Here is a 72,089-nt window from a genome sequence, read left to right on the forward strand (position 1 = left end):
TTGTGGAGTACATGCAGTAGTTCAGTGCCTTGCAATACTAGAGACTGTACAAAAATTATCGAACGCCTCATTGCAAAATTCAAGGCCATTGTTGGTTCTCAACCTCTTAACCTTTTTGTTAGTCTGGTTTTCGACCAGAGTCTTCCAACTTTTAAAGTTCTCAAAAGTTTTATCCTTAGTCTTCTGGATGAATACCCATAACTTTCTAGAATAATCATCAACTATGGATAGAAAATACCTTGCACTTGAATGTAATGGACACCTTGCAAGCCCCTAAAGATCATAATAGATGTAATCAAGGGATCCATGTGTTCTTTGTTTGCCTTTATTGACAAAACTCCACCAAGTAGATTTTGTTTCCCCAATTCGAGTAGACCCCTTTCATTGACATGGCCCAATCTCATGTGCCAAAATTTTGTCTTTGACAAAGGTTTTATGGATGCAACATTTGCAAAACCACTGACAACTTCAGCCTCAAGGGTATACAAGCCTTGTTTATTCACGCCTCTTAAGACTTCCTTCAACAACTTCATGACTTTTAGAATACTTTTCTCTCCTTTGAAAACATATTCTTTCTTGTTGAATTCACCAAGAGAAATCAAATTTATCTTCAAATCAGGTACATACCTGACTTCACTCTACAACCTTATTGATTCATCATGGAGCTTGAATCTCACAGATCTAAAACCTGCAATCTTGCAAGCCTTATTGTTTCTAAACAATACATATCCACCATCTTGATCACATAATTCCTCAAACAAGTTTTGTTTGCAGTCATGTGCCAAGTGCAACCTGAATCCATAATCCACTCTTTACTTGAGTCGGCCGCTTGAACCCACAAGAACATCATATGAGTCGAAATCATCTTGAACAATGGTTGCATTTCCATTATCCTTACCTCCACGATCTTTCAGGTGTTCAAGGCACACTTTTCTTCTATTACCCTCCTTCTTATGATGATAACGTCAAATACCATATGCATCACCACTATAAGACTTATGTTGACTTGTATCCTTCTTCCTATCGAACTTGTCATCTCTCTTTGTGAATTTTGCCTTAAGCGAAAAGCCTTCACTAATAAAAGATGTTTTGTGCTCCTTTCTTTTGTTCAAATCCTTAAAATACAAGGATGATTGAAATTCTTCAAAGGTTAGAGACTATCTTCCACATAAGAGAGTTTCTTTGAAGTGAGAGTGTGATCTAGGAAAAGCAGACAACAACAACATCGCTTGATCTTTATCCTCGATCTTGACATCGATATTTTCAAGATCAAGAATTAGCTTGTTGAACACATCCAACTGCTCAGCCAGAACTTTGTCTTCACTCATCTTGAACGAATATAGAGCTTGCTTCAGGTAGAGGCGACTGACCAACGATTTGGTCATATACAAACTTTCAAGTTTCACCCATAATTCCGACACCGTCGTCTCCTTCGAAACCTGTCGAAGAACCTTATCACCGAGGCTCAATAAGATGGAGTTATGGGCTTTCTCTACCAAAGTCATTTTTTCTTTGTTCGTTAACGCAACGTACATGGCTTCAACTCCCTTCAACGCTCAGGGCTTTCATCTTCAAGCGCCACATACCGAAATTTGTTCACTCCAGTGAACTTTTCAATCTCATACTTTGTTGACGACATCTTCTCCATGCTCACCGCACCAATTTGTTATGAAAACAATGTTGTAATAACAAAGTAGAATCGGCTTCCTGATTAGCAAGAAACCCACAAGGATAGAAAATAGGGAAGCAAGAAGAACACAACAAATTGGTTATAAATGTTATTCTTTACTTTTTCTTTGAAATAAGATTACAAGTATTATAGAATAGTGAACAACCTATCTCAACTTAATTAGGATTTACATTATGCAATGTCAAGAGACTGGTATGCTATTTATAAGAAAACTAACATACTAAACTAATGGGATTTTACACACATGACCATTACACAAGCTAACTTAGAGAACAAGCTAACTTAAACAATTGGACATAACTAATATGCCCAATTTGACATGCTAACAATCCTAGCATACTTCGACTACAACATGTGAACAGACTTCAATGGTATGTTAATGATCTTGTCAAATTGTCGAACCAAGAAGCTACCCTTCGACCGTACTAGAATTCAATCCAATATCTTACACTATGATATTTTTTATCAACCATTATTATATGTTCCATATTTAACTACAGTTAGTTTTGGAAACCACATTGAAATTCATTACACCGAAATTTAAAACATAACAAGTTCTTTATTTCCTTCATAACACATGTCCTAACGAACCAGACGATAGCGATAGAGAAATCTTGATCTTCACCATCTTCATTCATTTGGAACGTCCAATCTTCATTATTTCGAGGGACAAAAATCATTTCTTGGTATTTTCCTCCTCTTCGAAGTACTATACATCTCTCTCTCTCTCTCTCTCTCTCTCTTATATATATATATATATATATATATATATATATATATATATATATATATATATATATATATATATATATATATATATATATATATATATATATATATATATATATATATATATGTATGTATATATCGTGTGCATTGTGGTTAGTAGTAATAGTTGTACAACTCCATGAATGTTTATGTCATTCACTAGGGTGATTGGTTTCTTTTGTTAACACATCAATGATGTTGGTCTTTGTTGCATTTCATGAATCAACCGTTTGCGCATTAACATTGTGATGTGTATTGTTGATGTTGCCAAGTTCATGTTTTATTCAGATTTTATGACTGTGAGTTCATGTAGTTGTAAATGATATTGTTGGGTTGGTGATTGATGTCATGAATATGGTTTAAGTTTTGGTGTTGTTAAATTTTATATTGTTGTGATGGATATGCATATGCATATAATCATATTAGTATGTTCTGTGTGTACATTAGTTTGTCATTTACATTAGTCTTTTGATATAAATTTCAAAATTTATTATGGATTGTAGTTAGATGAAAGCTGATAGATTATGTCCGGTGTATGAGAAAGGAGTTCTTGAATTCCTTGAATTGGCGGAACAAAATCTTCTCGACAATAATGATATCTTTTATTGTCCTTGTGTTAATTGTGGGAATATCAAAAAAGTTCAAAGAAATAATTATTACATCACATATGTTATGATGGAATATGTCAAAATTATACAACACGGTCGTGACATGTAGAAGGAGATAAAAATCAAAAAGTGGCGTCACAAATTCATGAATTTGATGAAGATATGGATGATCGACTAGAAGATATTTTATGTGATATTGGAGAATCATATTTTATGAAAGGTCATGTTTATGATGCTTTATGTAGTGATAAGGATGCCCCTTTATATAAGGGGTCTACATGTTTTACACGATTGTCTCTGTTGTTAAAATTGTTTAATTTGAAGGAAAAAAATGGGTGGTCAGATAAAATTTTCATGGAATTGCTTGATTTGTTGAAGCAAATGCTACCAGAAGATAACAATTTATTGAATCGCTGTTATGAAGTCAAGAAGATATTATGTTCAATGGGTTTGGAGTATATCAAAATACACGCATGCCTTAGTGATTTCATATTATACAGGAAAGAGTATGAAAACTTGGATCAATGTTCGGAATGCGGTGAGTCGCGCTACAAGGTAAAAGACAACAAAGTTGATGGCAATGTTAATGTTAGCAAGAAGCATCCTTCTGCTAAAGTGTTATGGTACTTTCCAATAATATCAAGGTTTGAGAGACTTTTTACTAATGCGAACGACTTAAAAAATATTAGATGACATGCAAATGAAAGAAAATATGATGGAATCATTCGTCATGTTGCTGATTCTTTGCAATGAAAAATTCCATGACTCATGGGATAATGATATATTATGTTCCCTTTTTCCTAATGGAGAAAGGATCAATCTTGATGAAAATAACTCACATGGTATTGAGACAATTCTTAATCCTATGGTGCATGTAGGTTCTATCGGAAGCCTTGCAGAATTCACTAATCCATAATACATAGTTGCATAAAGAGCCAACCATTGATATTGAAGATACTTGTAATTAGTAAATCTTGGACAGATGATGAGCACATGAATAACTTCACGTTGCATGTTTGAAATAACAATAAAAAGAAAAGAATAATAAGGAGGCTAAGTGCGCAAGATATTATATCATTCGATCTAAGGGTGTTCCTTCTCATCCTTCATTATAAAGATCTTCGTTTCGTTTTCTGCTTTTTTTCTTTTGAGATTTTGGTCTAGTCTTCCTTTATATATATATATATATATATATATATATATATATATATATATATATATATATATATATATATATATATATATATATATATATATATATATATATATATATATATATATATTAGTTATGGTAATAAGATAGAAATATCTAAAAGTGCTAACATAGTTGTGATGATTTTATTTATTCTTGATAGCATAACGCTCTTAATTTAGTTAAAAAAATATCTATACATAGCATTCTAACCGTAAAACAATCTATTAGTCATAAGAAATAACATTATGAGGATACTTTTCTCGGTTAATACCTCGAAAACACGCTCAATCAAAAGCATCACAACTTTCATATTTCGGGATGTTTTGAAGACACTTTCTTGTTGTAGGAAACCAAACTGCATAAGTTGTACTTATAATGGTATAAACCAAACAATAAAGCATAATTTTGATTTGACATGGATGGAAAATCATGAGGAGTGTGAGAAGTGCGTTTATACAGGTGGTGTGTGTGGCAATGGTAGAAGAAATGAAGAAAACCATTTGACCACAATGTGGAGGTTTTCATGTAGAGTTATAAACTATGAATGCCAAAAAGATCAACCAAAGGATATGGACAGTTGTATTTAAGTTATACAAACAACATAATTACATTACATTACACTCATATTTTCATATCCTCTAACAAATTGTTGGAAGACTCCTTCAGGGTATCCCATGAACATGCATCTTAGAGATCTAGGTTCGACCTTGTCTTACCTAATGTGAGTATGGGCTATGCAACCAAATACTCTAAGTTTTTTGAGATCTGGTGGATGTCCTGACCAAATTTCTTCAGGTGTCTTCATATCTAACACAGTCGAAGGATATCTATTTATCAGATATGTTGATGTCGAAATAGCCTCTGCCCAAAACACCTTATTTAACCTAACACTAGTCAACATGTAGCTAACTCTTTCCAAAATGGTTCGATTAATCTTTTCACCCAAACCATTTTGTTATGGAGTACCTGCAGTAGTTCAGTGCCTTGCACTACTAGAGACGCTATAAAATTATCGAATGCCTCATTGCAAAATTCAAGGCCATTGTCGATTCTCAACCTCTTGACCTTTCTGCTAGTCTGATTTTTGACCAGAGTCTTCCAACTTTTGAAGTTCTCAAAAGTTTCATCCTTAGTCTTCTGGATGAATACCCATAACTTTCTGGAATAATCATTAACAATGGATATAAAATACCTTGCACTTGAATATGATGGACACCTCACAGGCCCCCAAAGATCATCATGGAAGTAATCAAGGGATCCACGTGTTCTTTGTCTGCCTTTATTGAACTTCACTCTACAAGATTTTCCAAGTACATTTGGTTCACAAAACTTCAGCTTTACGACTTTGTCTCCACCAAGTAGATTTTGTTTCCCTAACTCGACTAGACCCCTTTCACTAACATGGTCCAATCTCATATGCCAAATTTTTGTCTTCGATAAAGGTTTTATGGATGCAGCATTTGTAGAACCACTGACAACTTCAGCCTCAAGGGTATACAAGCCTTGTTTCTTCATGCCTCTTAAGACTTCCTTCGACCACTTCATAACTTTTAGAATACTCTTCTCTCCTTTGAAAACATATCCTTTCTTGTCGAATTCACCAAGAGAAATCAAATTTATCTTCAAATCTAGTACATACCTGACTTCAATCAACAACCTTATTGACTCATCATGGAGCTTGAATCTCACAGATCCAACACCTACAATCTTGCAAGCTTTATTGTTTCCAAATAATACATATCAACCATCTTGATCACATAGTTCCGCGAATAAGTTTTGTTTGCAGTCATGTGCCAAGTGCAACCTGAATCCATAATCCACTCTTTACTTGAGTCGCCGCTTGAGCCCACAAGAACATCAGATGAGTCGAAATCATCTTGAACAATGGTTGCATTTCCATTATCCTTACCTCCACGATCTTTCTGGTGTTCAGGGCACACCTTTCTTCTATTACCCTCCTTCTTATAGTGATAACGTCAAATACCATATGCATCACCACTATAAGACTTATGTTGACTTTTATCCTTCTTCCTATCGAACTTGTCGTCTCTCTTTGTGAATTTCGCCTTTAGCGAAAAGCCTTCACTAATAAAAGATGTTTTGTGCTCCTTTCTTTTTTTCAAATCCTTAAAATACAAGGATGGTTGAAATTCTTCAAAGGTTAGAAACTATCTTCCATATAAGAGAGTTTCTTTGAAGTGAGAGTGTGATCTGGGCAAAGCAGACAACAACAACAACAACGCTAGATTTTCATCCTCGATCTTGACATCGATATTTTCAAGATCAAGAATCAAATTATTGAACATATCCAACTGCTCAACCAGAACTTTGTCTTCACTCATCTTAAACGAATACAGAGATTGCTTCAGGTAGAGGCAATTGACCAAAGATTTGGTCATATACAAACTTTCAAGTTTCACCCATAATTACGATGTCGTCGTCTCCTTCGAAACATGTCGTAGAACCTTATCACTGAGGATCAATAAGATGGAGTTGTGGGCTTTCTCTAACAAATTCATTTTTTCTTTGCCCGTTAACGCAGCGTCTATGGCTTCAGCTCCCTTCAACGCTCAGGGCTTTCATCTTAAAGCGCCACATACCGAAATTTTTCACTCCGGTGAATTTTTCAATCTCATACTTGTTGACGACATCTTCTTCATGCTCACCACACCAATCTGTTGTGAAAACAATGTTGTAATAGCAAAGTATAATTGGTTTCTTGATCGGCAAAAAACCCACAAGGATAGAAAGAGTGAAGCAAGAAAAACACAACAAATTGGTTAAAAACTGCTCTTCTTTACTTTCTCTTTGAAATAAGATTACAAGTGTTACATAATAGCGAATAACCTCTCTCGCCTTAATTAGGATTTACATTATGCAATGACGAGAGACTAGTAGGCTATTTATAAGAAAACTAACATACTAAACTGATGGACTTTTACACACAGACCCATTACACAAGCAAACTTAAACAATTGAGCATAACTAACATGCCCAATTCGACATGCTAACAATCCTAGCATACTTCGACTACAACATGTGAATAGACTTCGGTGGCATGCTAATGATCTTGTCGAATTTTTGAACCAAGAAGCTATCCTTCGATCATACTAGAGTTCGACCCAATATCTCACACTACAATTGTTTTTATCAACCGTTATTATATATTCCATATTTAACTACAGTTGGTTTTGGAAACCACATTGAAATTCTTTACACCAAAAGTTAAAACATAACGGGTTCTTTATTTCCTTCATAACATATGTCCTAACGAACCAGACGATAGCAATAGATAAATATTGATCTTAACCATCTTCATTCATTTGGAGCGTCCAATCTTCATCATTTTAAGGAACAAAAATCATTTCTTGGTATCTTCCTCCTCTTCGAAGTACGATACATTTCTTAGTATCTCTCTCTCTCTCTCTCTCTCTCTCTCTCTCTCTCTCACACACACACGTGTGCGCTCGTTATGGTTAGAGTAGTAGTATAACTTTATAAATATTTATGTCCTTCACTAGGGTTATTGGTTTCTTTTGTTAACACATCAATGATGTTGACCTTTGTTGCATTTCATGAATCAACCGTTTATGCATTGATATTGTGATGTGTACTGTTGATGTTGCCATGTTCATGTTTTATTCAGATTTTATGACTGAATTTGTGTAGTTGAAAATGAGACTGTTGGATTGTTGATTGATGTCATGAATATGATTTGAGTTTTGGTGTTGTTAAATGTTATATTATTGTGATGGATATGCATATACATATAATCGTATTAGTATGTTTTGTGTATACATTAGTGTGTCATTCACATTAGTCTTTTGATATAAATTTCAAAATTTATTATGGATTGTAGTTGGATGAAAGCTGATAGATTATGTCCGATGTATGAGAAAAGAGTTCTTGAATTCCTTGAATTGGCGGAACAAAATCTTCCCAACGATAATGATCTCTTTTATTGTCCTTGTGTTAATTGCGAGAATATCAAAAAAGTTCAAAGAAAGAAATATTACATCACATATGTTGTGATGAAATATGTCAAAATTATACAACATGGACGTGACATGTAGAAGGGGATAAAAATCAAAAAGCGGCGTCACAGATTCATGAAGTTGATGAAGATATGGATGATCGACTAGAAGATATTTTCCATGATATTGTAGAATCATCTTTTATGAAAGTCCATGCTTATGATACTTTATGTAGTGATAAGGATGCGACTTTATATAAGGGGTGTATAAATTTTATACGATTGTTTGTGTTGTTAAAATTGTTTAATCTGAAGGCAAAAAGTGGGTGGTCGGATAAAAGTTTCACGGAATTGCTTGATTTGTTGAAACAAATGCTATCAGAAGACAACAATTTATCGAATCGTTGTTATGAAGCCAAGAAGATATTATGTCCAATGGATTTGGAATATATCGAAATACACACATGCTCTAATGATTGCATATTATACAGGAAAGAGTATGAAAATTTGGATCAATGTTCAGAATATGGTGAGTCGCACTACAAAGTGAAAGACAACAAAGGTGATGACAATGACAATGTTAGTAATAAGCATCCTTCTGCTAAAGTATTATGGTACTTGTCAATAATATCAAGGATCGAGAGGCATTTTGCTAATGCGAATAACTTAAAAAATATTAGATGACATGCAGATGAAAGAAAATGTGATGGAATCATTCGCCATGTAGCTGATTCTTTGCAATGAAGAGTTTCATGACTCACAGGATAATGATATGTTATGTTCCCTTTTTCCTAATGGAGAAGGGGTCAATCTTGATGAAAATAACTCACACGGTACTGAGACAGTTCCTAGGCCTAGGGTGCATGTAGGGTCTATCGGAAGCCTCGTAAAATTCACCAATCCCTAGTACATAGTTGCATGCAGAGCCAACCATTGATATTGAAGATACTTGTAATTAGTAATTCTTGGACATATGATGAACACATGAATAACTTCGTGCCGTGTGTTTGAAATAACAATAAAAATAAAAGAATAATAAGGCTGCTAAGTGTGCAAGACATTATATCACTCAATCTAAGGGTGTTCCTTCTCATCCTTCATTATGAAGGTCTTCGTTTCGTTTTTGATTTTTTTATTTTTGAGGTTTTGTCTAGTCTCCCTTTTTATATATATATATATATATATATATATATATATATATATATATATATATATATATATATATATATATATAATATATATATATATATATATATATATATATAATTATATATAATATATATATATAGATATTATATAATATATATATATATATCTATATATATATATATATATATATATATATATATATATATATATATATATATATATATATATATATATATATATATATATATATATAATATATATATATATATATATATATATATATATTATATATATATATATATATATATATATATATATATATATATATATATATATATATATATATATATATCATAAGATAGAAATCTCTAAAAGTGCTAATATAGTTGAGATATTTGTATTTACTCTAGATAGTCGCAAGAAATAACATTATCAGGATACTTTTCTCGGATAATACCTCGAAAACACGCTCAATCAAAAGCATCACAATTTCATATTCTAGGATGTTTTGAAGACACTTTCTTGTTGTAGCAAAACCAAACTGCATAAGTTGTACTCATAATGGTATAAACCAAACAATAAAGCCAAATTTGATTTGATATGGATGGAAAATCATGAGGAGTGTGAGAAGTGCGTTTATACAGGTGGTGTGTGTGGCAATGGTGGAAGAAATGAAGAAAACCAGTTGACCATAATGTGGATGTTTTCATGCAGAGTTATAAACTACGAATGCCAAAAAGATCAGCCAAAGGATATGGAAAGTTGTATTCAAGTTATACAAACAACATAATTACATTACATTACACTCATATTTTCATATCCTCTAACAAATTGTTGGAAGACACATATGAAGTTTGTAATGATGGCATTTCAGGAGAATATAAGCAAGGTTTTGGAGGATATGATACTGACTCAAGTGGTCCTTGTAGCATTTCTATCACTTTACTCATCGATGGTCTATCTAATGGATTTGTTTGAATGCACCATATACTAACCATAGTAATCTTTCTTATCAAATCCCTTTCCTCCTCTGAGTATGCTAAACCGCTCACAAGGTTATTGCATAGCTCAAGATCCTTATAAATCCAATCTGCAAAGTACATTTCAGAAGTACACGATCCTCCAGTGTCGAAATTTTTTCTTCCACCAATCATTTCCAGAATCAACATACCATAACTATATACATCAGACTTGTAAGAAACTGCACCAAATGTTCGACTAAATACTTCAGGAGCTATATATCCTATAGTTCCTCTTGTACCAAGTATGGACACAATACTATCATTCCTTCGACAAATTTGAGCTAGTCCAAAATCAGATATTTTCGGACAAAAATCTTCATCCAAGAGAATATTTTGAGGTTTGATATCAAGATGCAAAATTCTTGAAATACATCCTTGATGCAAGTAATCTAGCCCTCGAGCAATTCCTATTGCAATTTGGTACAATGTATTCCAATCCAAACTACAAATAGCATCAGGAAATCCATTTTTAAAGATATACTTATCTAGTGAACCATTGGGCATGAATTCATATATAAGTGCTCTTTTATTCTCATAACAAAAACCCACTAGTGAGACGATATTCACATGTGAGGTTCTACTAATGCTAGCGACTTCGTTTATGAATTCTTCTCCATTCCCCTTCGAGTCGTTTATCATTTTCACTGCCACTTGACGACCATCGGGTAAACTTGCTTTGTACACAATACCATATCCTCCTCGACCTAATTGATCTCTGAAAGAATTTGTCATTCTTTTCACTTCTGCGTATCTATATTGCTTAATCGGTACCGACAAGTTATACGTTTGTATAAAATCCTCCACATTGTAGTCAATAGATTTCTTGGTACTTCTGAAGATCAACCAGTTTAGTGTAATAGAATACCTCTTCCTTTTGCAAATAATCACAATAAATATTACAATTCCAACACTAAACATTGATGACCCTGCATGCCATAAACAATAACGAGATTAATGTGTTATCACAGAAGTAAAATTATTTTATATAATGGATAAACACACTTACATACCTATAATCAAAAGATATCTAAACCCTGCTGTTTTAGATGTGCCTACATGAAGAGAATCAGTTGCATCTTCTTCAGTTGCATCTTCTTCTCCCCCTCGCTCAGAACCATTTAGTCCAAGCAAAGTATTGCCTCTGGTAATTAACATCACCTTGGACGAAAATTCGGGAACTCTTCCAGATAGGTTATTATCAGAAACATCAAGAAGTTGGAGTTGACGCAAAGTTGCAAGACTGCGTGGTATTGAACCTGTCAAATTATTGCCACCAAGATTCAAGATCACTAAACTTGTTAAATTGGAAAATGCCATAGAGATAGTTCCTGTTAAACCCTGATTATTCAAATCAATGCTCATAATTTTTCCTCTTTGGCATGCAAACAATGGCTCTAAAGAACAAGCATCGCTTCCTTTACTTGACAAAAGAACAGGAAATCCAAAAGCTTCAAAAATCTGAAGCAAAATGGTGACCTGTGGATCACAAGGTCCAACGCAAAAGTTGTTATCTTCCCAAGTTGCTTTAATATCCTTAGGAAACACAGGCACCGGTCCTTGAAGACAATTATCATGTATTGAGATGTTTTTCAAGGTAGAGAGAGGGAACAAAGAAGGTGTAACCAAACCAGTCAAGATATTTGAGTGAAGTTGCAAATCAAACAAATAATTGGAATTAGACATGTTAGGAATTGGACCGGTGAAGCCGTTGTTGTGAAGCCATGCTTGAGACAAGAACTTCATTGATGATATCACATCAATGGAACCTGTGAACCGATTCCACATCCCTTGGTCGTTGAATCGTAAATACCTTACTGCAGATTTCCCAAGAGACACTGGAAGCTTTCCAGTGATGTTGTTGTGAGAAAGAAAAACAGTATGCAGACTCGGAAACCAATCGAACATTTCCGATGGCAAGGTAGCTAGGATATTTGTAGCTTCAAGATCGAGCGTTTGCATGAGTGACGAATCAATTAAATCCGTAGGAAATAGCCATGGTATGAGATTCAAGTTATTGCTAAGGTTTAAGGTTCTCAGATCCGGTATCACGCGAAAGCAACCGTCTAGGATGGAGGTGAAGTTATTGTGACCAAATGAAACCGTTTGGAGAAGGTAGAGGCCAGACAAATAAGGCAAAGGACCGGTGAGTGAGTTGTTGTGGAGATCAATATGGGTGAGATTAGTAAGAGTGTTGAGATCGGGAGGGAGTGTTCCAGTGAGGTTGCTTGACGGAAGTGCGATGGCACGAACTCGACCAGACATGCAAACAATGCCGCTCCATTTGCAGAAGTGACTTTTCTGAGACCAACCTGTTGGAGTTGGGGTGAGTGCTTTCAAAAGTTGAGACATGTAATCTGCATCTTCATCTGCATTAATAGCAACACCAGCAACAGGAATGATGAATAAGAGGATGGATAACAAAAGATAACTTAATCTGTGCATGGCTGAGTTGAATCAGTGTAACGAACACCAACATTCAATTACTAAAATTTTATATAAAATTTGCATCCGCGTAAATCTCGATTGAACTGCAGTCAACGAAGGCGCGCCACCGTGTTATCATTGAATATTGCCTCTCAACATGCGCGTGGCCAAATATATATTCTTATTCCAATGTGTGTACACTTTACTTACCCAACCATGTTATAAGCTTTTTATCTGAGACCAAAAAATATAGCAACTTTAGCTATAAAATAATTTGAGAACGCCATATTTGTAACATGTAGTTTGATTTAAGCGTTTTGGCTGGATGCACTTTGAGGTCAACTTATTGGGTCCTTTGCTTTATTCTTTATTTATTGGTAGTTGGTTTCTTTATCTTGTTCTCCACTTATTTTGTTTGTGCTAGTGACAAAGTAACTCTTCTGTTATGCCTGTTTTCAGCCTTCGTGTTATAATTGTGACATCGAAATTGGTTTCTTCAGCCTTAAGAGTTCTTTATAACTTCAAATCTCTGTTTATTTTAATACTTCGATGTAATGATATATGTGATAAGTGAAACCATTGAATTTCAGATATGTATTCACTCTTTACAAAAGGTATGAAAGGGACTTGTTGATGCCATAAAAGGACTCTTATTGAAGTGTTTCTACACACTAGGGGACAATAGACTGATGCTTATGGTGAGCTCTGAGCTGGTTAACAAGAAATAATATTTTTCTTAGCTTTGTACTATGGTATGTTTCTCTGTGGTAGGTTATATATATTTGAAAGAAAAAGTTTCACAAAAATTCATTAGCTTGGATGGCAAGGGCCATATAGGACCTGTTGTCAGAAGAAACGATTCTTTTGTAAACTTCTGTGTTTTATTAGAATGCAATTTTGGACTCTTATACATACAGAAAAAACTTTAACTATTCTACTAATTATGATAAATAGTAAATACTCTTAATTTTCCCACTGTCTCTTAACCTTCCAAATCTCCCCATTAACTTATTATTAAAACCTACTAACTCTAACATTAAAGTTTATTCAACAAAACTCCTTTGTAAACTTAAATGTTTCTTCTATTCATCATGCCTATCAATTTCTTGCCTCTGTCGAAGATTTCCTTTGATAGTGGTTTTGTGAAAATATCTGCTGCTTGGTCCTTACTTGCTACATGCTTCAATTCGACATTTCCTTCCTTCACGTGTTCTCGAATAAAGTGAAAACGAACGTCAATGTTGAAGGTGAGAAAAACAAGAAAGGGGGGGTTTGAATTGTTTGGAAAAATAAGCGCTTTTTCAAAAAGAAAATCACACAAGGATTTTATACTGGTTCGCTTATAACACAAAGCTACTCCAGTCCACCCGGCCGAGGTGATTTCGCCTTCAACAAGGACTTAATCCACTAATCTTGAAAGATTGATTACAAACAACGTCTAAGAGAAAGATCTCTTAGTCCTCTCAAGTATACAGACTACACAGAGTCACTTGAGGAAATAAACAAACAATAGATAAAAGATTTATATAATCTAGAGTGCTTCTAAGAAAGCAAATATTACAATAGTAAGAACAAAAAAATTCACGTTATAAGCAACAGCTTCGTGAAGATTTAGAGAGCAAGAGTGTTTGCTTGAGCGTTGATGTTTCAGTATAATTTTTGCTTGTGCTCTTCAATGTGAATTGCAGCCCATTTTATATATCAGTGAGGTAGTAGTTGAAACTGATGAGTAATCAAATGAATTTACGCCATAACATAAATAGCTTCTGCCAGGATAACTTTCTCTCCTTGAAATGACTACTTACCACATATAGTACCTTCTTTATTGAAATTGGAGATTAACGTCTCTTTCTGTATTAGGAAATCCATTTGCAAAACTTTACTTGACTTTAACGTTACTCTTTCATAATTAGCAATTCCATGATCAGAGTCTTCGTGTATCTGAGAATTTTGGAGTCTTGCTTCTGATGTTGATCTCGTTTGAGTTCTGATGGATTCTTCAGATAGCGCTGATAACTTCTGGAGTTTAGACATACGTTTGTTCAGAGTCAGAACTTCTAGAGCTTACTTCTTGTTCAGATGCTTCTGATACTTTGCTGTTTTGCTCAGAGTTAGACTTTCTTGAACGTGTTTCTACTTCAGATGCTTCTGATCATTTGATAATTTGTATCTGATCTGGTTCTGTATCTGATGACGTCATCAGATTTCTTCCTTCTTTCTTTAGAACCCTGCACACTTAGAAACTTTTCGTTAGGGTGTCATTTTTGGTTTCATCCTTTGTTATCATCAAAATCATGGAATCTGATGTAGAACAATTTTTGTTCTTACAATCTCCCCCTTTTTGATGATGACAAAACAAACTTAATTAGCAGATGAAACATGAATAATATCATATCAGATAGACAGAAGCTCCCCCTGAGATAGGCTAGGGAGTTCAGAAGTTCTTACCAGAGCTTCCAAGCAATGAGGTTTCTTGATACCTTCTGTAATTTCTTAAGTCTAGAGTTAGATAAATTAATTTTTAAGAAAAATATGTTGCAGAGTGCTTAAGGTATTTAGACATTATTTTCATCAGAGCTATTAATGACTTCTCCCCCTTTTTGTCAGAATCAAAAAGACATAGCAAAAAAAAAAATTGAAGAGAAAAACATTGTATTCAGATAAACAGCAACAGAGGCAAAAGGAAACAAAACATCATAAACAAAGAAATCAGAGCAACAAGCAATAAGTCCTAAGTGTCTAGGGGTTCGGAGGCGGAGGCATTCTCTGAAGCAACATAGCCAGCATGTTCTGAATGTTGTCGTTGACAGTGTCTTGTTTATCCATTCTGGCACGGAGTTCATTCTGATCTTGCTTAAGTTCTTTCAGCGTCTGGAGAACCATAGGGATAACAGAAGAAGACTCCCCCTGAGTCAGAGCCTGCTGTGCTTCAGCAGCAGCCTTTGCTTCAGCTTCAGCAGCAGCTTGTGCTTCAGCTTCGGCAGCAGCAGCAACATCAGCCAGAGCTTTAGCTTCAGCTTCCTTTGCTCTTTCTTCTTCCAGCCTTCTGGCTTCCTCTTCAGCTTCCTTTGCCAATCTCTCTTCCTCTAGCCTTCTAGCTTCAGCTTCTCTTGCAAGTCTTTCCTGGAGTCTTGCCTCAGCATCTCTGATGTAGCCATTTCTGACTTGTTCAGAGATGTGCTTCAGTTTAAAAGCCTCAGAGGTCATCCAGCCAATGACTCTGTTCCAGTGTGTCCTTACAGAGTCAGGATCATCACTGACTTCAGAGTTAATGGTCAGAGACTTGACATTTTGTATTGAAGCCCCTGCGAACAGCATTATGGCTTCCTCAAGGGTAGGTATAGAAAGGTCAGGTTCAAAGGTATGAGGTGGAGAGGTTGAAGGGCTGAGGTTGAGTGTTAGAGGTTCAGGTTCTGCTTCAGGTTCAGATCTTTGGGGTGAAGCGTAAAGAGGGTTTAAGTCTAATGCTGGAGATTCAGTTTCAGCTTCAGGTTCAGGTTCAGCGGAGGTGTTTGGAGGGGTGATATCAGAAGTGTGGAGGTCAAAGGGTTGAGTTTCAGAAGGTTGGTCTTCAGAAGGGATATTGGTTGTTTGTTCTGGTGGAGGTGAAGTTGCTTCAGATTGTGTTTGTGTTGGTTGTTGTGAAGCAAGATTTTGAGCCTGAATTTGGGCTAAGGTTGGAGAGTCAGGGTCAGAGTATTCTTGGTCAGAGGAGAGGTTAAGATATGGAGGTGATTCTGGGGCTGAAGATGATGAAGAGGAAGTGGTAGTGTGAGAAAGATTAACATTTGGTGGAGGTTGTGAAGTTCTGGTTATAGAAGGTCGAGTTTCAGAAGTTGTGTATATGGGTGGTGTTGGGAGAGGATTAGATGAAGAAGCCAAAATGTGTTCAGAGGGAATAGAGGGAGCAGACATACCAGTAGTTTCTTGCAGAGGCGCTGGAGATCTGCTTCCAGAAGTTTCTCCAATTCTTGCCTTCTTTGCCTGTGATGCTATCTTTTTCTCAGAGAGACCTCTCTTGTACCTGACGAAGTCTTCTTCTGAATCTAGACAATCGTCGAGTCTAAAGTCAGAGATGTCAACACCTTCATCCAGCAGACGCTAAAGGTAGATAGCAACCGCATCTCTGGGTTCATTCTTGTAGAACCTAGCAAGACCATGAGGCAGCTTCCTCTGATCTTTCAAGGCATCCCAGGAGGTATCCATAGTGGGTCTGACTTGAATCTTCTTCAGAATTCCCATACTCTTGAGATTTCTGGCGTTCAGAGGCTTTCCAGTATCTATCGCCAGATCCTCCATCAGTTTGGCCTTCTCCAGATGATCTACCAGCTCATTCTCGATGAAGACATCAGATAACAATCTTCCCAGAGGGATGTAGGTTCTGGGCTTCATGTTGTTTCTGGTCTCCCTGACAGAGTCTTTGAGGTATCTGAAGAGTAGTGCAGGAAGGCAGATCTTCACACCCTTGTGAATGCAATACAGAATGCACTTCTGATCTGCATTGATGTAGTCAGAGGAGTTAGATGCTGGGCGGTGGTGAATAGTTCCCAGAATGATCTTAAGCCATACTCTGAGGTTCTGATGAAGCTCTTTGTTCTTTGAAGGATTTCCTTCAGTGTTATGTTTGAAGATGGTTGGATTGATTACTTCAGCAATGCGCCTTGACCTAGGGTTGATGTTGTAAATCCTTTTACCTCCATCTCTCTCCATGTTCAGTAAAGAAGCAATTGACTGTTCAGTAATTACTATCTTTACCCCCAAAACATAAGAGACGATGAAATGGTCATCAGCGTCTGCAAATCTCCAGAACTCCTTGATGAGAAGTGGGTAAACAGGACCATAAAGCCTTTGGAAGTAGTTTTCCCACCCTTGTTGACGAAGTTCTTCAGTAAGATCAACGCCATTTCTCTTCATGTTTTGAAAGTCTACTAGAGTTTCACACAACACTTCCAGTCCTTCAAAGGGAGTTGCTAGGTTTATGTGGGGTGCACGGTCAAGAACATGGGGTTCCTTGTAAACTGGGGTGATGGAGACTCCTGTAACAGTTGGAGTTGGAATGCTTGAAGTTTGAGCAGTTGAGCTTGATTCCATTTGTTGAGAAAAATTGAAAACTTGTTGTTGTTGAGCGTCCATGGTTGAAGAAGAAGATGAAGATTGATGAAGATGAAGTGTTTGGAGAAATGCTTCAGAGAGGGTTTAGAAAGGGTTTGAGAGTGAGTGAGAGTGATAAGTGTGTGAAATGTGACAAAAGTGTTTAAATACCCTAAGTTAAAACACATGCAAAACGACACATCATTCAGCGTTAGCACAAATTTCAAGTTAGCACGCTTGGGGGAGAAATGATTAAGGCTAATTAATGAATGTCTAATCCCAACAGTACGCACACTGCTCGAGGAGATCTCAAACGTTTCACCTTTGATCTTCTTCTGGACAGCTGTCTAGAAGTTCTAGGGTTAGACGCTAAGTGCTCCACGTGTTGATATATCTGATCTTCAGGAATACCAAAGGATTGGTTCCTGGAGATTTCTAACTCAGATATCTTCTTAACTGGTAGAAGTATCAGAGTCAGAGGCAGAAACACATTTGTTTACATCAGAGTCTCATTTTACATTCTCAGAGGCACAATTCATTCAGGACAATTTTGAATGTTCAGATTTTTTAAGATAAAAAGAAATCTATCTTCAGCTAGAGGCTTAGTAAAGATATCTGCCCATTGATGATCTGTATCAATGAACTTCAATGTTACTATCCCTTTCTGAACATAGTCTCTGATAAAATGATGTTTTATTTCAATGTGTTTGGCTCTGGAATGTAGAATGGGATTCTTACTTAGACAAATAGCAGCAGTATTATCACAAAAGATAGGAATGTTACTCTCAAAGATTTGCAGATCTTCTAACTGATGCTTCATCCAGAGCATCTGAGTTGTGCACAGTGATGCTGAGATGTATTCTGCTTCTGCAGTTGATAGAGCGATTGTTGACTGTCTTATGCTAGCCCAGGATATCAGATTGTTTCCCAGAAGCTGGCAATTTCCAGAAGTGCTTTTTCGTTCTATTCTATCTCCTGCATAATCTGCATCACAGTAACCCGAGAGTCTATACTCTGATGTTTTCTCATACATCAGGCCCAGGTTAGGAGTTCCTTTCAGATACTTGAGAATTCTCTTAACTGTTGTTAAATGAGATTCTCTAGGATCTGATTGGAATCTGGCACAGAGACAGACGCTAAAGAGAATATCAGGACGAGTAGCAATCAGATAGAGAAGAGAGCCTATCATACCTCGATAGAGCTTCTGACAAACCTTTGTGCTTACCTCTTCCTTTTCAATAATGCATGTTGGATGCATGGGAGTTTTTGCAGAGTTACATTCAGCCATATCAAATTTCTTCAGAATATCTTTAATGTATTTGCTTTGATGAACATATGTAACTTCTGAAGTTTGGTTAATTTGAATTCCCAGAAAGAACTTTAGTTCTTGCATTAAGCTCATTTCAAATTTTGCCTGCATTAACTCAGAGAATTCTTGACAAACAGAGATATTAGCAGAACCAAAAATAATGTCATCAACGTAAATCTGGCATATCATGAGATCATTATTTAGGTTCTTACAGAAGAGTGTGGAATCAACTTTCCCTCTGATAAAATTTTGTTCCAGAAGAAAATTGCTTAAACGTTCATACCAAGCTCTGGGAGCTTGTTTAAGTCCATATAAAGATTTTTTGAGTTTATTAACATGTTCTGGAAAGTTTGGATTTTCAAAACCTGGAGGTTGGTTGACATACACTTCTTCTGATATATAACCATTAAGGAATGCACTCTTGACATCCATTTGATATAATTTAATAGAATGGTTAATAGCAAAAGATACAAGAAGACGAATAGATTCTAACCTTGCGACTGGAGCAAAGGTTTCATTATAATCAATACCTTCTTGTTGACTATAACCTTGAGCTACCAGTCGAGCTTTGTTTCTGACGACTTCTCCTTTCTCGTTCAGCTTGTTTCTGAAAACCCATCTGGTTCCAATGACGTGAGTGCCTCTGGGTTTAGGAACGAGATCTCAGACATCATTCTTTGAGAATTGATCTAATTCTTCTTGCATGGCTGAAACCCAGTCGTTATCTTGAAGTGCTTCATCACAAGACGTAGGCTCAATCAGAGAGACTAGTCCCAGAGGAGTATCTTCAGAAGTTCTGAAGGTAGATCTGGTCCTAACAGGTTCGTCCTTGTTTCCCAGAATCAAATCTTCAGATACATTGATACGACTTTTAACTTTCTTTGGGATTTCTGGGGATTTAATTTCTTCAGAGTTCTGAGTGACAGTTGCTTCAATAGTTCCGGAGCCTCTGATCCTTCCTTTCTGATCTCCTCCGAAGCCTACAAATCCAGCGTCTTTAAGTTCCAGACTTTGGAACATAGACTTTCTTCCCGTCATGTGTCGCGAGCATCCAGAGTCCATGTACCATGACTGGTGTCTGAACTTTGCTGCATAGGATATCTGCAACATAGATAATCTTATCTTTCGGTACCCAGAATCTCTTGGGTCCTTTCAGATTAGTTTTCCCTGAGTTTCTAATAACTTTGGGTTTTCTAGCATTTTTAAATTTTTGTTCTTGTGTGTGTGTGTAATGATATGAAAAGGGAGATTTAAGTTGGTCACTGGTAGAAGTTTTATCTTCCTTAGGATCATACCCAATTCCCTTTTTATTGTTCCGACTTACTCCATAAATCATGGATGCCATAATACTCCTATCTATCCCATTCTTCAGAAATTCTTGAAAGGCTTCTTCGTATTCATAAATTATTTTATTTGAAGTTTGTGGTGCTTGAGACAACGCTTCTTCTAATTCTAAGCTTTTTCTCTTTGCTCCATCTCTTTCTAATGTTAAAGATCTGATTGTATCTTCTCGTGCTAGAATTGTCATCTCAAGTTCACTACATTCTTCAAATTTTGCTTTAAGACAGCCTTTAATGTTTTTAAACTTTTGTTTTAATTTCTGATATGAGCTAAGAGTTTCTGACAAACAAGATTCTAGATCAGATCGAGAAAGTTCAGAAAATACCTCTTCAGATTCTTCATCTGAGCTACTCCCGGATGTGGTAGCCATAAGTGCCACGTTGGCTTGTTCATCAGAGTCAGATTCTGATGATCCAGATTCACTATCATCCCAGGTAGCCATCAGTCCTTTCTTTGTCCTAAAGGTATTTTTCTTGAAGCTTTCTTTTCTAGAGTTGTCTTTCTTTAGCTTGGGGCATTCATTCCTGTAATGACCTGTTTCTTTACATTCATAACAGGTAATATCTTTGTTAGATTTACCTTTTGAAGTTGATTCTGATCGATCCCCTCTGGGTCTTGGTCTTCTGAAGTTGTTGTTCCTCTTTTTCCAGAGTTGCTTAACTCTTCTGGTTAGTAGGGACAATTCTTCTTCATCATCAGAGTCTTCTGGTTCAGAGTCGTCAGCATCTTCAGTTTCTGCCTGGAGAGCTTTGGTTCTGTCAGGTTTGCGTCTTTCAGGTCTGGACTTTAATGCTACAGACTTGTTCTTTTTCTGAGGCTCATCTTCCTCTAGTTCTATCTCATGGCTTCTGAGAGAACTGACAAGTTCTTCAAGGCTAATATTGTTCAGATCCTTTGACAGCTTCAGAGCAGTAACCATAGGTCTCCATTTCTTTGGCAGACTTCTGACAATCTTTTTGACATGGTCTGCAGTTGTATACCCTTTATCTAGAACCTTGAGACCTGCAATAAGAGTTTGGAATCTAGAAAACATTGCCTCTATAGCTTCGTCATCTTCCATTTTGAAGGCTTCATATTTCTGGATAAGCGCCAGAGCCTTTGTCTCTTTGACTTGGGAGTTTCCTTCATGAGTCATCTTCAGAGAGTCAAGTATATCTTTGGCTGTTTCTCTGTTGGTGATCTTTTCATATTCGTTGTACGATATGGCATTTAGAAGTATGGTTCTGGCCTTGTGGTGATTTTTGAAGACACGTTTCTGATCTTCTGACATCTTATTTCTGGGAACTTCAGCTCCATTTTCTAAGACTGGAGGTGTGTATCCATCTGTGACAATGTCCCAGAGGTCAGCATCATAACCCAGAAAGAAACTTTCGATTCTATCTTTCCAGTAGTCAAACTTCTCTCCATCAAAGACAGGAGGCTTAGCATTGTAACTATCTCTTTCATTTGAGTGGGCCATAGTTTTTCTCGTACTGGATCTCTCTACACTGTTAAGTGTTTGATTAGAAAATCAATAACAGAGCCGGAGCTCTGATACCAATTGAAGGTGAGAAAAACAAGAAAGGGGGGGTTTGAATTGTTTGGAAAAATAAGCGCTTTTTCAAAAAGAAAATCACACAAGGATTTTATACTGGTTCGCTTATAACACAAAGCTACTCCAGTCCACCCGGCCGAGGTGATTTCGCCTTCAACAAGGACTTAATCCACTAATCTTGAAAGATTGATTACAAACAACGTCTAAGAGAAAGATCTCTTAGTCCTCTCAAGTATACAGACTACACAGAGTCACTTGAGGAAATAAACAAACAATAGATAAAAGATTTATGTAATCTAGAGTGCTTCTAAGAAAGCAAATATTACAATAGTAAGAACAAAAAAAATTCACGTTATAAGCAACAGCTTCGTGAAGATTTAGAGAGCAAGAGTGTTTGCTTGAGCGTTGATGTTTCAGTATAATTTTTGCTTGTGCTCTTCAACGTGAATTGCAGCCCATTTTATATATCAGTGAGGTAGTAGTTGAAACTGATGAGTAATCAAATGAATTTACGCCATAACATAAATAGCTTCTGCCAGGATAACTTTCTCTCCTTGAAATGACTACTTACCACATATAGTACCTTCTTTATTGAAATTGGAGATTAACGTCTCTTTCTGTATTAGGAAATCCATTTGCAAAACTTTACTTGACTTTAACGTTACTCTTTCATAATTAGCAATTCCATGATCAGAGTCTTCGTGTATCTGAGAATCTTGGAGTCTTGCTTCTGATGTTGATCTCGTTTGAGTTCTGATGGATTCTTCAGATAGCGCTGATAACTTCTGGAGTTTAGACATACGTTTGTTCAGATTCAGAACTTCTAGAGCTTACTTCTTGTTCAGATGCTTCTGATACTTTGCTGTTTTGCTCAGAGTTAGACTTTCTTGAACGTGTTTCTACTTCAGATGCTTCTGATCATTTGATAATTTGTATCTGATCTGGTTCTGTATCTGATGACGTCATCAGATTTCTTCCTTCTTTCTTTAGAACCCTGCACACTTAGAAACTTTTCGTTAGGGTGTCATTTTTGGTTTCATCCTTTGTTATCATCAAAATCATGGAATCTGATGTAGAACAATTTTTGTTCTTACAAATGTGTTTGCTCCTTTCATGGTTTACTGGATTCTTTGCTAACTCAATTGCTGACCTGTTGTCAACTTGTATTATTGTAGCATCTTTCTGTTCTAGTTCCATTTTACTCATCAATCTTCTGAGCCATATTGCATGACAAACACACCAGGATGCTGCTACATATTCTGCTTCACATGTCGAAAGTGTTACTATTGGCTGCTTTTTAGAAAGCCAAGTGAATGCAGTATTTCCCATGAAAAACACATATCCAGAAGTGCTTTTTCGATCATCTATGTCTCCGCACCAATCACTGTCAGAGTAACCAACCAACTTGTATTTCTCTGAATTCGAGTAAAACATCCCAAGTGACACTGTTCCTTGGATGTACCTCAGAATTCGCTTCAATGCCTTCCAATGTGTGTAAACTGGCTCCTCCATGAATCGACTTACAATGCCTACACTCAATGAGATATCTGGTCTTGTACATGTGAGATAGCGAAGACTTCCTACCAAACTTCGATATTTTCCTGCTTCGACACGTTCTCCTCCATCAAATTTCGACAGTTTTGTTCCTGGTTCCATTGGCGTCGAAGCCGGATTACAGCTTTCCATCTTATATCTTTTCAAGATTTCTTTTGCATATTTTTCTTGTGAAATGAAGATTCCTGTTTCTTCTTGTCGAACTTCCAGACCAAGAAAGAATCTCATCAGGCCTAAATCTGTCATCTCGAATTCACGTGTCATTGTGCTTTTGAATTCTTCTATCATCTGATCATTACTGCCCAGAAAAATAAGATCATCAACATAGAGAGCAACAAGTAATACATTTCTTCCATTTTTCTTCACATAGAGGGCATGTTCGTACGGACATTGCTCAAACCCATTCTCCTTGAAATATGTGTCGATACGTGTGTTCCATGCCCGCGGTGCTTGCTTCAGCCCATATAGCGCTTTCTTCAATTTCAGTACCTTCTTCTCTTCTCCAGCTTTCATGTACCCGAGTGGTTGTTCAACATAGACTTCTTCTTCTAGTACACCATTCAGAAAAGCTGTTTTTACATCCATTTGGAATATTGGCCATTTGAATTGAGCAGCTTGAGATATGAGTAGTCGAATTGTCTCCATTCTTGCAACAGGTGCAAATACTTCGTCATAATCAACTCCTGCTTTCTGTTTGTATCCCTTCGCAACAAGTCTCGCTTTGTATCATTCTATTTCTCCTTGAGCGTTCATCTTTTTCTTGAATACCCACTTTACACCAATGGGTTGACTACCTTTTGGCAATTCAACTAGCTCCCAAGTGTTGTTGTGGATAATCGCCCTCATCTCTTCGTCCATGGCACTTTTCCACTTCTTGTCTCGTACTGCTTCTTCAAAACTGATGTTTTCAGCATCTGCCAAGAGACATACAAGGTGCACTTCACTTGTCGAATCATACAAATCTTGCAAACTTCGCATTCTGGGTTGTGTAGGTTCATCTTCATCGTCAGAATCTTCAAGTTTTGTCGAAATGTTTGATGGTACAGCAACAAATGGTTCTTCAACTTCGACAACAGCTTCTGTCGAACTGTTCCAGTCCCACTTACTTGCTTCGTTTATTCGAACGTCTCTACTCACTATCACCTTATTTCTTATGGGATCAAATAGCTTGTACCCTTTTGTTTTCTCATCATACCCAATGAGTATGTATTTCTGACTTTTGTCTTCAAGTTTCGTTCTTCGTTGATCTTGTACGTGTGCATAAGCAACACTTCCAAATACTTTGAGATGAGAGACTGTTGGCTTCTGTCCGCTCCACGCTTCTTGTGGTGTTTGATCTTCTAACTTCGAATGTGGACATCGATTTTGAACATAAATGGCACATTGTACAGCTTCTGCCCAAAATTCCTTTGGCATGTTCTTGCTTTTAAGCATTGAACGAACCATGTCAAGGACTGTTCGATTCTTCCTTTCAGCCACCCCATTTTGTTGAGGTGAGTATGCTGCAGTTAGAAATCTCCTTATACCCTGCTCTTCACAATACTTCATAAAAGCTGTCGAAGTATACTCACCACCTCTATCTGATCGAACTGCTTTAATGTGTCTGTCGGTTTCCTTCTCCACCATTACTTTGAACCTTTTGAACACCTCGAATGCTTCAGACTTTTCTTTCAAGAAATAAACCCATGTCTTCCGTGAGTAATCATCGATAAAGGAAATGAAGTATCTTTTGCTACTGAAAGATTCTAGCGTGATTGGCCCACATATGTCGGTGTGAATTAAATCAAGGATATGCTTGGCTTGATATTCTGCCTTCTTTTGAAATGAAGTTCTTGTTTGTTTGCTCAGCACACATTCTTCACAGAACTTTCCTTCATAATCCATATCTGGTAGTCCATGCACCATGTTCTTTTTCGCCAACCTTCTTAAACCAGCATGATGTAGATGACCAAAGCGTAGATGCCATAGTGACGCTTTGTCTTCGACGTTTACTTGTAAACATTTTTCTCGAACGTTTATCAGATTCAGTTTGTACATTCTATTTCTCTCCATTTCGACACGAGCAATCAGATGTCCTAGCTTGTCCTTCAAATACAGTATCCGTTCTTTCATCAGTATCGAATAACCTTTTTCTGTAAGTTGTCCCAAACTCAAGATGTTGATCTTAAGATTTGGTACATAATAAACATCTTGAATTGATCCAATCAACCCATCTTTCTGCAGGTAACGAATCGTTCCTTTGCCTTCGACCTTCACTTTCGATGCATCTCCGAAAGACACATTTCCATCTTCAATCTTTCTCATTTCTTTAAACAGGTGTTTGTGACCACACATATGGTTACTTGCTCCTGAGTCGAGATACCAAACATTGTCATTTGTGTTGATCTCATTTTGAGCCATCAAGAGAAAACCTTCATTTGCTTCAGCTTCCAGAGTTAGATTGGTTGTTTCTTCTACCTTCTTTTCGATTCGACAATCTTTTGCAAGATGTCCCACTTTATCACAGTTATAGCATTTGAATGAGTTACAATCCTTCGCATAATGGCCATACTTCCCACACTTGTAGCATTCAAAGTTGGAATGGTTCGACCTACCACCTCTTTGACCACGTCCTCTGCCACGCCAATTTTGCTGGATCGACTGTCCTCTGTCGAAGTTGTTGCCTCTACCACTTCGACCACTGTCATGTCCTCCACGACCACGTCCTCTTCCTCGAAAGTTTTGAGAAAAAAGTACCTTTTCGTCTTTGATTTGCTCCTTGGTTTGATTTGCATCCTCTACTCCTTCTTCCTTCTTTTTCATCTTACGTTGTTCGTGTGCTTCGAGGGAACCAGCGAGCTCTTCGACTGCGAGCGTCGAAAGGTCCTTCGACTCTTCTATTGCACACACAATATTCTCAAACTTATCTGTTAAAGATCTCAAAATCTTTTCGACAACTCGTGCATCAGTTACTATTTCGCCATTTCTGGTGAGTTGGTTCACCACTTTTTGTACACGCGTGATGTAGTCAGATACATTTTCTGACTCCTTCATCTGCATCCTCTCCAATTCGCCACGAAGTGTTTGGAGTCGAACTTGCTTTACTCGATCTTCTCCTTTGAACACTTTCTCCAGTGTGTCCCACGCTTCTTTCGACGTAGTCGAACCGGCAATCTTTTCGAAGCCTGATTCATCAACAGCCCTAAACAGCATGTATAGTGTCGTTTTATCCTTCGATCTCGTCTCTTTCAACGCCTTGTTTTGAGCTGCCGTATATCCCTCAGTATCTGTTGGTTCTTCAAACCCATCTTTGGTCACCTCCCACGCGTCTAGAGATCCGAGAAGAGCTTTCATCTGAATACTCCAGTTTTCTTAATTCAACTTCGTTAGCCGTGGCAACGGCATTTGATTCATCATATTTGCCATTAGCTCTGATGCCAATTTGTCAGAAGAAACGATTCTTTTGTAAACTTCTGTGTTTTATTAGAATGCAATTTTGGACTCTTATACATACAGAAAAAACTTTAACTATTCTACTAATTATGATAAATAGTAAATACTCTTAATTTTCCCACTGTCTCTTAACCTTCCAAATCTCCCCATTAACTTATTATTAAAACCTACTAACTCTAACATTAAAGTTTATTCAACACCTGTCACGTTGTTACAAATTCAATTGTCAACTATAAAAAATCGGAGGGAGACCAAAAAAAAAATCAATAATATAAAATAAAAGGGATCAAAAAATTTATTTTTTTAAAAGGCCTAAAAAATTATAAAAATTAGAATGGAGGGACTAAAACTGCATTTAAGTATTTTTCTTTAAAAAACAATTTTTAGAGAAAAAATATCATATATTTTTTAATTTAATTTTATATGACAATTTAATTTATTTAATGAATGAGATTTGTTGTAAAACTTTTAAACTTACACATAAATCTATTATAGAAAAATTATGATTTGATTCGTATGCATTGCCTGCCGATATACAAAGAGACACATAATTTACAACAATTATGTGGTATTACTATGAGAGAAATTGCACACTAATTATAATTCATTTCCCCCTAATCTTTGTCAGACAATTTGTCCAGAATGCCCCATTGTTGAAAAAATTATCTCATAATTTCCCAGTCTGAAAAAAAATTCTCAATCTGCCCAATTTTCTTATTTGGGTTTGTCCATTCATTGGACGAGTTGATGAAGAAAAGTTTTCGCTGGGTAGGCTCGGCCATTCATTGGGCGAGCTAATAAAGGACGTTTTTTTTTTTTTTTTTAAATTATTATATAATTAAATAACTTTTGTTAAAATGATTATTAAATAGTTTTTTAATTAATTCTATATTTAAATAATAAAATTTATTTTTTTAAAATAATAATAATATTTTTATAAAAATATTTAAAATAAAATGTTAATAATAATAGTATTTTATAATAATAATAGTTTTCTAATATTGTTTTTTTAAAATATTAATAATAAAATGATTTTTTTAAAAATATTAATAATATAAATGATTTATTTTTGTAAGAATTACAATGGAAGAAATACATTTTATTGATATAATGGAAGAAATATTTTATTGATATAATGGAAGAAATACATTTTATTTATAGTGACCGCCTGTTCCACATCTTGTGCCAATTTTTTTGCGTTTTCCCTTGCCCAAGTCTTCTTGTCTTTGTCTTGCGGGAGACGGAGATGAGTCGGAAGACAATTCATCATGGGCGTCTTGTTGTTGATGTTGTTGTTGACTTTGATGTTGTTGTGATGTCTTTGGAGGCATATCCATACTATCGAGATCTTGAATGCGAAAAGAAGGGATATTCATTAGATGATCATCAGTGAGGTCATAGTTGAGTAGTGAATGTGGGAGTTGTGTGTAGGTGTTGGGTTGGGTGTGTTGGATGGGAGGATAATAGACATCATCAGGATTGTATGTAGGAGTGGGTTGTGCGAATGTGGTTGTAGATGTTTGGGGTTGAGAATGAGGGTTTGGGTATTCAAAGTTGGGTTGAGGAATTGGAGTGTATTGTATGGGTGGGCGTAGGTTGGTTTGTTATTGATATTGTTGGTTGTAATAGTAGTTTGTTTGAGGGAATGGAGTGTGGGGATTATGGTGTTGGGTTGAGGTGGAATAAATTGTGTGTTGTTGTGTGGTCTGAGTGTGTTGGTAAGTTTGTTGAGCTGAGGATGATGGTTGGTTATGTTGTTGTGGGGGTGATGTTGTTTGTTGGGTTGAAGAAGCTACACGTTGACGGAGATCATTCAAAAAATATGTTGGAGCAACGTGCATAAAAGGAATTAATAAAAACCAATTAATGTATTCTCTACTCGGCTTAGACTCAATTACCGAGTTTCCTTGTAACACCAAATAACTTCTTCTTTTCCATTCTTTTAGATCTTCTTTGTTTAAATCTTGCCAATGTGTGTCCCAAGCTTGGACCATAGTCGTGTTATGGTGTTCACTTAGACATCTTGGCTGAGACGGTATTTGTTGTTCAAATCCAAATTGGAGTTTGACTCGATCCGTCTGAAGCATCTCAACGGAAAAGAAACATACCATATATGTTGTTGCACTCCAAACTCGGCTGTCACTATAATCAGGCACTGGATATTGTATGTACGGCCTCCAAATAAATTGTTAAAAGAAATATAATTATAAGAATGTATAAATTAAATTTAAATAAGTTGAATATTATAATTAATCATTTTTACATCGTTTTCTTCCATGTGTTCTATTGCAACATGGTACCCTCGTAGATGATGACGAGGATTATTTCTGTAATTCATACCTCGTTTGCACCATCTTGCATATTAAAAAAATACCTTAAAGCGACGTATAAATAATTTTGAGAAATATAAATTGCATTTAAATGAAAATCGTTACCTTAATGCATAAGGATGTGATGGAACCTCGTTACTAACCGGGGCTAACAAGGGTATGCGTGTGAATGCTCATACAGTTAGTAATACAACACAACCTCCTATGCTTTTGACTCCTTTACGGGTTGCCTTGCACATATTTCTATATAGTGTCGTCAGACAAGCAGAACCCCAACTGTATGTATTACATTTTTCTAGGTCTCCTACTAAAGGTAACCAAGAAGAATGCAACAAATTGTGACTCTTATCTGGCATTAAAAAAGTAGCAATTAAAAGTAAAATATAAATTTTTGAATGAAGAATATTTTCTGCCTCGGTCGTGTTTGGGTTATTTTTCAGTTGTGTTAATACGGCTTCTAACCAAACAATTTTGACAGAAGCCCCATTTTTATCTGAAGTTGTTGTTTCGATGCCCAAATTCTCCATGTAAACATCATTGGTTACATTTTTTGGCCCATTAACAGCTTTACCATTGATTCGGATATCGAGTAACATACTCGCATCCTCTAGTGTGATAGTACATCCACCCGTTGGTAAATGAAAGGTATGTGTCTCGGGTCTCCATCTCTCTAACAATGCAACAATTAATTTAGAATCTACTTTTAGACTTGCAATCTTGGCCACATTTGCAAAACCGGCTAGTTCCAAATACGGTATTATAACCGCACTTGGTTGAATGTATGTATGCGAATGGACCCGGAACCTACCGTCTTGTTGAAATTCAAATAAAAATGGTAATGAATATTTGATGTGATATTTACATATTGAATTTGTGAAATAGATTTGAAAGAGACTTACGTATTCAGCAATGTTTTCCGCCGTTCCACAGTGTGATTCGCCCATCCACAACAAAGACATTTTGGAATTGAAGATAGTGAATATTTGTAGAGAGTAAATATTTGAAGAGAGTAAGTATTTGTGAAATAGAAATTGTAGGAAGATGATGAGAAAGAATTGGAGAGGAAAGGATTATTTATAGTGATAAAAAATAATAAATATATAGGTTAGAATTGTATAGGTTGATTGGACAATTAATGGAATGCATGCAAAATATTTTGGCAGGGAATCCCTGCAACCACAAGATTCCCACGCTGATGAGAAATCACACTGCCAAAAAGCTTGCGTGTAGACTCGTCCCTTTGATGGAGATGATAATATCGTCTTTTACATAATGACACCCATTGAGACTGACGAAGATGTCAAGTCGATGTTTCAATGTCATATAACATTATCTCAATTACCCATCATTGAGATATATGTTCATCTAGTCGAAAATCTTGAAGAACAACCGAGTCACAATGAAAATCTTGAAGAACAACCGACTCATAATGAAAATCTCTGTTATCCAACGCAATTTGTACAGACATACGAGTACGGAATGAGTCAAGCCATTGACGAAGAACCGACTCAAAATAATGAACCTTTCATACCAAATGAAGAGGTAGGCGAGAATAATGAGGATGATCTTGAGGAGGTTCGATTTGAAGATCTATTTGGTGTTAGCGATGACGATGGCAATGAAGACATCTTCGACACACCGACCGTTTCACTAAGAGCGCAAACAATTAGTTTGTACAACCCACTTATGCACATGCAAAACATAAGTTTGAATGATGCTGAACCAATCTCCATTTTCGGAAGTTTCATACCAACTCACAATGCTGACGAAATAGAGGAGGGCATCGAGTATGAAAATAAGGAAGAGCGTGTTCTGGCGTTGCAACAATGGCATATAAAACACATTCTAGATTTTTCTGTGGTTAAATCTGACAATGTACGTTTTGTCATCAAATGTAGAAATTCAACATGAAATTTCAAATGCAGGGTCTCTTTGCGTAAGGGAAACTCAAGGTGGAGAGTTGGTAAGTCTGGTGGGCCTCATACGTGCACAACCACTTCCATGTCACAAGACCATACAAAACTCAGTTCAGAAATGATTAGTAAGAGCATAATGGAGCTTGTAAATCGGGACGCTTCTCTTAAGGTGAAGGTTATCATCGCTCATGTTGCTGAGAAATACAGGTATATCATATCCTACAAAAAGGCATGGATTGCAAAGTGTAAGGCAATTGAGTCGTTGTATGGAAATTGGGAGACATCTTACAACGATCTGCCGCAGTGGATACTGGTAATGAAAACATATCTACCAGGTACCGTTATAGAATTACAATCCTTACCTGTGATTTCAAATGATGGTTCACACTTGGGTGACCAAAGGATATGTCATCATCTGTTTTGGGCGTTTCGACCATGTATACGTGGTTTCGCATATTGTAAACCTATTGTGCAGGTTGATGGAACATGGTTGTATGGCAAGTACAGAGGGACTCCGTTGATGGTTGTGGCACAGGATGGGAATGGGAACATATTTCCGATAGCGTTCGCATTGGTTGAAAGTGAGACAAAGAAAGCTTTGAGTTTCTTTCTTAAGAATTTAAGAATACACGTTACCCCCTAAACAAATCTGTGTCTAATATCAGACAGGCATGAATCGATAAAGAGTGCATATAACAATCCAGAAAATGGATGGTAGTATCCTCTATCATCACATGTCTATTGCATTAGACACGTCGCGCAAAACTTCATGCGCGAGATTAAAGACAATGATCTGCATAAAATAGTTGTTAACATGGGTTATGTGTTAACAGAGGCAAATTTTAACTACTATCGGGGGAAATCCGAAGAACAAACAATGATACTTTATCATGGATAGACAACATCCCTCGGGAGAAGTGGGCAAGGGCATTTGACGGAGGGCAACGCTGGGGTCACATGACAACTAACCTAGCAGAAGCAATGAACTCGGTGCTAAAAGAAACCCGAAACCTTCCAATCACTGCATTGGTAAAATCTATGTACTATCGATTAGGATCACTATTTGGTAGAAGAGGCCATAAATGGACAACAATGTTAGCCTCTGGGCAGGTTTTCACTGATAACTGCAACAAGGGGATGGCTGAGGAAGTCATCAAAGCTAACATGCACAGCGTCATGCAGTTCAATCACGAGAGATTTTATTTCATGGTCCAAGAGAAGATTAATCATAACGACGGTCGACCAACCGGAACATTCAGCATTGATCTGAGGAAACAACACTGTGATTGTGGGAAATTTCAGGCATTTCACTTACCTTGCTCCCATGTAATCGCAGCATGTTTGAGCATACGCCAGGACTACTCCATTCACATTCCAGATGTCTTTAAAATTCTTAACGTGTTCAAGGTCTATAAGGAGAGTTTCCTAGGACTTCCCCATGATGAGAATTGGCCACAATATGAAGGATTTACTCTTTGCCACGACGACTCTATGAGAAGGAGGAAGAAAGGGCGCCCAAACAGCACCAGGATTAGAACCGAGATGGACGACGTTGAGAAGGAAAAGAGAAGGTGTGGGGTTTGTCGTGAAACAGGACACATGCGTAGGAAATGTCCTAATGTTGCAGGACCGTCCTAGCGACCATCCAGATGATTATGTTGTTATTTTAAATATCCGTCCAGATGATTATGTTTTTTTTAATTATTAACTACTATGCACATACTATATATAAACCATTGTGTATTTCTAATGTCTTTTAGGAACAAACAATTATGAAATACATTTGATAATCAAAGGTTTCTGGTTACAAAGTACGGCCACATCAACTAAACAACAACAACAACCAACACAAGTGGTAATTAAAAAACTAATCAACAACAACCAACACAAGTGGACCTTCAACTCCTCTATTAACTTCACCACTATGTGCCGAAAACATACACTGAACATTTTCATCATTTTCTATACGACCCAAGTAATACACGTACGTATCATCAGGGCTTGCATCAGTCAACGTTATGTATGGACAACGATACTCTACTTTCCTCACCTTCATACGACGCCCGCTCAACTGTTGGAAGACAGTGTGGATGGCTGAAATAAGTGTTCTGAAATTCCATTGCGGATCGAGACAAACACTGATTTTTTCACCATGTCCATAAAATACAAGACCTCAAACAGACATTTTTACCAAAATAAAGGATTTTGTGCTCTGAGTTAATTTTTTACAAGTCCTGCTATTTATAGAAAATTAATACTTGAATATTCGGCCAATCATTGGCCGAGACAGTACAAACACAAAGCAATTGCTCGGTCATTAAAATTTTGGAGGGAAACATATCATTCCAAAAAAATTATTCAAATTTTGGAGGGAAATATATCATTTTTATTATTAATATTTAAAAAAAATCATTTCTATTAATATTTAAAAATAATTATTATTTTTATTATTAATATTATAAAAAATAATCATTTTTATTATTAATATTTTAATAAAACAATATTAGAAAACTATTTTTTATATTTTATAAAAATATTATTATTATTTTTAAAAAAAATCAATTTTATTATTTAAATATAGAATTAATTAAAAAACTATTTAATAATAATTTTAATAAAGTTATTTAATTATATAATAGTTTTTTTTTTTTAAAACCCACCCTTCACAGGCTCGGCCAATGAATGGCCGAGCCTACCCAGCGAAAACTTTTCTTCATTAACTCGCCCAATGAATGGACGAGCCCAAATAAGAAAATGGGGCAGTTTGAAAAAAAATTCAGACTAGGGTATTGTGGGACAATTATTTCAAAATAGGGACTCTGTGGGAAAAAAGTCTCTTTGTCATGGTCATATTACCCCCTCAAGTTGGAGCATATAAACTACATATGCCAAATTGCTTAACAGGAAAATAAAATGAATTGAGTGGGACCAATAGCCTTAGTAAAGACATCAATCAATGATGCTTGTGTATGAAAGTAAGTTAGTGCAATATTTCCAGTAAGATATTCGTCACGAATATAGTGGGAGTCTATTTTAATGTGTTTAGTTCGCTTGTGAAAAATTAGGTTCATGAGGATATTAAGCGTTGCTTCACTGTCACAATGATTTTTCATAGGTTGAGGATGTGAAATACCAAGAGTTGAAGAAAATATTTAAACTGTTTCAGTTTTCCTAATATAGTCGTCATTGAACGATACATTGCCTCAACGGAGGAACGAGATACCGTTTGTGAAGGTGAGAAAAACATAAGAATGGGAGTTGAGTTGAGTTGTGTTGACTTTTTCTTTCTTTTTAAAGCTCGTGTCATATTGTAAATACAAAGTATAGAATCTAAATCAGAGATAAGAGGTAGGCAACGAATAAGTAATGCAAGAAAGAAGAGAGACACATAGAGTTATCATGGTTCCTCTCACGACTTGAGAGTAATTTAGTCCCCTTGTACTTACAAGAGATTTACATTATTATCAAACAAGATTAGAATTTGCTCAAGCATACAAGAAATAGACTTCCAATGCTCAAATACAGAGTAAGAGACTTCTATACTCAAGCACTCAAGCAAGAGACTTCTGATGCTCAAGCACACAAACAAGAGACTTCTATGCTCAAGCACATAAGCAAGAGACTTAAAATACTCAAACACTAAGTAAGAGACTTCTAACAATCTAATATTATAGGAACAATACACTTGATATACAATCATAGGTGCAGATAAAATACAACTCAAGAAGAACTCTTTAAGACTTAGGGATTTCAAGAATATACAAAGGTAAAAAAATACTAAGTTATAACTTGTGATTTTATTTTGATAAAGTAACTGATCTTTGAATGTCAATAGTTCATTGTGAGTTCTTCCAGTCTTCAACTCCTTAAATAGAGAAGGAAAAGAGGCGTTGAAGATCCAACAAAAGAGAGTTCATGAGAATCTTGAATAGAGATATTGAGATATTTTTTCAATTGGTTAATGTCATTGAAAGCTTATTTGAAATTCCTTTGCTACAAGAGGAATTACCAATTGCATCCTAGCTAACTCTATGAAGAAAAAGTTCTTAGGTTTTCACGTGACAAAGTAAGCTCGAAGGTTCACAATGACCTATCAGAGTCACCTTGGTCCTTGCGCTTTGACTAGTTCTTCAAGTTCAAATCAACAGAGCCAAACTTCATTAGACTCTGATCTTTAGATGTTGACTCCTCCATATTTTGACCTTCAGAAGTTGACTTCTTTAGAGTCTGGTCTTCAGATTCTGATCCATGATATTTTGGACTTTAAGCTTCTCTTTAGATGTTCAAAGTCAGAACCAATACTAGAATTGTTCATAAAATTTTAGTCTATAGTCATGTACACTTGAAAAAATATTAGTATATCCAATTGTTCTTTAAATACTCTGTTATCATCAAAACCTAAGGGATATGAGACAAACCGATTTTGTTTCAACAATCTCCCCCTTTTTGATGATGACAAACACAAATATTTAAGAACAATGGTTGATAATTTAATTAACAAGTTGACTTCAGGTTTTGAGGTTTGGAAGCCCCCCCTGAGTTTAATAGTCTAAAGGCGAGGTTTGTAAGTCCGCCCTAAGTTATATCCATCTTAATTAAATTTAAAACATTAAATCACAAATAAAAGATTTTCAGAATTTAAGCAAGATAATAATTGTCAGATTCAGGGGCTTAAATACTTATATATCTACTCCCCTTTTGTCATCAACAAAAACAAAATAAGGAAATAGAAAAGATACTAAAGAAAAATATTTCATTCAACCAAAGAAGAAGAGTCATATTGAGAAAACAAATAAAAATAAGTGAAAAGACAAAATAAAGGGTTTGCTAAATCCTAAAGCCTGAGGTTTTTGCTCCAGAAGCTCCACGATAGCCTTGAGATCAGAACCCATGTCATTTTGCCTTGCAATCACTGTCTTCAACTGAACATCCATGTCTTCTTGTTTAGAAGCAACAAAAGCCAATTTCTCCTTCAAGTGGTCATGCTTCTGACTAGAAGAAGCTACAAACTCAGATGAGAAAAGACTTTAGATTATGCAACACTGTATCCATAGAGGTTTTGAGAGTGTCCCATTTAGCTGCATATGTTATGGGATCATAAGCAATGAGTCTCTCAAAAACCATATTTTGAACTCTATAAAAAATAACAGTCTTAAACTCTTCCGTTTGGTATTTTATGTGAAGTGAAATGTTTAGGTTTAGAGAGATGTGAGGTGTAGAGGGAGTAGGTAGATCTATTGTGTCGGTTTCTGATATAACATTTGTTTCCCTAAAGGGTGAGGGTGATGGTCAGGTGGTTGAGTTTGTTGGTCAAGGTGTGTTTCTGGTACCGTTTGGTCATGTGTAGTTTCTAGTTGAGGTTGGTTCTGAGGGACTTGTTCAAGGTCATTTTGAATATCAGGTTGATGTTGGACAAGGTTTAGTTGAGGTTCAGGTATGGTTTGGGTTGGGATTTCTTGTTCATGTTCAGGTAGGTTTTGTGGTTCTAGTATTGGTTGCTCTTCTATTAACACTTGTTCAGTTTCAGATTGAACTAGGATTTCAGACTGAACAAGGTTAGGCTCAATAGAGGGCGTGGTTTCAAGAAGAATGGTTCGGAGAGGTATGGCTTTAAGAGGGATGAAGTTTGATTCATTATAATCAGAACTTGAGCTTGTTCTTGAAGACTTAGCACGGGATACCTCAACAGGGGGTTTAAACATGATATTTATAGGTTGGGGTTGTTCATAATCAGATATACATGTTAGATGGTTTTGTGCAAATGGTAACTCACCAGCTAGGTGATTAGAAAGTTCTTCTAGGATATATACTATTAGGACAATTTCTTGTTGAGAAAAGTCCTTTAGCATCTGACCAATGTTGGGAGAATCTGATTCATGGGTTGGTTGAGGAGATAGTGTGATATGACTCATAAATAGGTTTTGGTCATGTTTTGGTAATGGTGTATGTTCTGATTAGGGTGTAGAGAGTTTAGTGGTGTTAGGGTTGGTTATTTGGTCATAAGAGGTGAACTGGAAGAATTTTAGATATTATCTAAGATAGAATTCAGATAATTACATGTGGGCACAATCTCTGCAGCATCTGAAGCAGGTTTCTCTTTTTCCTTAATACTTAGTAGCTTATTATGACATAATAAGAGTTCCAAAATCAAAAAGACCCTTGGCCTCTTTCAACACTGCTTTTTCTTCCACTTCATCTCTTACTTGCTTCAACAGAACTTCAGCAATATAAGGTTTTACCATAGCCTAATTGAGCATCTCTAATTGAGCTGAGCAGATGCTCAATTTGGCTCCTTCTTGAACATCTTTTATAGGGATGTTCTTGTGAAGGCAAGCCTCTAAATGTTTTTGATGAAGACAACATTATTCATTCAAGATGTTATGCATGCTCAAAAAGGGAATGGATCAAGACATTGAAGCGAGAACAAGATTTCATATTATTTAAAGTCTTGAAGATTTATCTTGGATTGATCAAAGGTATAACATTCATCTCTTGATAATGTTTATGCAAGTGTTCAAAAGTGTCTCATGCATGCTATATAAGTTTAAGGGTGTTAGAAAATATATGCCATAAGTTTCATGCTTTTAAAGAATTGTTTTGAAATAGTTTTTTTTAAACATGCAGTTGTTGGTAAATTATGGCGTTTTGAACCGCCGTAATTTGCATCGTTTTGAAGCAGTTTTTTTACTTTTGATATTTGAATATTTGAATATTTTCTGCACGTTGGAAAATTATGGCGTTTTGAACCGCCGTAATTTGCATCGACTTTTTTCAAATGAATCATGGCATCCCCTCATCATTGATACCTATTTGTAGAGATGTTTTAGCAATATATAAACATCATAATGTCAGAATTTTAAAAAATACCTCCTTTGCATAAAACTTCAAAAACAATCATTTACATAAAATATTCATTTTCACAAAGTGTTCATAAAACTTTCAAAAGTGTGAAACTTGTGCATCAAACTTTCATATATTATTCATCTAACTTTCATCATACACTTGAGCAATTGCTTGTACATTATTAAAGTGATTGTTACATAAGGAGAAGATCAATCAAGAGAAGATTGATAGTACTACACTTTATTCAAATCATCAAAGAAGATTTATTTCTGTTTGACTTGTGATCCAGGATTGTTGGACACAAGGGTTGGTGTTGAAGAGGATTGTTCTTCATACACTTGTTTACCTATAGGTTAGATAGTAAGCATCACCGTTGGTGTGAGTAGGCTGTACAATAATTCTAACTATAGTGAAATCTCTTTCGTGTCGAAAGGGGAGTGGATGTACCTTCGGATTGTGAAGGGAACCACTATAATTTCCGGTGTCTTTTTACTTTCCGCAATTTATTTTTCCGCACTTAAACAAAAAAAATAACCAAGAATCGGAAACAAGATCGAAGAATTTTTAACCACCTAATTCACCCCCCCCCCCCCTCTTAGACGCATTTACAACTTACAATTGGCATCAGAGCAAGTTTTAGGTAACTTGTTCCTAAAGATTCAGATGGCTTTCGCAAACAATGATCGTGTATTTAAAGATGGTGGTAGTAGTAACAATCCTCCTTTGTTTTCCGGTCAATATTTCGACTTTTGGAAAATCCGTATGAAGGCACATTTAGAAGCACAAGGAAGTGACATATGGGAGGCGGTTCAAAATGGTCCTTTTGTTCCTACAACGGTTGTTAACGGCGTCGGCTCATCAAAGCCTAAAACTATGGGATGATGATGATAAGAAAAGGGTTCTCTATGATAAAAAGGCAATTAATATTTTACAAAGTGCACTTGGAATGGATGAATTCTTCCGCGTCTCAACATGTACAACGTCAAAGGAAATATGGGATACTCTTGTAGAAACTCACGAAGGAACGGCCGAAGTCAAGAGATCTAGATTGAACACGTTAAGTCAAGAGTACGAGTTATTCCGAATGCAACCGAGAGAATCAATCCTCGACTTGCAAAAAAATTCGTGCATTTGACAAATCACTTGAAAGCACTTGGTAAGACACTAACTAATTATGAACTTAATCTTAAAGTGCTTAGGTCTTTAACAAGAGAATGGCAACCCAAAGTAACGGCGTTTTCCGAAAAGAAAAGTTTATCAACAATGACATCCGCTACTTTATTCGGAAAGCTTCAAGAATATGAGACGGAACTTGGACTATTGGAGAAACATGAGGTCCAAGAGAAGAAATCCAAGAGCATTGCCTTAAAAGTTGATTCTAAAGTTGTGAAGAGAGAAGACAATCCCGAAGAGGACGAAAACTTTATGCGTCTTGTAAAAAGACTAGGAAAATATTTTGGTGCAGAAAGTAATATTGGAAACTCTAGTTACACAAGAAGAAATAAGTTCTCAAAGAACAAAGAAAGAGAATCATCAACATCCAATGAAGACATTACATGCTATGAATGTGGAAAACAAGGCCACGTCAAACCGGAATGTCCCAAACTCGCAAAGAATCGTAACAACAAAGGAAAGAAGGATTACAATAAGAAGGCCTACATTGCTTGGGATGACAATGAAATAAGTTCTTCATCGGATTCCGATAGTGATCAAAGCACAAATCTAGCATTGATGGCATCACATCATTCCGACGATGAAGGCGATGAGGTTAGTAGTAACTTTTTAATTTTTGATAATGATGCTCAAGGAGCAATTGATGAACTTTTAAGTGAATGCAAAATTCTATACAAAACCATTTCATCCCAAAAGAAACAAATTTCATCATTAGAAGAAAAAAATATTGCTTTGGAAAAATATATTGAAAGTGAAAAACAAAAGTTGATGGATGAAAAACAAAGTCTTGTATGTAAGAATTATGAGTCTTTATCTTTTCAAATTGTTCAACTTAAAAGAGTTTTAGAAAGATATGAAAAAGGTCAAATTGGCTTGGAGGAAATTCTTAAGCACCAAAGGTATTCTAATGATAAAAGTGGATTAGGATATTCTAAGTTTTCCAAACCAAGCACAAATGAGACCATTTTTGTTAAAGCAAGTGAACAAGTTGTTAAAGAGAAAGTAAACAATTCTAAAAGTATGCATCAAAGTCATAAAAAGGAAATGATTGCTAAGAAGAAGAATTATGTTCCTAGATATAGAAGTCATTTTCAAACTACTTGTTTTTATTGTGGAATCAAAGGCCACACACCTAATGCTTGTTATGTTAGAAACTTTAGTGTTGCTCAAGGCCATTATGTATGGGTTAAGAAAGGAACTAACTATCATGGACCCAAAGCACATTGGGTACCAAATAAAACTTAATTGTTTTGTAGGTTTACTTGGAGACCACTTCAAAATCTATGCTTTATTGATAAAGTGGTTGTTCTAAGTTTTTGATGGGAGGCATAAACTAACTTTCAAATCTAGTTCCAAAGTCCAAGGGTTATTTCACATATGGGGAATACCTTAAAGGAAGAATTCTTGGCATTGGCAAAGTTAAAGAACTAACTTTCACATCCAATTGAAGATATACTTTAAGTTGACAAACTAAACTAAAGCATAATCTTCCAAGTATAAATCAACTTTGTAACAAAGACTTCAAAATCATGTTTCGGCAAGAATAATTATTTGATGAAGTCTCTCATGAGGTAAAACTCATAGGTAAACATTATTATTTTGTTTTATTCTTAATTTTTCATGAATTCTTTACATATTTCAAGTCTTTTCCCATCCTTTTTGCTAATGACAAAGGGGGAGAAGAAATAGGTGTTTGTGTTTGTTTTTCTCTAACAAAGTGCAGCTAGAAAAGACTCTCTAAAAATCATGAATTTAGGGGGAGCATTGATCAAGGGGGAGCCTTTTGTGTTAGAGAAACAAAAATAGAGCAGACTTTCAAAATTGGGTTGTCATCATCAAAAAGGGGGAGAATGTGAAGGCAAGCCTCTAAATGGTTTTGATGAAGACAATATTATTCATTCAAGATGTTATGCATGCTCAAAAAGGGAATGGATCAAGACATTGAAGCGAGAACAAGATTTCATATTTATTTAAAGTCTTGAAGATTTATCTTGGATTGATCAAAGGTATAACATTCATCTCTTGATAATGTTTATGCAAGTGTTCAAAAGTGTCTCATGCATGCTATATAAGTTTAAGGGTGTTAGAAAATATATGCCATAAGTTTCATGCTTTTAAAGAATTGTTTTGAAATAGTTTTTTTTAAACATGCAGTTGTTGGTAAATTATGGCGTTTTGAACCGCCGTATTTTGCATCGTTTTGAAGCAGTTTTTTTACTTTTGAAATTTGAATATTTGAATATTTTCTGCACGTTGGAAAATTATGGCGTTTTGAACCGCCGTAATTTGCATCGACTTTTTTCAAATGAATCATGGCATCCCCTCATCATTGATACCTATTTGTAGAGATGTTTTAGCAATATATAAATATCATAATGTCAGAATTTTAAAAAATACCTCCTTTGCATAAAACTTCAAAAACAATCATTTACATAAAATATTCATTTTCACAAAGTGTTCATAAAACTTTCAAAAGTGTGAAACTTGTGCATCAAACTTTCATATATTATTCATCTAACTTTCATCATACACTTGAACAATTGCTTGTACATTATTAAAGTGATTGTTACATAAGGAGAAGATCAATCAAGAGAAGATTGATAGTACTACATTATTCAAATCATCAAAGAAGATTTATTTCTGTTTGACTTGTGATCCAGGATTGTTGGACACAAGGGTTGGTGTTGAAGAGGATTGTTCTTCATACACTTGTTTACCTATAGGTTAGATAGTAAGCATCACCGTTGGTGTGAGTAGGCTGTACAATAATTCTAACTATAGTGAAATCTCTTTCGTGTCGAAAGGGGAGTGGATGTACCTTCGGATTGTGAAGGGAACCACTATAATTTCCGGTGTCTTTTTACTTTCCGCAATTTATTTTTCCGCACTTAAACAAAAAAAATAACCAAGAACCGGAAACAAGATCGAAGAATTTTTAACCACCTAATTCACCCCCCCCCCCCCCCCCCCTCTTAGGCGCATTTACAACTTACAGTTCTGAGCAACATTTTTCACAACCTTGGTCCTCTTGACCAGAGGTTGTTCGTCTTCTTCTTCATCATCATCTTCTGACAGCACCATATTCCCCAAGTTCGTCTTCTTTACAAACACAAACAGATCATAAGTGGTTTCTTTCAGAGGAGTTTTGTCAGTGGCTCTACTCCTTGTCTTGGTAGGTACCAAGACAATTGTAGAGGCCACTTCTTGAACCTTCTTCTGAACTTTTGTCTGATGTACAACCTTCTTCTTATGTGGCTTTTGAACCACCTTCTCAGATTCAAAAAAGTATGCTTCCTTTTTCTTGAAGGCTTGTACACGCTACCTTCAGGAGCTTCTGGAATGTCCTTCAATGTTAAAATGACTTCAGTCTCTTCCCTATCCATCTTGATATAATCATGAATAACGTCAAGATTGTCCAAGAGAAGGGAATATTAATCAAATCTCTTGGGGATCACAAGCATTTTATCTAGTTTTTGGTCAACATGGAGAAGATCGACCTTTCTGCATACATCTTCAACCAAAAACTAGATAAAATGCTTGTGATCCCAAGAGATTTGATTAGTATTCCCTTCTCTTGGAATCATGCAACCAATCAAGATTCGGAACAGAAGTTTGAACTCAATCACCATGTTTTTCACTTTTACAAAGTAGTCATAATTGAGAAATAGACTTTGCTAGATCACTTGAGAGTTTTCGGTTTCGTAATGAATCAACATGTTCCGAGGCAGCTTAGAAAAAAGTTGGATGATAAGGGAGAAATGATGATACTTGTAGGGTATCATTCCAATTGGTGGTTACAAGTTGTATGATGCAGGAAACAGAAGGATTGTGATCAGTCGATGCGTCATTTTTTACGAAATCAAGGAGTTGCAGCAGCCTGTAACTGGTTATAACAATGTCAAATTAGTTTATGTAGAACTAGAGAGTGCATAAACAGCCCCCGTCAAAGCCCGAATTGAAGAGAATGTGAGAATATTAACAAGGCAAAGAGGTTTCCCTCCAAGACTCTGAGATTGTGAGTCTTTTCGAGACAACAAAATCGATAATGATGGTGATTTCGTCCATTTTGCACTTATGGTTGAACTTGAATCTGTTAAAATAGAAGAAGCCTTGAATGGTCCAAAATGGATTTTTGCTGTGAAGGAGAAGCTGGAATCCATTGAGAAGAACAAGACTTGGGAGTTGGTTGATCTATCGAATAGAAAGAAGCCAATTGGTGTAAGATGGGTGTTCAAAGTGAAGACAAATCCCAAGGGTGAAATAATCAAGCATAAGTCTCGATTAGTTGCAAAGAGATTCTTGCAAAGAGAAGGTATGGACTTTAAAGAGGTATTTGCACTGATTGCTAGAATCGAAACTATTGGTTACTTGTTGGCATTGCGAATAGAAACAATTGATACATCTATCAAATGGAGGTTAAATATGCTCTAGATGCCACTTGTTGGTTGAATATGGATGTATAGTAGTCTAGAAGGGGGTTGAGTCAAACTTTACCTTCTTAAAAATTATTTTGAAAATCAGAGTTTGACAGCAAAAATTTGAAAAACTTTTAAGAAGAGATTATGCTTAATAGATTAATGTTCAGATGAATTTTAAAGGAATGCAAACCAATGATGAATTAACTGAACAACATTGTGATAGTTAATCTAAGCAAATTCAAATAGAGATGTTTAAATTTAACTGATTAACTAAGAGAAGCAATCTAAGATTAAAATTTACTAATATAATCAGAAGATGATATCTAATATAGTCCTACGCTTAAACCAATAAGTCGATATTAATCAAAAAACATGAAATCTAAGAAATAAAAATAAAGCTAAACATGCAAATATTTAAAATAAAGAGATTGAGTAAAAGAGATAGTATATCGAGATTTATATTAGTTTGGTGTATCCTTGCTTGCACTTAATTCAATCTCCAATGGTAAGCCATTGGAAATTATACTTGTCTTCGACTATAAATTTTAATATATTGTCCTTTTGTGCATATGATAATCACATATCAAAGTTGAAATACTTAGAACTAACTACCAAGCTAAACACTTATATTTTTGAATTTTTCTTCAATTGCACACATCTCACAATGATGCAACAAGTTTAAAATGCACGATCTTTAGTAGATACACTTCACATAGATCCTCAATGTACTCCAATGTCGTGTTTGTGACAATCTCTGCTTGATTCTATCAGGATTCCCTTATCCAAGTTTTGATTTATTGACGGATGTTAGACACTCCAAAATTATTTGGAGAAGACTTCTTCTTTTTTTTTCATTGGAACTTAATTTCTAGAAATTCACAACCTAGTTATGTTATCTGAAAAATATTCAAAAAAACATTAGAATATCTAATGAATAACCTCACAAAAAGAACTCACACTATCTCCAATAGTTGAGAAACACATGTCTCTGGTATTTTTGTTTGAGGTTGAAGATGAATTTTCAGAAAATCTCACATAAACACTTCTCTCACTCAAGAGATTAACACTTAAAAAGATTTTTCTTCAAAGTTTTTATGAGAGAGATTTTTGTATGAATGATGAACACCAAAAGTTTATTTCAAAATTATAGAGAGAAAGAGTTTATATATAGGCTAGAGATAAGACACAAAAATAATGTAAAAAATGACCATTTAATTCGAGTCAAAGACAAAATGAATGGTTTGAATATAACGAGAGAATGATTTGAATCAAGAGATGAAGAACTCATAACTTGGTTGTTTTATTCAAATTATGATTCTAGTCATTGAATTTGAATCACACTCAATTATGGTTCGAATTACGTTCCTAAAAACCATTTCAAGAACCAAAATTTTATGTTTGTTTTGAATCAAACCAGGCAAAGGTTTGAATCAAAATCCTTCACAGTCAAGTCAAGCAAGAGTGTGACTTGAATCACGTTTCCAACACCCAATTTCAAATCCTTAAACTTGCATGTGATTCAATTCAAGGGTTCTTGTGATTCAACTCAAGGGTTCTCATGATTCAAATCATTTTTCTTGAAACCAATGTTTTAAAAATCGGACTAAACCAGTCGGTTCAACCGGTTGAACCGATAACCAAAGTTGAATCTGATTTGGGTAACCTTTTAAAATCGCTAGTGGATCAAAACCGAAAAAACCAGACTCAACCGTTTAAAATTGTTTGAACCAAATAATCGGAGCCGATTTTATAAAACTGTTAGGTTCAAAAAAAATGCATAAAGTTGGTCATTTATTTTAAAAAAAAAAATTAAAAAAATTAATATATCAATATCAAAACTTAAAACATTCCTCAATTACAAAAAACAATTCCTTGTATGTCGTCGTTCAACTCAAATTCGCTTATTATTGTTCAATTAAGTATGTTGTCTTATTTATTTTTTTAATTCTATTTTATTTAATTTAGATGTTCTTAATTATTTAAATTTTATCTTAATTATTATGTTTTATTATTTTAATTTTGATTTAAATTAATTTAACTTATTTTATCTTAATTCTTTAATTTATTTAAATTATTCTTAAATAAATGTAGCAATTAAGTGTATAAATGTGTTATTATATATATTATTAATATTGTCGTATTGATTTTGTAATGAATTTTTAAAATAACTATTATGATTTGGATAATATTATTAATTTATTTAAAAACGGTTTGATCATAAATTTAACCGATTTAACCAATTGAACCTTAATCCGGATTCAATTTCAATTCGAATACAAAACTTGCATGATTGGAATCGTGCTTGCTTCAATTTTTTAATTTCAATCATAAACTTTGTAATTTAAATCATCTTGCGCTGACCTTTAGCCAAATGTATGTTTTATGCACTAAAAAATGTTACTCATGAAAAATAACCACTTTCTGATTGAATTGTGAAGAATTCAATTGCTAACAATAATAAATGACATGACAGATGTAAACTGATTGTTATTAGCAACTACAAATGTAAGCTTATTGTTTTTAGCGATTTCAGTTTAAGGGAGGAAATGTTGAGTAAATGGAGCATAATTGGTGGTTGTAAGAGTAGTTTTAGTCAAGTTTGTTGTTTTATTGTGCTGAGTCAATAATCCTAATTGTTAGGAAATGATAATGAAATGATACTTGTTGTGTTACATCAGTTACTGAGTTGTTCCTTTATTTGAGTCACTTCAGCGTTGCTAGGCTTGTAAAATGTGTGGGTTGCAGTTTGTTTCCTTTGTAGTAGCTATTTATGCCTTTGTCATATTTTCTTTGAATAAGAATCATTCTCGACATTTGAGAGATATTTTTCTGTCTAGATTTTGATTTTTCAACACCTCTAACATGACTTCAAAAAGATTGGATTTATATCAAGTCAATACCAATAAGAAAGCTCAGTATCTAGTAGAACAAAATATCAAGTTGCCCTTCCCTTTCAATTTGTTTCATCTATATGTGCATTGGAGGGTAATATGGCAGAAACTTGGCCTCCTCAAATAGATGTACCACGGCCTGAATCTATGATTCTCGAGGCAGTGCCAGCAACAAGAAAGTGAAACTTGCTGATCTCTGCCTTAAGGACAAGGCAGTTACTTCAAGGAGTGTAGTATTGATAATTTGATAAGAATTTTTTCATAGTCAAGTGAGAAATTCTCTCGAAGGGAAATGCAACCAGGTTCAACAACTACTATTGCCAGATCCAAGTTTAACTCCAAGAATAGGGGCATCTGAAGGGTGTTATTCCTAAGCTGCACACAATTGAGAAGCCTCACGAAATCTATACCTGAAAGCCCGAGTGCCAAAAGACTTCACCAATATTTATCAAGACTTCTACCTGCATTTTGACCAATCAATTGTTAGAAATGTTTTTAGATGAAATCACAAGTTTCCTCCTATCGGAGGCTATACTATTCAAAATCAACAGAGCAGCCAGGATGATAAGACCTCCCTTAAGAGATTTACTTTTCCTAAGTCATTGAACCAAGTATCCCCTACTAAGGATTGCACTTTCATTCAACAACTTGCAGTCCTAGCATGCATTCACTAAACCAACTCCATTCAGTCCATTATTAGAACTTATAAGCATCTAAACTTTCTGCTAGAGATGATATTATTAATGATAGTAATGGGACATCAACTCAACCTCTGAAGGTGTAAATTATAGGAAAAGTAATAAGAAAATGGGATGTTGGGAGTAAGTTACTAGGGATGATAAGTGACTGTTTATCCTTAGTATTAGGAGTTAATTACTGTTAGTTGCCTGTATTAGGAGTTAGTTACGTTTAGTTGCTTTAGATCCTTTTCTCTTTTCCCTTTGTAAAGAATGCTTATAAATAGATACTCCTACTCCCTTAGAAAGGATCTTTTGCTGTTTAGTTTGACTGGAGAATTTTCAGTGATTAGGGGAGTAGCTTCCTGAGTATTTTTCTTTTCACTATCAATAAATTTGTACCGACGAATAATTCTCTTTCCTCTATTTTGTTCTTTCATAGAGCTGTAAGTTCTGTAACACTTCCACAATGGTATCATATGTAGAGTTTCTGGATTTTAATGAGAATAAAAGAAAAAAGTTGCATATATACGTTAAATTTAGTTAAACAATTTCTTGTTGAAGGAAATGAAAAATATATGTACGATAAAAATGAGCAATCAACTAGTTGACAAAGCATGGGATATTCATAAATCATGAAGCTGAAAACTTCTTCCTATTTACATCCCACCTAAAACAGGATTGCAAATTTTAATTAATTAACATAATAGGCAGATTTCCAATCTATTACTTGCAGACTAGGGTGATCAACAAATCATTTGAAATGGCTTGTAATTGTAATTACATATTTGAAAGATAAAATCCATACAGTGCGAATAACAATCAACAATTGAGAAATTACTACTAATAAAATATGTAATGGAGGGTTTACCTGAAGTTGGAGATTATAGGACCCAAAGCAAATGGTGCTCCAAATTCTGGAAGTAGCCAGTAAAACATTGAATCGAGGAGAGCTCAAGCTGAGGCTTCCACCAGAGAGGCTTGCATTGCAAAGGAAAGGAAGAAAATTGAAGTGATAGTAGGAGAGAATGGATAGAAGGATTGGGACTTAACACTAGTAATAATCTATTAAGACAAACTAGTAATTGTTAACAAAGTACTAATTTTTCTCATGTGTCAATCAGAATGGTTGATAACCATCATCAAGTTTACCGTCAATCACAAGTCAAACTTCTCTAACATTTAAGTCAGATATGATTACAATATACAGAAAGTTAGTATTAAGATAAACAGAGAAGTAAAATAAAGTTAGTGTCAATAATGTCTTACACTTGACACAAAAGGTTAATTTATCTTGAACATCATAACAAAGTCATTTGAGGCGCATTGTGGTTTATTCATGATACTAGAGCTAATGCAGTAAAGAAAATGAAATCAACAAGACATAGTAATAAAAACTGCATCAAACTATGGCTATTCACAAAAATCAGAACACTAACCAACTCCATAGTTTTCATGGAGGAAGAAGAACCTTACAACAAGGTAACCAAACCCAGCCCTACCTATCAAATCCTATCCCAATTGGTCACAAAACAGAAATGGCTCCAGCAGAATGGGAACTCTCCCATACTTCAATACCTTCAACATCTTCTCTGCTAATAAACAACCTATCCCCACCACCTTCAATCTTCTTGATCACTCCTTTCCCTGAGTCCTCTCTCTTATCAACAAAATTCCTCCTATAAACTCCTTCGCCGTCACTCTCCCTCTCCCTCTCACTCTCGCATTCTATCACCTCTTGCACCCTAGACCAAACCTCCAACTCTCCACCTCTCCCAACAAAAACTTGCTCCTTGTAACAATGCACCACACTACTAATACTCCCATCACCACCATCTGTCCATAAACTAGGGTTCTTCTCCTTCAAATAAACCCAAGGATCATCGCCCAAACGACGCATATCTGCCATAGCTAAATCCCCGGACTTCGAGCATAGCTTAAATAGTAACAACTTCTCAACATCAACCTCTATAGCGGAAAAGGAATCCCCAAACCTACTGCTCCTACCTGACGCACCGGGTTCGTGTGTTTCCCAAACCACCTCCCCGGACCTAGGGTCCCACAACCGAATGTATCCGGAGTAACCAAAGGCTCCTCCGGTGACCGCGCTCCCTACAAGCACTCCGGTGGTCTGTATCCACGTCAATTTCATGGGAACCATGTGCTTTGCCTGGTTCCCCGATTGTCGACCTAATTGCGACACGATCTGGATCTTAGCCTTATCAACCTCGAGGATGCAATTCTCCCTGTGAGAACAATCAAATGAGGCGAAAACGGAATTCTCTGATGCGGTTATAGCGTTGACACGCGCTTTGAAGATTCGCGGATCCGTCGGATCGCTCCAATGGACTGAACCTACGTGGCGGCTACCGGAGAAGTTGTAGAAGTGTAAACCGGCATCGGAAGAAGTTCCGACAGCCGCGATCTCTGGCCAGACTCTGCAAATCGATTTGATCTCGTCGAGGTGAGTGCGAACCGTTGCGGAGTGGATTAGGTTCCAGTCGTAGCTTGAGAGTTGACCACCGTGAGCGATCCAAACGGAACCGTTGTCGGCGGCGGTGAAAGTGGAAGGGAAGCCTTCTGACGCGGGACGAACGGTTCCGACAATGGAGGCGTCGATGCCAGAGAAGGGCGGTGGAGAAGTGGCGGCCCGGAGGTGGGAGTCAATGCCGTAGAAGTTGGCTTCGTCGGCGAGTTCTTGCTTGGAGAAGCGGAGGGCGGTGGAAGGGAGGTGGTTAGTGCGGAGGAGAGAGAGGAGAACAGAGAAGATCTCTGGGTCGCGGTCTATGAAAACCGGGTTCGGGTCGTTGGAAGAGCGGTTGGAAAGATCGTAAAGAAGGGAGTCTGGACCGTCGGAGCGGATAGTAGAAAGCGTTGTCTCGAAGAGCTTACCGCCAACGTTGAGCTTGATGCGGTCACTGGCGTTGGACTCTACGGTGGCGTGCGAAGTGCTTTCTTCTTCCATTAGTGTAATCCAATAAAAATAATGCTTATTGCTTATTTTGACCAAACAATGCCTATTATCTTGCTCCTAATTTTTTATATACATATTTGGCCAATTGATTTTTCTTATTAGATTTAAATATGTACTAGTATTTCTTTTTTTTCATGATTATTATAATGTTTCTCTCTCAAATTAAACTGTTTCTCTCAAATATTACACCAAAATGATTTGTACCCGAAATTCTTATGGGTTCGTTATTAATGATTTTTATTAGTATAACATATTTTTGTTTAAAAGATTTATAAATGATTTTAAGAAAGTCAAATAAACAACTGGTTTATATTATTTTTTATAAAATATTATTTAAGATATTTTATCATTTTACTCTAATTTTTTAAATATTAAATTTTTTAAAAATTATTAAAATTTAAAGCTATTTTGAATAATTTATTTTATAAAAAATAATTTTTGGAATATATTAATTGAAAAATAATATGATTTTAATAATGTTTTAATTTTTCAATAATATGTATTTATTATTTGATATTAGTGTTTAGACTAACACTTTTAAATTCTTTTGTCTATTTTTTTAATTCTACTTACGTGCATTTATCTTTTATAATAGGAGTTAAGTTAAGATAATAAATATCTATTTTAAATGTAGGATTAATCAACTTGCTCACCTAAGCAATTGATTATTAAAGTTTATCATGCTTCCAAGAAATTAATAATAGTTCCAAGCTATTTCATATTAACTCTCTCTCTCAACATTCCTTCTATTATTTTGCATTGCTTATATTATTTATTAAGAATGAACTATTTATATTTGTTTACTTAAATTAGATGTTTTATGACTATCTTTATTATTAATTTTTATTAACATAATCAAAGCATATATCATATAAAAACATCACATTAACAACCGTGTTATATATATCTTCAAAAAAATTGTATTTTTGTGCCGTTAATATTGAAAGGCGGTATCCTCCAACATTAGAATTTTTTTTTTAAATAATCAGATTTTTTAAAAAAATTTCAAAAATACCAATTTTTTCCAAAAAAATTACCAAAATGGGCAATTTTTGCCTTAGTTCTCTACATGGGCGCCACCCTAGTTGGCGCCTACCCTTAAAGGGTAGGGCAAGTCGCCACTAGGAGTGGCGCCTACCCTTAAATAAATTTTTTTTTTTTAAAATATGTTATTTTTTTTTATTTTATTTTATTTTTTTTAATTTATGAATTTATATTTTTTATAAATTATATTAATTTATATTAACACATATATATAAATAAAATTATTTACAAGATATATATATATATATATATATATATATATATATATATATATATATATATATATATATATATATATATATATATATTAATTTATATATATATTAATTTAATTTATATAAGTAATTATTATTATTTAAAATTTTTTGGAAGAATTAGGGTTAATCATGTTATGGTTAATTTATCAATTATAATTAGGGTTTATTGATCGGTTATAATTAGAGTTTGGTAGTTATGACCTAATTGAAACTCTAATTCCCCATAAGATTAATTAATCAAGTGCGACACTAATTAGGGTTAAGTAGACTGGTGTACAACCCAGATCTTTTCCTATAAATAAAGTGTTATTTCCTTGCATTTTCTTCACCACTATTTCCTATCACCTTCTCTATCAAGTTGAGTTCATGGCATCCCCAAGACCGTCGTCATGGCAGCGAACATCATCAAGGCGCCCGGATCCTGAACCAGTAATCTTAAAAAGGGATGGGCATGTTATTTTCTCGCCTTTGAAACCTCCAATGGAGATGAAATTTTGGAACATCCGTTCGTTGGACCAACTAAAAAGGTCCTTGATGTCTTGGTTAGAGGGAGATTACCAACCTGGTGAAGTCATCAGAAGGATTCAGAGGCTTAGAACAAGGTTCTCATTTGAAACTGGAGAAACGATACGTTGGTGGGTTGAAGTTGAAAGCGACATTGATTGCATCCAAATGATGCATGGATCAGACGACATAGTGTTAACTGTTGTAATTTCTTAGATTTTAATGGTTGTTTGTCATGTTGTTGTTGTATTTGTTATTGTTCTAGTACTTGTTCTTGTTTTAGTACTTGTTTTTGTTCCAGTATTTGTTTTTGTTTTAGTAATTGGTGTTGTAATGTTAGATGTTTGTGTTTGTTGTTCAAGTGTCATTTTCTATTTGGAATAAAAAGTAAACTTTAATTTAAAATGATTTTGGTACACAGATTTATGAATATGAAAACTAAGTTGTGGAACTAGATCCACGATATGGACATTTGTTCTTATTATGCCCTAGTTGTCTACATATGCTACACTTCCTCTGCATTTTCTCTGCGACGTCCATTTCAGTTCTAATGCGCCTGCTATTTGGGCGACCACTTTTATTCCGCCGCATCGATTCGTTGTGCCAAACAATTTCTCCGTCATACTCTGGCCAATACGCCTCCAATGCTACCACCGGAAAGGGATTGTCGTATACATTGAGCAATGTTGCAACTTTGTAGATTGGAGACACTAGCGATAATGCATCGAAGTGGCTGTGTGAACACGCTGCAATGACATGGGAACAAGGCATACGATAGGCCTGAAATTGACCACAGTCGCACCAACGGTCTGGTATTAGGACCCTATACTCTTGTCTGGGCAGCCCTTGGTTGTGGTCAATTGTTTCCTTGACACTAAAAGTGTGGCCATGGCGGTCGAATTCCGTAACCCGATGGCTGCTGGCTTTGGCAGATTCCTGCCTCATAAACTTCATGCAGGCATCACTATATACTTGACTCGTCTGCAACACTTCATTCCAGCGCCTGCCTCTTGTTACGAACAACGTTGCCATCCGAAAATAGGTCGCACTCACCAATGCGGTTACCGGGAGGTTACGTATGCCCTTAAAGACGTCGTTCATTGATTCCACAAGATTTGTTGTCATGTGGCCCCACCTCACCCCATCGTCGTATGATCTAGTCCCCAAGACAAGACAACTCCCCCCTAGTCTGCACCAATGCATGCCAACACTACCACCTAGCATGCACCTATTCTGCAAGATTCCCACGCATGCCTTCCACGTGTCACACCTTTGCATCATCAGATTCCACCAAGTCTTCCCCAAGACAAGACAACTCCCCCCTAGTCTGCACCAATGCATGTCAACACTACCACCTAGCCTGCACCTATTCTGCAAGATTCCCACGCATGCCTTACACTTGTCACATTTTTGCATCATCAGATTCCACCAAGTCTTCCCCAAGACAAGACAACTCCCACCTAGTCTGCACCAATGCATGCCAACACTACCACCTAGCCTGCACCTATTCTGCAAGATTCCCACGCATGCCTTACACTTGTCACATTTTTGCATCATCAGATTCCACCAAGCCTTACACTTGAAAACGAGTATAAATAGAGGGTCATTCTTGCAAGTTTTCATCACCCACTAACACTTTTATTCAGAGAACTCCGGCGAAACTTCTCATCCACCCCACTTCGTTCTACATTGCAGTCATGTCTCTTCTTACCATGGGCCAAGAACACAGAGGCACTAGGGCAAACATTGCCTCATTCGTAAGTTTTTCTTGAACATTGCCTCTTTCGTATGTTTGTAATTAGTTTTTTAAAAGTCCAATCTAATAATTGTTTATATTGTTTGTTTTTAAAGGATCCCAAAAAATTTCGTCAACGTTCACACCCAATGCCTTATCCAGACCCATGGTGCGTACCTTACATACAGCGTGCGGGTTTCGGTCATGTTATGCATGTCGTAAATGCCACAATTGATGTCAAATTCATTTTGGCTCTGTGTGAACGTTGGAGACCTGAGACACACACTTTTCACCTACCAACTGGTGAATGTACCGTCACATTAGAGGACGTGTACATGCTTTTGGGTCTTAGAATAGATGGTAAGCCTGTCACCGGAAATGTTCAACAGCCTAACCAAATATGTGTTCAAATGTTGGGGGTAGATCTGGTCGAGGGTGAGGGGTCTGCCAAAGCAAGGGGTCAGGGTATTAAATTATCTAGCCTACAATTGTACCACGACTCCATAACTTTGACTGAGGAATCCTCCGAACAAGAAAAAGTCATAAAAACCCGGGTTTACATTATGCTATTGTTTGGGAACTTGCTATTTCCCGAAGGGACGGGAAATAGCATAAACTTTATGTACCTGAGTTTGCTCGGGGACATTGATAGAATAAGCACATATAGTTGGGGTTCTGCAGTATTAGCATTCCTATATAGCTCTTTGTGTAAAAATGCACAAAATGAGCACTGTACATTTTCTGGATGTGCTTTTTTGCTCCAAGCATGGGGGTGGTGGAGATTGCCGAGGCTAGCCCCAGAAAATCCTAACGACTACTCCTTCCCATACGCAACTAGGTAAATTTCTGATGCTATTTCATTTTGTATATTTATTGTATAAATATTTGTAAATAATATTATTTATCTTTTTTTGTTTAGGTTCATTACAGCCGGACTGGATTACAGTCTCACCCCCAAAAATAAAATTATATTTTATCGCCAACTCTTGGATCGTCTTCGAGCACAAGATGTATTACCACTAAATCACTCATCTTCTAACTGATTTATTAATATCATGCATTCTCGATAAATAACATATTTACTTTTTTCTTTGCAGTTTATTTGGAGGCCATATTTGGGATTGGAACATCAACCCAACCCCGAAGATGCAGCTGTTTGGACAGCAAAAACGGCCATAATGCGGTTCACCACTGTGGAGATGCACCAAAGTGACCGTGTCAAGCTTCAATTTGGAATGCATCAAGAAATCCCACCCCCCCCCCCCCAATGTCTATGGAACCTTGGCATCTAAAAAAAGTCAGCCACCAGTGGTATGCCCAAAATTGGAAGGAATTTGCTAAGGAGTTTCGTAAAATGTGGAAAGACCGTGCCCACTATGTTTTACAATTTCCGGTGGCGCCCAACGAAATGAAGCCGACAAGGGAATATGTGGATTGGTATAGAGCAAATACAAATCCAGAAATGATTGTGTCTGACCCGTTCTATTTGGACGATCCCCGGATGCAACAGCCATATTTCCAACAACAACAACCACCACAGTATTCCCAACAACAACAACCACCACCTTATTACCAACAACAACCACCACCACCATTTTACCAACAACAACCACCACCACCATATTACCAACAACAACCACCACAACACATGTCCACCCCCCTACCAAATCAACAATACATACCACAAACTCAACCCCAATACCATGAAGACTACCAACAACAAACTCAACATTCCCACCACCATCAACAGTCCCAACACCTACCACAATCTGCTTATGCACTTCTTCTTTGATCTTCACTGCCATATCAGGATGCGTTCTTCTCAACTTATGCTTGACTGGCGGGCATTCTGGCTTCAACGGAAATCTATGCTCCACTATCTCAGAATCCAAACCAGGCATGTCTTGATAGGACCAAGCAAACACATCTGAATACTCTCGGAGAAGATCAGTCAACCCCTTCTTAACATCTGGACACAGTCGAGCCCCAATCTTGTCTTCCTTCATATCATCCTCGGAACCCAAGTTGACTAACTCAATCTACTCTTCAAATGGATGAATGGCTTTTCCTTCATGCTCAAGGAGACGAGACAGTTCATCACTTACTTCTTCATCACTTTCCTCCTCAGCCTCAAACACAGGGAATTCAAAATTTGGAGAAGGAGAAAGATCATTGTATTCAGTGGGGTTAGAAACCAACCTGCATAATGATTTGATATTTTGATTTTAGAGAGGTGAATTTGTGACCAAATATTATGCGGATGGACAATTATATTGTTTTATTTATATTTTTTGTGATTACCATTTTCAAAATAAAGCAAAAGTAAAAACAAAACATCATAGATGTGGATGAATATATTTAAAATTTATTAATGATCAATTTGAAATTCCCAACAATGTTCATTTCTCCCTTAGGCATAGGAAAAGTCTTTTTGAAAACAAATAAAAGCAATTACTTAGATCAATGCATAATAACAAGAATATCAACAGCAGTCCAATTGTTGCAAGCCTTTCCATGCGTCACAAAATTGGTGCAGCCTTCCTCTTCTTCATCTTCTAGCACAACAACTAAGTGTTGTTCATTGCCATGAATGAACCCTTTGCTACGGAAGCTAAGTTGCATATCCTCTGATCTAGTAGCTGACAACCCTTGCTGAAAACCCAAACCGGTTCTATTCTTATTGTCGGAGACCTCTACCACTCGTCCCCACTGATCAACAGTTCCTTCTTCAATAATCTTCCTTGCATCCTTCAATGAGGACATAGGTGCCCCAACTCTCTTTTCAGCAGGAATAGATAAGGCTTGGAACGGAGTTCCAACCTCATCCTCAGCTTCAACATAAGAGAAAGATGACAAGTGGCTAACCAACAGTGCATTCTCCCCACCAATAATGACAAGCTTGCCATTCTTCACAAATTTGAGCTTCTGATGTAACGTGGAGGTAACAACTCCTGCCTCGTGGATCCATGGTCTTCCCAACAGACAATTGTAGGCCGGGTGGATATCCATTACTTGAAAAGTAATTTTAAAATCACTCAGACCTATCTTCACCAGAAGGTCCACTTCACCTATTACTGTCTTGCGCGAACCATCGAAAGCTTCGACAATTATGCCACTATATCTCATAGGCGCTCCTTGGTATGACAACTTTGATAATATTGACTTTGGCAGCATATTCAACTAAGATCCGATGTCAACAAGCACATTGGATAAAGCGTCATCTTTGCAATTCATCGAGATATACAAAGTCGGATTATGATTCCTACCCTCCTTAGGAAGTTCTTCATCACAGAAACTGAGATTGTTGCAGGAAGAGATTTTAGCTACAATATGATCGAACTGATCCACCGTAACATCATATTCTACAAATGCTTGTTCTAGAACTCTTTATAGTGCTTCTCTGTGCGCTTCAGAATTCATTAACAGAGATAGTATTGAAATCTTTGAGGGGGTTTGGAGCAGCTGCTTCACCATATTGAACTCACTTTTCTTTATCAACCCAAGCACTTCATCATCATCGTTAGTCTTCAAACTGCTGGATTCATCAGACTGACGCTTTGAAGTACTAACCGGATCTACTACGGGCACTTCTACCTTCTTACCAACTGTTGAATCTTCCACATCTTTTGGTAACACCAGCCCAAACACTCGACCACTGCGGGTCACCTTGGTAACATCAGTAATGCTCACGACAGAATTGGTCATAGGTAATGGTACCTCTTGACCATCTTTCACCATAGTTGCATTATACTAATAAGGAACAACCTTATCGGATGCGTACGGGACTGGACCTGCCAACCATATGACCAACAACGATACCGATCTCTGGCTGATACTATTACTATTGTTGTTATCATACTAAATCACCACTCTCTCGGGATTCTTAAACACATGAGCAATCACATTGACATCGTCATCTATGTATCGGGATTGAACAACCTGAATCATACCCTCCTCCATCAACCGTTTGATATCTCTTTTCACAAACTCACAACCTTTTGAATCAACACTGCAGATAGCACAACCATCATGGTCATGCTCACAATCGCTCACCAAGCAAATGTCCTTATGCATCGTCACCAAGGACCTTCAAATGAAACGGACGTCGAACACTTTGAACTCCCCAGGGAAGTCGTCCACCATATTGACAGATGAATTTCCATGAGCGGGCAGTGGGTTAGCTTTCACGTTGGGTGCACGGTCCTCAAAGGACATCATTCCATTTTTCACTAGCTTTTGGACTTCATATTTGAGTGGATAACAGTTCTTAATGTCATGTCCGGGTGCTCCTTGATGAAAAGCACAGAGGAGGTCTGGTTTGTACCACTATGGAAGTGGTTCAGGTATTTGCGGAGAATTTCTTGGTTGGAGTAGGTTCTTGAGAACCAACAATGGGTAAAGCTCTGCATAGGTCATCAGAATCGGGTCGAAAGAGACCTTCTTCCTTTCAAAATTATGTTGTTGATGATTGTTGGTATTGTTGTTGTTGTAGGTGTTTGTTCATTGTTGTGGTTGTTGTTGATGTTGTTATTATTGTTGAACTGGTGTTGACTGGTTTGCTGAAAACACAGGAATTACTGACAATTCCTGATGATGATGTTGATGGGATGGTTGACTTCTTCTGATTTGAGGCCTTCTCTGCCTCCCATTGGAAATTGCATTGGTTTCACTATCCTTCTTCTTACCAAAACTGTTGTCGTACCTCTTGCTGGACGATACTTCCTCCTTAGACAACCGTCCTTCTCTGACACCTTCTTCTAGCCTCATCCCCATATTTACCATTTCGGTAAAATCACTAGGGGCACTAGAGATCATCCGCTCATAATAAAATGAGCTAAGGGTCTTCAGGAAAATCTTGGTCATCTCCCTTTCCTCTAAAGGATGGTTGATATGAGCAACGAGTTCTCTCCATCTCTACGCATACTCCTTGAATGTCTTCTTGTCCTTTTGAGACAGTGATCTCAACCGGGAGCCATATCAATTTTGTACTTGTACTACTTTATGAATGCTTCACCCAAATCGTTGAAAGTGCGGATGCTCGCACTATCCAACCACATATACCATCTTAGCACAGCGCCGATCAGACTATCTTGAAAGTAGTGGATCAACAGTTGATCGTTGTCTATTTGGGTGGACATTTTACGGGCATACATCACCAAATGACCGAGCGAACATGTGTTCCCTTTGTATTTTTCAAAGTCATGCACTTTGAATTTCACCGGAATCTTTACATTCGGCACCATACACAATTCAGAAGCACTATTCCCAAATAGATCCTTACCTCTCAAAGTTTTCAACTCCTTGCGCAACTCAAGAAATTGATCTTTCATCTCGTCCATTTTCTCATATACATCAGGGCCCTCAGACGGCTCGGAATGATAAATGGTGTCTTCCACACAAGGCAAAGTATGCATGACAGGCGATGACACAGACATGACCGAGCTAGATGTCGGTATAAAAGCAAATGTAGGAGCAAAGCCTTCAGGCACGAAGTTCAGAGGCATTCCCCACGGGAATCCGGCAGGCGCGAAATGAGCAGCAGTTGCGGGAAAAGTAGAGGTAGCTACCTCTAAAATAACAGTCCTCTGAGGAGGAGGAGTTGCAAGTGTTGGAGAAGACTGGCTCTGTGCAGCTAGAACTGACTCCATCATGGCAGTCAGACGGGCGATCTCCTCTTTCAAATCTCTATTCTCTTGCTCGAGATGTTCCATAATTCTGGAGTGATGAGTCAGCTTGGCTGAAGCACAGAAGAAACACCAATGAGACATCTGGCGAAAGAGAAACCTGCTTATGCAAATGATGCATGAAATGCAATGTTTGATTATTTTTATTTTCAAGGAACTAACTATATTATTTGCAAACATATATATATATATATATATATATATATATATATATATATATATATATATATATATATATATATATATATATATATATATATATAATAACAATTGCAACAATTTGATATAACCATAAAAATCTCTTTTATTTATATAATTGGAAGGATTACACTGAGTACAGTTTCAGAAACCAAATGAAAAATACAAGATAAAAGGAGACTAGTCATCCTAAGGATCCCTAACAACAATGCCAGAAGATCTGGTTGAGGCGCGTACTTCCTTCGAATGCGTCGAATCTCGGTCTCAAAAGAAGCCTTCATCTGAGTCTTCTCGAGGACAAGCTGATCGACAATCTTCTTCCAAGCAACAGAAGACTGAGGCATGCTAGAAGATGAAACCTCCGGCTCTCTATGTCTCTTTGTCACTCGGTCTTCAAGTAGCTCAATAAGTGCATCCTTGTCCTTAGACTCAAGCTGCAACTCCTCATGCTTTTTCCTCAAAGCATGGAACCGCTCCTCCCACATATCCTTCTCTCGCTTCATCTTGGAGAGTGCGTCTTCCAATTACTCTACATCTTGGTTAGGGAGAGTTAATGACTCAACCACAACCATAGACATAGGTCTTTCACAAGCATACGACATCTTCAACTCCATAGCTCTCTTCTTCATCCAAAGAGTGTAAGCTTCCAAAGCTTCACAATTGCGCAGACCAAGCTCAGATCTTCTTTTCCTATGCACATTATGCCAAGCATGCACAATCTTCTACATTATATGTTGAGGATCTTTACCCTTTTGATAGAAAGGACCTTCTAACAAAGTGTTATTAGGTTTGTCTCTCAAGGGGAACCCAAGTTGACGACGAGCCAAAACAGGGTTGTAGTTAATTCCTCCTTGTGTACCAATGAGAGGCACATTAGAGAATTCACCACAACAATCAATAATTTCTAAGCTGCTCAAAGAAGGATCATACCAAACTATATCATCATTAGTGAGAGACATAAGTCTCTGAGACCACCGTAGACATTGTTTGTTCTCCACCAAAGCAGGCGTCTGAGGCAAGTGCAAAATAAACCACTTGTACAGAAGAGGAATGCAACAGACAATCGTTCCACCATCCTTAAAATTCCTTAGATGCAAAGAGAAGTACTAATCTCCTAACAGAGTAGGCACAGGATTCCCAATCAAGAAGATTCTAATGGCGTTAACATCATTAAAACCATCAATGTTAGGGAACAAAGATAGACCATAGATGTGCAACACAAAGATAGCTTCAAAAGCATCCACACTACCGGCTTGAGCAAAGGCAATAGCTTCCTTGATGAGGAAATCAGATGGCAACCCAAACAATCCTTATTTCTTCACCCAATTAGCCTCAATCTCAAACTTCTTCAAGTGAAGAGCTTCAGCTATAAGATGAGATATGAGAATCTCTTTCAATCCACTAAAAGTCACTTTTTTAGAAACATGTATTCCCAAAAGATGGGCATACTCCTCCAACGTAGACACAAGCTGATAATCCGGAAAAGTGAAGCAACGGTAGAGAGGATCATAGAACTGCACTAACACACTCAAAAGTCCTTCAACCACATCAGCAGACAAGATAGACAAAAGCTTCCCATGGAGTTGTTTGAATTCCAAAGGATCTAATACAAAAGATGCTAACTTCCTTAACTCTTTCAAGTCGGGACATCTGAAACTGTACTTCTTAGTATTCCTTCGTCCACAATCCATGGTCTAAAAATATTTGCAAATAACACCTCAGTTCCTTGAAATTTTTGTGTGATGAATGTGATGATGCCCATGAATGCATGAGTGCAACAATCACAAATAAGGGATCACACACAAGGCAAACAAACAAAGGTCAAGGGATGAATCAAGTCATTGTCAAGATCAATAATCCATTTTGGTGGATTATGGTTTACACCTTATCAACACCTAAGCTCCATTAATATTGACAAGACTTTATTGGATCAACCAAGAATCAAGGGTTTGTTATAAGTCACGAGCATGGAGTCTGGGTAAGAACCATCCCAAAGGAGTGAACTAAGGATAAAAACTTGTAGAACATTTTCTAAAAAGTTCCCAGAGTCTTAATTCCATCTATCGGATATTACAGGTTAGGATGACTGACTCATCCACCCATAATATTCTCAAGAGAAACTCATCTGAGTGTAGTATCACGTAACAATAGTCATCAAGTCTACACTTGAACAGTCTCTGCACTACGTCCTAAATAGGCCAAGCGGGGGGTAAATGTTCTACGGTCCTCAGCTTCTTGGACCCCAAATCAGAGATAGTAATTCCTAACCATAAATACTTATGTGACATTTCCAAATCCAAAAGGGTCTCCACTGAGTATATGGGTCTCAAGACAACTTGTTAAGGACTACTCCACACAAGTCGAACATGACTATACCATCCTCCTATCTTAATTGCACTCAAGTTCGGGTTAGAACTTATCTCACCATTCAGAGATCACCAAGCACAACAAGAAGATTATTTCACACAAACAAATATACATACATCAAATATACAATTATAATCACATGAAAAAGTAGGCTAAACCCACTGGAGACTACTCCCCAGCAGAGTCGCCACTTAATTTTTGTAGCAGTAAATTCATGATCATCAAGCTATGGATAAGCTAGACATCAAATAACAAGAGTCGCCACTGCGCTTTTATTGTTTCCAAGGGAAAAGAGAAAAGTACGAACAAAACCCAAAAATAAGAAGTTTTCAAATCAAAACTAATAAAATGCCAGAGATTACAGGTAAGGGGGTTGGTTACACAGAGGGAAGGTGTTAGCACCCAAAGTGTCCTAGGTACCCCTAGGGAGCATTTTTTTGTGTGCATACGTATTTTGTACAAATGATGTTTGTAAGCAAATAGAATGGGGGATGAGAAAAGAATTTATTAATTACATTTTTGTGTTTTACAAGACCTTCGGACTTGTGCCTACGTACCAACATAAAAATGAGGGATCAAAACCTTGTAGTTCGTGGTATAACTTTCAAAGTGGATGCATTGCTTTTAACAAAAGATTTAAGTTTGAAAGGCATAAAGGCCTAAAAATGGTTTGAATGAGTTAGCTCTTTTTGGATTTTAAAATTTTTAAGTCGAGTATAGTTAAGTCTATTTACAAGTTTGATTTAAGTAAATAAGTTTGAAAATGCAATGGCATAAGGCCAAAGTCTCTAATTTGCAAAGGGTCTAAGTTTAGAAAAACAAACACAAGCAAAGAAGATTTTAAAAACAAGAGGGAGAGATTTTGAATTTAAAGAAATGGGGAGGAGATGAAGGGACTAATCCTAAGCATAAATTTAAAAGTTTAGAGTTGAAAAAGATCTGACCAATGGGTTGCAATCCAATAGACAAGAGTGTCATATAAAACCCCAAATTCCCTTGGACATTAGAATCAAGCAATAAACAATGCACAATATATCAACTTTAAGAGCAAGGCATCAAATAAAGATATCCACATCCAAGCTTAGCAACTCCATGATCTTCTTCAAATTTGCCCATGTAGCAGATGAATTCCTCAATGCCACAAGTCACAGGTTCAAAGTAATAGCTTCACAATGATCATGTTGCATATGAACTCAAATGGATCTTCAATGATGTATCAGATGAAGTTTCAAATTACAATCACTTGGTTATATGAAAATTGGCATTGGCCAAGTCCTTTGCATAGGGAGTGTTGCCTTAATTCTAAATCCAATTGTCTAAGATCAAACCAACCGTCCACAAAAGATGTTGATCAGTCACCATTTGCATTAAGTTTTCGTTACTGATCCGACAAGAAACCGAGGCTTTTGAAACACTGTATAAGCATTTTTTATACTTTTCGAGTCAATTTTACTTCCGGTATTATATTTAAGCATTTCCATTTATTGTTATATTTTAATTTTATTTTCGTGATTTTATGCGTGGGATAGCTATGTTTTTGTCCGACAGGTCCAGGTAGAAGAACCAAGGAACTCAGAACGAGACAATGAGAGATTCTGGCAAGCAAATGAGCAAAATATCCCGGTACATGAGGCCTGACACGGCCATCCGTGTCACCTGACACGAGCCATGTCAGGCAAAGGAGGACGTGGTGTAGAAGACAGTGGCCTGACACGGCCACCCATGTCAGTTGACACGGGCCGTGTCAGGCATCATCCCCAACTGTGTCACCCATGCCATGGGGGTGTCAACTGGGACAGTAGGCTAACACGGCCACCCGTGTCAGCTGACACGGGCCGTGTCAACCCAAGCCTAACATTTCCTTTTTCTCGGGGTTTTGTTCGTCGGGCTTTTTTAGAGATATTTTTGGACATGTCCAACTGCTGCTTGGAATTTTCACTATAAAAGAGGACCTTCTGCCTAAGGAAAGATCATCTTGGAATACGACAAAATACAGTATTATGAAGCAACCAAATATTACAGAGAGCAAGGCATTCAGAGAGCTGAAGGTTTTCATGAGCGGGAGCGATTGAAGATCGAAGTCATCCAATTACTTGTAATGTGTAATTTTTATCTTGCATTTGTTTTAGACAATATGAGTAGCTAAACCCCCCAATGCTAAGGGGTGTCCCTGACTTAGAATTGTAATGAATTTGAGTTTACATTTGCATTTATAATATTATTTTTATGGTAACCTTTTGATGTGTTTATTGCTTTCTCTTTCGAACCAATCGAGATTGATTTGTGGTTATCAATTAGGCTGGACCGCCATTGGTAAGGTTTTCATAAGGTTACTCTACAGTAGATATCATCTAGGACTAGGGATACCCTGTATGAACCAGAGTATTCTTGATATTATAAAGCTTAACGTCACCTTAATTGCCTATGGACATAGAATTAGGGTAGATTGATTAAAGGTTTTCTCACCAAGGACATGGGAGAAAATACCCTTGGGAACTGATAGTAATTGATATATGTTGATGCAATAGTAACTCATAGCTGTTACATGGATAAATCATACACCTTCCCTAGCATTGTTCCTTTTTCCCTGTAAACCTTTATTTTCATCCTTATTTACTTTTACCTTTAGTCTTATATTTTTACACATAAAAACCAAATTAATACTTTTTGTTTAATTGAATGATAATTTAAACTCGATATTGACTTACAGTCCTTGAGATCGACATTCGGGGAATTTCCCCATTATTACTATAAAAGGCAAAATAGTACACTTGCTATTTTCCCGATCAAGTTTTTAGCGTCGTTGCCTGGGACTGCCAAAATATAGAGTTTAATTTTAAATTCAATTAAAATTTTATTGCTCTGCAATAAAATTATTTTTCTGTCATTTATAATTTACTAATTTATGTATGCGAGGAGAACCCTCAGCTGAATTTCTTTTTGACGCAGAGATCGAGAGAACCCTTCACCAAAAACGCAAAAATAAAAGAGTGGATTCCAAAGAAGAAAGTACCTCTGATCACTCAGAAGTCAAAGAACCAATGGCAGAAGTTCCTCCAATTCCACCTCCTCCACCTCCAGAAAGACTCCTAGGTGACTGTGGAGGTGTAAACGCACCGGGTGGTCGATTGACCATTCTCAACCAATCGGTGAATGTGACGAATTTTCAACTACATCCTATCACAATCAATCAATGAGAAAGAAAACCTTTCACCGGAAAGGTTAACGAAGATGCCAACAAACACCTGCAAAGGTTTATGACCATGAGCACCACGCTGAAAATTGATGGTCATACTGATGAAGTAAAAAAATTGAGAATGTTCCCGTTCACTTTAGCTGGAGATACGAAAGAATGGTTCTATTCTCTTCCTGCCAACAATATCACATCATGGGAAGAGATGGAAACTGCATTCTTAAATGAGTACTTTCCAGCATCAGTATTCCTGATAAAAAGGTATGAAATTCTTAATTTCAAACAGAAGGATGGTGAATCATTGGGAGATGCCTACAAAAGATTCAAAAGGGACTTAGTAGCGTGTCCAACTCACAATATGGATCAGACCGAACAAATGCAGATGTTCGTTAATGGACTGAAAATAAAAACAAAGCAGTTGATTGATATAGCAGCCGGTGGCTCAACAAATTTCTCAACAGCCACTAGTATTAAGAGAATTATTAAAGCAATAACTGCCAATGAGCATCTAGAATTATACGACAGGTGTACTAGTCAGTCAGAGGGGGTGACTGATCTAAAATTAGAAACAAATAAAATCCGTCTGGAAGACACAATTGCTGCCGAAGTAGACAAGAAGTTGAAAGCTATGAATATAGGTACTCAAGAGATAGCGCAGGTCCAACCAGCTCAGGCTAGCACTTGTGAAATCTGTAATGGACCTCATCATATGGTCTATTGCTTTGCTACTCCACAATAAATTGAAGAGATCAAATTCTTGAAGCAGAATAATCCCTACTCTAACACTTACAACCCAGGTTGGAAGAATCGTCCAAATTTCTCCTGGAAAGATCAGAGAGGGAATGTTCCGCAACAAGGTACAGGGCAATATCAAACTCAGTATCAACAACAGCAGCAACAGGCACCTAAAAAGGCTGAATGGGAAATCGCCATTAAAAAATTAGCAGCCAACAACATGCAGTTTCAAGAAGAAACCAGGACTAATCAGAAAAACACCCCGACCTCCATTAAAAATCTCGAAGTCCAAATGGGTCAGATAGCAAAACAGTTAGCTTCATATTCTCAAGCCTCGGGCACCCTACCTAGTGGTACGGTAACAAATCCGCGGGAACATAACACTATTAACGCTATCGTAACCCGAAATGGAAAGTCAACGGAGGAAAGCAGTGCTGAAAAAGATGATTGTTAGAAGTGGATTTAGAAATCAAGGAAACTAAGGACCAAGATGAAGAAGTGATACTACCATCTGCCAAGGAGAAAGAGAAGGTTTCAAAACCAGTCATCAAACTCCCTTATCCTCCAAGACAGAAAAAGAAAGATCAACATGAGAAATTTTTTGAGAGGTTCCTGGAAATGTTCAAAAAACTGGAAATAAACATCCCTTTTTTTAGGCATTATAACAAATGCCAATATATGCCAAGTTCATGAAAGACATCATCTCCAAGAAGCGTTCCACTGATATAGACCCGATCATCCTAACTGAAACATGCAGTGCCATTCTCCAAGGCATGAAAATCCCAGTGAAAAAGAAAGACAGGGGATCGGTTACTATTCCATGCACTATTGGTGATAGAAAATTCAAGAAGGCTCTGGTTGACTTAGGAGCAAGTGTAAGCTTGATGCCACTGTCCATCTATAAAAAATTAGGCATTGGCACTGTTCAAGATACTCGAATGACACTTCAGTTTGCGGATCACTCTGTGAGGCGACCCTATGGGATTGTGGAAGACACTCTTGTAAAAATTGACAAGTTTGTTTTCCCAATTGACTTCGTCATTCTGGAAATGCCTGAAGATGAGGAAAATCCTCTCATATTAGGCAGACCTTTCTTAGAAACAGGACGGTGTATGATAGACATCGAGGAAGGAACTATGACCCTCAAAGTCTATGATGAATAGTTAAAAATAGATGTGAGGAACACAATGCAATACAAAGATGATATTGGCACAAGCCACACTATAGGGATAATAGATCAAGCAATTGCTCAAGAAAATGAAAGGCGTAGACCCCAGTCACCACTAGAACGAGTCTTAAGTCTATCAATTTTTGAAAGTGATGAAGATGAAGGAGAGTCTGAGGTGCTCGCTATGATGGAGAAACAACTTGAATGGATTAGATCTAGACCATACAGGTGGGAAGATTTAAAACCCCCACCACCATCAGATGTCACTGAAGAACCAAAAATAGGTCTAAATCTGAAGCAATTACCAACAAATCTGAAGTATGTATTTCTGGACACTGAAAAGAAATGCCCAACTATTATCAATGCCAGTCTACAAAGTGTCCAAGAAGCAGAACTCATTCAAGTGCTAAAAAAATACAAAGGCGCAATCAGATGGGCAATTGAGGACTTAAAATGTATAAGTCTGACCGTTTGCATGCACAAAATCTTAATGGAAGATGATCACAAACTAGTGGTGCAACCACAGCGAAGACATAACCCAGTCATAAAAGAAGTGGTACGCAAAGAAGTTGTAAAATTGTTGGATGCAGGCTTAATTTATCATATTTCCGATAGTTCTTGGGTAAGTCCAGTCCATGTGGTACCAAAAAAAGGGGGCACTACGGTGATAAAAAAATGAGAAGAATGAGTTAATTCTAACCCGAACTGTTACAAGTTGGAGGGTGTGCATAGATTATAGAAGACTAAACGTGGCAACACGAAAGGACCACTTCCTGTTACCATTCATTGATCAAATGCTGGAAAGGTTAGCCGGACACGATTACTATTGTTTCCTAGATGGGTACTTGGGGTACAACCAGATTGCGGTTGCCCATAAGGATCAAGAGAAGACTGCATTCACATGCTCATATGGTATTTTCGCTTATAGAAGAATGCCATTTGGGTTGTGCAGCGCACCGACCACTTTTCAAAGGTGTATGACATCAATTTTTGTTGACATGCTTGAGAAGCATATGGAAGTATGTATGTATGACTTTTCCGTATTCGGTTCTTCATTTGATAATTGTTTGACTAACTTGTCACTTGTGTTAGAAAGATGCCAATAAACAAATTTGATCCCGAACTGGGAAAAGTGTCAAGGAATAGTCTTGGGACACAAAATCTCCAACTAAGGTATCAAAGTGGACATAGCAAAAGTGGAGGTAATAACTAATTTACCACCTCCGATAAATGAAAAAGGCATCCGGAGCTTCTTGGGACATGCAGGGTTCTACCGCAGGTTCATAAGAGATTTCTCCAAGATTGTAAAGCCACTAACTAGTCTACTGGTGAAGGATACACCATTCATGTTTGACAAGGAGTACAGGAAAGCCTTCAATACTTTGAAGAAGGAACTTGTGTCTGCCCCCATAGTTGTTGCCCCTGATTGGTCTCTCCCTTTTGAGATAATGTGCGATGCTAGTGATAATGCAGTAGGGGAAGTACTAGGGTAACGCAAGGAGAAGCTCTTGCATGTGATCTATTATGCAAGCCACGTATTGAACCCTGCTCAAATGAACTATGCAACCACCGAAAAGGAACTCCTGGCGATTGTGTATGAAGGAGAAGAGCGATCCAAAATGCAGCGGAATTTAAAATTTCTCCTTTAATGATCCTTACGAATGGGCATGATCAGTAATATAATAGTTACCTCTTGTGGCGATTGTAACCTTTGATGCAGATCTACAGAGCGACCATGAACGTTGAACGATGACAACGCCTCTACTCAGTCCACACGAACGGATTCCTTCAATCTCAGTGCTAGTTGCTACGAATGAATGGTTTAAGTGTGTGTGTGTGTGTGTGTGTGTGTGTGTGTGAGTGAGAGAGAGAGAGAGAGAGAGAGAGAAACGAAATTGCAACTGCACAAATGCTTCTACACAAGGGTTCTATTTATATAACCACTTGTGTGGGCTGCAAGCTAAAAAAGCCCACTCAAGTGTATGTGGCCCATATCTTATAATATGCCAAAATCACTTAAGCGCGTGGTACCTTACCATATTTCGTATTCTACTTAAGTACATCGTACCTTACGATGTTCTACAATTCACTTAAGTGCACCTTACATTACGGTATTCCTTAGTTACTCTATCTCTCATCAATTCGTCCTTTTGTGTGTGACCCTGTAGGTTTTCGCGGCATTGGCAATTATATTAAATCACGTATTTAACATAATAATAGTGAGCGGTATCTAGCAACACATCACTTCTACCCAAGACACGAAAATGTCATGTGATCTAACAAATCCTTTTGTGATAATACTTATGTGTATAATTACCTTTTTGCCCTTATGTCTATAATGAACACAAGGCATAGACTGTGTCATCCTTTTCCAGTTCAATATTGGACCCATACACATTTATCCTGTTACGCAGGATGGGCAAATTCCATCTAGGTCACTCATGTCCCTTAGCATGCTTCGTGAAGTACCCATCAACTGTCTTTATGGTCATCCAATTACAGACAACGTTTGATCAGCAATAAGGCACTCAACTCTACATCTAGGGTCCATAGTGGTTTCAGGTCGAAGGGTGGTATACACCATTATTACCATGAGAATAACTTATGACACTTTGCATAAGATTCTATATAGTATTCTCATAACGGGTCAATCCAGTATAAATATTACTCTTAATATTCATACCTATGTTTAAGACTTGATAACTCATTATCCATGATCCATGAGATGTGATCATCAGTATATATACATAATAGTCTTAATGCTTTAATGTTATCCCACTTTATAATAAATCTCGACTACAGATACTTTAAGAATAATGTCCTTATGTTTAATGTGATCTCATGATTAAGTCACACTTGATACATTAAACGGACTAGCTATTCTAAGGACTTTATTAAACAAACATAATAAAGAAAAAGCCTTTTATTATTAATAAATAATTCGATACAAGTACCAAAAGTATTGGCCTTTAGGGCTTACACCAATAATCTCCCACTAGCACTAGAGCCAATCAGGCATACCCCTAATGCCAATAGATCTAGTATGGCCATCATGCTTCTGCTGCGCATGAGGCTTTGTCAGTGGGTCAGCAATATTGTCAAGTGTAGGTACTCTGCATATTTTCACATCTCCTCTATCTTTTATCTCTCGAATGAGGTGATAACGCCTAAGTATGTGTTTGGATCATTGGTGAGATCTAGGTTCCTTAGCTTGTGCGATAGCACCATTGTTATCACAATAGAGACCAACGGGATCCACAATGCTAGGAAGTATGCCAAGTTCACTAATGAACTTTTTGATCCAAACAGCTTCCTTTGTTGCACTTGAGGCAACAACATACTCAGCCTCGATTATAGAATCAGCAACTGTATCTTACTTTGAACTTTTCCAACTCACAGCGCCACCGTTTAAGCAAAACACATAACCAGATTGCGATCTAAAGTCATCCTTATCTGTATGGAAGCTAGCATCGGTGTATCCAATTACAACCAACTCTTCCTGACCTCCATATATCAAGAATGAGTCCTTAGTCCTTCTCAAATACTTAAGGATATTCTTGACAGCTACCCAATGAGCATCACCAGGATCAGATTGGTACCTACTCGTTGCACTTAAAGCATACAAGACATTTGGTCGAGTACATAACATGGCATACATGATAGATCCTATTGCAGATGCATATGGAATCTTATTCATGCGATCCCTTTCTTCCTTAGTTGAAAAGGATTGTGTTTTTGATAGAGACATGCCATGTTGCATAGGTATGAATCCTTTCTTGGAATCATGCATATTAAAGCGTCTCAGTACTTTGTCTATGTACGTACTCTGACTTAGGCCAAGCATTTTTTGTGATCTATCTCTATAGATTCTGATTCCTAATATATAGGCTGCTTCACCTAGGTCCTTCATAGAAAAGCATTTCCCCAACCAAGACTTTACTTGTTGCAGGGTAGGGACATCGTTTCCAATGAGTAATATGTCATCTACATATAATACCAGGAAAACAATCATGCTCCCACTAACCTTCTTGTAGACACAAGGCTCGTCTTCATTCTTGATGAATCCATATTGTTTTACTGTTTCATCAAAACGAAGATTCCAGCTTCTGGAAGCTTGCTTCAATCCATAGATTGATCTTTGTAACTTACATATCTTTTGGGCTTCTTCTGGTATGTCAAATCCTTTAGGCTATGTCATGTACACATCCTCAAGAAGATTCCCATTAAGGAAAGCAGTTTTGACATCCATCTGCCATATTTCATAATCATGATATGCAGCGATAGCAAGTAAAATCCAAACAAATTTAAGCATTGCAACTGGTGAAAAGGTTTCATCATAGTCAAACCCATTAATTTGTTTATATCCTTTTGCAACCAGTCTTGCCTTATAGGTATGTACCTTACCATCCATGTCAGTCTTCTTTTTGAAGACCCACTTGCATCCTATAGGGTTAACTCCTATAGGAGGCTCTACCAAGGTCCAAACTTGGTTTGTGTACATGGAATCCATTTCAGATTTCATGGCTTCTAGCCACTTCTCAGAATCGGGACCAGTTATGGCCTCTTGGTAGGTCACAAGCTCATCTTGATCCATGAGTAATACATCACCTTGATCAATTATGATATATCCATATCTCTCAGGTTGGTGACGTATCCTGATTGACCTACGGGTCTTGTTCTACTTGAGAAGGTTTCTCTTCCACAATTACTTGTGTTTCCTGCTCTAATTCCTCCATAGGTGTATCGATGCTTTGTGATTCTTGAATTTCTTCAAACTCTACTTTCCTCTCACTGATTCCTTTGGAAATAAAATCCTTTTCTAGGAAAACTCCAGTTCGAGCGACAAACACTTTGCCCTCAAAAGGATTATAGAAGTAATACCCTCTTGTTTC

General features: G+C 36.7%; 4 protein-coding genes across 4 annotated transcripts; 1 reads left to right on the plus strand and 3 right to left on the minus strand.

The window, feature by feature from the left end:
• Window positions 1–10,124: 10,124 nt before the first annotated feature.
• LOC127126523 (receptor-like kinase TMK4) lies at window positions 10,125–13,077 on the minus strand. Its single transcript, XM_051055458.1, has 2 exons — window positions 11,416–13,077; window positions 10,125–11,331 (listed from the first exon to the last, which is right to left on the minus strand). Exons 1-2 carry the CDS (start codon window positions 12,845–12,847, stop codon window positions 10,190–10,192), a joined length of 2,574 nt encoding a protein of 857 aa, XP_050911415.1. The 5' UTR covers window positions 12,848–13,077; the 3' UTR covers window positions 10,125–10,189.
• Window positions 13,078–21,553: 8,476 nt separating this feature from the next.
• On the minus strand, window positions 21,554–23,790 carry LOC127130599 (secreted RxLR effector protein 161-like). The gene is made up of 2 exons (XM_051059581.1): window positions 23,255–23,790; window positions 21,554–21,572 (listed from the first exon to the last, which is right to left on the minus strand). The coding sequence occupies exons 1-2, from the start codon at window positions 23,788–23,790 to the stop codon at window positions 21,554–21,556; spliced, it is 555 nt and encodes a 184-aa protein (XP_050915538.1).
• A 19,636-nt stretch (window positions 23,791–43,426) lies between these two features.
• LOC127130601 (uncharacterized mitochondrial protein AtMg00820-like) lies at window positions 43,427–43,783 on the plus strand. The gene has a single exon (XM_051059582.1). The coding sequence runs from the start codon at window positions 43,427–43,429 to the stop codon at window positions 43,781–43,783; it is 357 nt and encodes a 118-aa protein (XP_050915539.1).
• Window positions 43,784–46,633: 2,850 nt separating this feature from the next.
• On the minus strand, window positions 46,634–50,389 carry LOC127126524 (protein ENDOPLASMIC RETICULUM-ARRESTED PEN3). Its single transcript, XM_051055459.1, has 3 exons — window positions 48,778–50,389; window positions 48,210–48,318; window positions 46,634–47,122 (listed from the first exon to the last, which is right to left on the minus strand). The coding sequence occupies exon 1, from the start codon at window positions 50,301–50,303 to the stop codon at window positions 48,864–48,866; it is 1,440 nt and encodes a 479-aa protein (XP_050911416.1). The 5' UTR covers window positions 50,304–50,389; the 3' UTR covers window positions 46,634–47,122; window positions 48,210–48,318; window positions 48,778–48,863.
• Window positions 50,390–72,089: the final 21,700 nt, after the last annotated feature.

The sequence above is a fragment of the Lathyrus oleraceus genome, chromosome 3 (genome assembly GCF_024323335.1).
Source record: "Lathyrus oleraceus cultivar Zhongwan6 chromosome 3, CAAS_Psat_ZW6_1.0, whole genome shotgun sequence".
In the NCBI taxonomy this organism is placed as follows: Eukaryota; Viridiplantae; Streptophyta; class Magnoliopsida; order Fabales; family Fabaceae; genus Lathyrus; species Lathyrus oleraceus.

What these genes read in the sequence shown, in the direction of transcription:
- LOC127126523 (XM_051055458.1), bottom strand. Translation starts at nt 12,847, where the DNA reads ATGCACAGATTAAGTTATCTTTTGTTATCCATCCTCTTATTCATCATT. An exon ending in TAGATATCTTTTGATTATAG is followed by an intron (nt 11,332 to 11,415) that starts GTATGTAAGTGT and finishes TATGGCATGCAG; the next exon opens with GGTCATCAATGTTTAGTGTT.
- LOC127130599 (XM_051059581.1), bottom strand. Translation starts at nt 23,790, where the DNA reads ATGGAAAGCTGTAATCCGGCTTCGACGCCAATGGAACCAGGAACAAAA.
- LOC127130601 (XM_051059582.1), top strand. Translation starts at nt 43,427, where the DNA reads ATGGTTGAACTTGAATCTGTTAAAATAGAAGAAGCCTTGAATGGTCCA.
- LOC127126524 (XM_051055459.1), bottom strand. Translation starts at nt 50,303, where the DNA reads ATGGAAGAAGAAAGCACTTCGCACGCCACCGTAGAGTCCAACGCCAGT.